This window comes from Cervus canadensis, chromosome 25 (assembly GCF_019320065.1).
Source record: "Cervus canadensis isolate Bull #8, Minnesota chromosome 25, ASM1932006v1, whole genome shotgun sequence".
Lineage (NCBI taxonomy): Eukaryota > Metazoa > Chordata > Mammalia > Artiodactyla > Cervidae > Cervus > Cervus canadensis.
In genome coordinates this window covers 48,951,861-49,023,949 of record NC_057410.1, presented here as the reverse complement: position 1 = coordinate 49,023,949, position 72,089 = coordinate 48,951,861, and the positions used below count along the sequence as shown (strand labels likewise).

At 41.8% G+C, this 72,089-nt stretch overlaps 1 pseudogene; it reads left to right on the top strand.

The window, feature by feature from the left end:
- Window positions 1-25,814: 25,814 nt before the first annotated feature.
- Window positions 25,815-27,814, top strand: LOC122427197 (annotated as a pseudogene).
- The last annotated feature ends 44,275 nt before the right edge of the window (window positions 27,815-72,089 follow it).

Sequence of the window (72,089 nt, the reverse complement as noted above, 5' to 3'; positions counted from 1 at the left end):
CTCTCATGCAAATCAAAACCATTAGGTTAAATATAATTCTGAGCATAGTATGCAGACAGGTCAGTTCAGCCTCTCTCCCCTACCAAACACCTATAATTTGTCATATGTACTTAAATGTTCCCTTTTTGGCATCTTCAGCTCTGCAATTAATGGGAGACTAAATCATAGGCTAATGCATTGCCTCTGTCCACAAATATCACCACTTTTAGTTTTCAAGGTCTTTCACCAGACTCTGGCCTTACAGAGTTTTATCTTTGTTATCATAAAGGTCAATTGCCAGCACTTCTTATGGACAACAACAGCCCTGCCAAGCGACTGGTCAATTTTCAATTATATATCCATGAGTCTTTCCTTGTCCTCTGTCTCACAGCTCACATCCTTGATCTTTCAAGAATCTTAAAAACATGATTACTACCTAAACATAACCACCACCCAAGCATAAACAATGTACTAGGATGTGCCCCAACATATTTTCCATTCCAATGCCAGGGCACTAAATTGGCTGTAGGAAACTCATAGAGTAATAACAGTGTCAGACAGTTCATCATCACTCAGATTCCAGTGTCTTAGGGGTCTCATCAAATTAGTCAGTCTGTGTTGATCATTATCTTATATGGTGGTTTTTAATGACATTCCCTTCAAAAGCACTTATTTGTGCAGAGATTCTATTGTTTTGATGGTTCTTCTATATATGCTGTTTTGCACAAAAATAACAACTAATATTTACATGGTGCTAACTATATTCTGGGTACTATTCTGAGAAGCATATACTATACTTATTGAATCCCATAAAAATCTTGTAAGGATCATACTATTACTTCATTTTGTAGATGGGGAAGTGAGCGATAAGGTTAAGTCATTTGTACAAGGTCAAATGAAACTGAGTCAGTCTGGCCCCATAAAAGAAGATTTTAGCTCCTATGCCAGAGTTTCTCAATCTTGGCATACCTGTCATTTCAAAGAGGATAATTATTTGTTGTGGCAGGGGTGGGGGGGGGGGGTGCTGTCCTGTGCATTTTAAGATGTTTAGCAGCATCCCTGGCCTCTACCTACTAGATACCAATAGCATCTCTACCAATAAAAATCAAAAATACATCTGCAGACACAGCTAAAAGTCCCGTGGTGGAGGGGAGGTCAATTCCCACTCCTCAACACCACTACCCACTAAGAATCACCGCCCCACACTGAATTGTCACTGCACAGAACAGGCAGAGGACAACTAGGCTTACAGTTACGGAAGATAAGTTAACAGGCTTGTCCCTGAAATCCAGGAATTGAGTTATCATTAATTAAACGGATCCTCGCCCAAATATAATTGATATTGAGTCTGATTCCACTACGCTTTTCTTGTTCCTTCCTCTCTTTTCTTAAGTTGGAAAATGGCTCATCTAAGGCCCATAGGCTGCTTAGTTGGTGATTTCAGGCTTTCCTTCGAGTCTATGACTGAAGCCTTGAAAGAAGTACACAGCTTTTAAGGCAGTAACTGCAGCTGACCTCCAAAAAATTAAAAGCCTTTTACGATCTTGAAGACGGTGAGGAGAGGCAAGCACAAATAGAACTTCATTCCCTTTCAGAAAGGAGAGTTCCTTTCCTCTTTGGACCCATTGCAGGTTATTGCTGCTTTGTTCCCTAAACAAACATTGTTTGTGGATTAAAACACTGCGTGGTTCACAGATTCTAAAGGTTTATGTGCTCACACTGTCTAGCTCAGGCTCTGCCTAGATGCTGTCTGCAGGAATGTACCAAGAACTTGCCACTTGTTCTTATCTCCTTAATATTTTCTGAGATGAAATAGATTGAGTTGAAAATAAGGAAGACTTCATCTCAGCTTTTCAAATCTCCATAGCCAAGAGGATGCCTTTGGTAATCTTGGAAACTACTGCCAGAGTGAACATGTTTCATGGCCAACACCTGGTAAGTAGGTAGAAGACCGCACTGATCAGTAAACAATGGTGGGCTTGTTTGCATGATCCCTGTTCTCCATGGACTCAACCCAAGCAAATCACCCCATACATAAATCACCAGCCAGCATGGTATCTTGAAGGCATCAGGCTATGCTCAACTAAAATAAAAACATCCAATCGCGTGTCATCAGGCTTTTGGAAGCTCTTAGAATTTTTCCTTGAGGTAATGATTTTGTTGAATACTGATGTAATAAGCATTTATTGCATGTGCTTGGAACTATTATGGTGTTCTTCACTCACCCACAACTTCTCTGGCAGAAACTACAGTGAAAATTTCAACGAGGTAGAAATCAAGAGACCTTGGATTCATTGTTCTTTCTGCTAATAATAAAGTTGCAACCTTTACTAAGCTACCTAACCTTATGAGAGTCATATTCTCCAACCTAAAATTGAGGAGTTTGGATCGTTAGACAAACTGTAAGGTCTCCTACAACTCTAGAGTTCTGTAATTTTTAAAATTTATTTTTCAATTCAAGTTTATTGAGCTCCTATTATGTGCCATGCACTAAAGTTCTAACACTTTACATGTGTCATTACACCTAAATTTCACATTAACACTGTAAGGTAGTTCCTATTATCTCCATGTTAAGGATGAGAAGTAATTCTATAATGCAGTTCAATGTACTGCTTCGCTGAGAGGAAGCCTGCTATCCTGATGGATGGAGAAACACACTAGACAATGAGCAGTCTAAGGCCAAATCACTGACTTCCATCAACACCCATCACAGGTTCTGGCACATACGGGGAGTTAGTAGGTACTGATCAAAGATATAGATGAAAGAAAATGTACTAGCACTTGTGTTAGGTATATTGATAAAGATGGGAAGCTATACTCTGCAGGTTTAGGGCCCATTCAGAAGCTCATATTCTGAGTTTCAAAACAGTTGAGGATATAGTTGTCATTTTCATTTGTGATGTGTCAAGCCTGAAATGCAGGAGACCTGTGTTTGATCCCTGGGTTGGGAAGATTCCCTAGAGAAGGGAAAGGCTACCCACTCCAAAATTCTGGCCTGGAGAATTCCATGGACTCTATAGTCCATGGGGGTCACAAAGAGTCGGACACAATTGAGCGACTTTCACTTTCACTTCCCTTTGAAGAGTATCCTTGACCTGCTTTATAAAGATAAATGCCTTCACATGATGGAAGAACTTTAAAAGTGTATTAAATATTAACCATGGACTTTCATTGATAATTCTAGACTGTGAGGGAGTTTTCCTTTTCTAATCCTGGACCAAAAGAATATTTTGAGGGAGTGAACGAAGCTGCAATCTTATTTTGAAAATTTTCATAGAGAAATTAAACATTTTGTAATTATCTCAGAATGTTACTTTGCCCTTTTGGTATGCCTGATACATTTTACAGAAGTAAAAAAAATAAAATTTATTAATAAAAAAAAGAGGCATTCTTATCTAGATTTCAGAGAAGGTGAGCTATCTGTCACTCAGGTGATATAATGACTGCTGACATCTATGTCAAGTGGTTTAGATTATGAGCCTGACGCACTGCCTACTGCGCTAGGAGCGCAGATTGTCAAGTGGTTTAACGGCTGCAGTAGGAATCTCCTAACCAAAACACCTAACTCCCCATTCCCTGTGCCAGAGTGTGAAATTAGCACCATTGTTACTCCATTAGGCTGAAGCATTAAAATATTCTGTTAAAATTTAACCGCATTCTTACCCCCATTAGAACGGCTACTGACAACAACAAACGACAAAAAAAAAAAAAAAAACAGAAAATAACCAGTGTTGGAGGAGATTCCCAGAAGTTGGAATCCTTGTACACTATCGATAGGATTAGTAAAATGGTGCAACTGCTGTCGAAAACAGTATGGCAGGTCCTCAAAAATTCAAACAGAATTGCCATGTGATCCAGATATACATCTACTTTCTAGGTACACATCCGAAAGAATTAAAAGGAGGGTCTTAAAAAATATTTGCACAACCATGTTGATATCAGTACTATGCACAACAGCCGAAAGGTAGAAGCAACCCAACTGTTGATCAATGGATGAATGAATAAGCAAAATGCAGTATGTGCATGCAATGGGATACTTAATAAAGAAGGGAAAATGAGTAAGACGATGGACTTCTCTCGTGGTCCAGTGGTTAAGAGTCTGCCTGCCAGCATAGGGGACAGGGGTTCAACCCCAGGTCCAGGAACTAAGAGACCACACGCCACGAGGCGAGTCAGTCCATGGGCCATAACTACTCAGCCTGTGCTGTCCAGCCCATGCACTGCAACTCCTGAGGCCAGCGCACCCCAGAGCCCGTGTTCTGCAACAAGAGAAGCCACCACAATGAGCAGCCCGCACGCTGCAGCTAGAGAAAGCCCATGAGCTCCAGTGAAGGCCCAGCGCCGCCAACAAAAATAAGATGCTTAAGATGGTGAATTTTATGAAATGCATTTTTAAACCATAATTTGGAACAATGCTCCATACTCTATATAACAGGTCATTCTAAACCATCCTCCTTTGTATTTCATTGTGAATTCACTTATGAGCTTCCTTCCCTGAAGGAAGGATATGTCAGTTTTGATGAGGAAGAGAGAGTGAGACCTCAGACAAGGGGCTATTATTTAGGAAAGGTGGCTCAGGTACCATGGAAGTCTACAGGCATCCAGAGAGTATGGGTGAAGGAGACACCTAGGAACGCAGGGATGGTGGGGGGCTCCTGTGGAGATGGAGGAGGGATGCAGGAAAGAAGGGGCAACAAAAAGGCAGCAGAAAAGGCACTAAAAATACATTTTCTTCTTCATCATCCTATTTCCCCGAAAGCTGCTCTCTTGGGCTGACCTCAATAACTGGCCAGCAAGGAGCACCTGCCTTGCAAAGACGGCTCAGAGAGGTGCCAAGAACAAGAGGACTTGAAGGGCCCTTCTGGCAAGCGTGCCACCGCCAAGTTTTCAGAACCACGGGGGCAGACCTCAAATGTTTCCCGTGAGACGCGGCTGCACTCTGCCACACTCTGGGGGCCCAGCTGGTCGTCATCTTTAGGCACGTTTTCCTCTTTCCATGACTGAGTGGGAGCTGTGAAGCATGGGAGGAGAATGGAGTTTCAGAGCCAAGGCAAAGTCTCAGTTTTCAGGAAACCACAGCAGTGGAAGAGAAATGTTGGCCCAGGGATCCTGTCTCTCTGGCAGAGGAGGGATGTCTGGTGGCCTCGGGCAGGAAAGCAGACGTGAACTTGGGGCTGAAGAAGCCCTCGGAGCCCCACAGTCCATACTGGCTTCAGCTAATGAAGTGATGCTGAGTGTTACCCTGAAGCCGCCTCTGGTGGGTGATTCCTCCTTGATGGGCTTTCCCAGCCCTGCCTGGACCTGCCCCGGCCACTCACCCGCCACGGGCAGGCTTCCCAGCCTCCAGCTGCTCAACCTGCTTTGTCCAAACTGGCCTGGAGCTCTCGTGGCCCCCCGAGGTTCCCGGCAGAGAAGTTCCATGTGCACATAATGAAACCAGAGTTTTCCAAGAGATTTCACTCAGGAAACGCAGTGACACAGCTTAGAGCGTGAGCCACAGTCCCTTCACTTGAGGATGTATAGTAAAAAATTAGGGACTATGCTTAGTCGCTCAATCATGTCCGACTTTTTGAAACCCTTTAAACTGTAGCCCTCCAGGCTCCTCTGTCCATGAGATGTTTCAGGCAAGAATACTGGAGTGGGTTGCCATTTCCTCCTCCAGGGGAATCGTCCCAACCCAGGGATTGAACCTGCATCTCCTGTATCTTCTGCATTGCAGGCGGATTCTTTACCCGCCAAGCCATCAGAGAAGCCTGTAAAAAACTGTACGTGAGCCACTTTTATTCTTTATAAAAAACAGCTGAATTTTGACTCCAAGTCCCATTCCTATCGGACTTTGAAGAAGTGAAGCCCGAGGCCTTCGTGGGGCTCTCTCCCATTAAGGCAGACAGCCCCGGGGTCTTGCCTGTCTCCAAGGTACGGAATACCTCAGGTTGTCAGCCACGAGTCCACACTGGCTACAGCTAAGTCACTCATTGTTCCAGCTTCTTTGCTGAAACTGGAAATCTCAAGTGAACTGGAAACACGAGTCGTAGAACCCAAGCCATCTAAGGGTGCCCACACTGTGTATCACACTTCCTTCCAGAGATCCTGTCACCTCCTAGAAGCGAAAAGTGTCAGTCACTCAGTCATGTCCAACTCTTTGCGACCCCATGGACTGTAGCCCGCCAGGCTCCTCTGTCCTTGGGATTCTCCAGGCAAGAGTACTGGAGTGGGTAGCTATTCCCTTCTCCAGGGGATCTTCCCAGCACAGGGATTGAACCCACACCTCCTGCATTACAGGTAGATTCTTCACTGTCTGAGCCACCACGGAAGACCAGTCACCTCCTGTGCAGAACACAAGTTCTGAAGGCAGGACATCTCTCTGTTCCCCAGGCGCCAGAAATCTCTCCTTGCAGCCTAACTGCCTCTCCCCACACCTTACCCACTCCAGGATACTCTTCAGCTGCTTAGGATTTTAACACAGAGCCTTGAGTTTCATTTAAGCATTTTCTGCTTTCCACCTTGATAAATTCCTGAGGTAAGAACCACAAAGCTAAGCCAATATTAGGAGCTAGGATCTCTATTTGAAACAGGCACAGGAGGTTAAGTGTTGTACACAGTACGTGGGAGGCAAAATCTGGACGCCAAACCAGGTGCGCTGATGGCAGGCAAGTGTTTATTCCCATGACATCTCAGAATGGCAAGTCAGAAAGCCTGCAGCTATCTGACAGCAGCAGGAAGAGATTGAAGGCTCACCTGGATTGTGTCATCAACAGTGGGGAAGCGGAGTAAAGTCAGCGAGTGGTGGGCAGAGAGCCAGCATTCACCTGATTCAATCTTCACTCTCGTGGTTACCAGCCAGTGCCATCCAGGGAGAGCCTGGCTCTGAAGGAGAGGCCTTGCTGCCCATGAGGAAGCACCTGTGTTTGCCTACGCCTACCACCCCCTGAGAGCAAATGCACAGCGACGGGAGCGGGGCACAAGAGAGGACTCGGGCCCTGACATCCAGGGAGGCCAAGCTTTGTCAGGCAGCACATTCCTCCTCCTCCATCTGGGGGTGAGCCACTTGCACCTCATCAGAAGCTCTCTGAACTAGATGTCCAAGTGTGGAGACAAAAGTCAAGTAAGGGGTTGACTTTGCAGTGCTTATGGCTTTGAAGTCAGCTTCACAGACTAGACCAGAGCTTCCCTGGTGACTGAGACAGTAAACAATCTGCCTGCAATGCAGGAGACCTGTGTTCCATCCCTGGGTCAGGAAAATCCCTAGAGAGGGAAATGGCAACCCACTCCAGTATTCTTGTCTGGAGAATTCCATGGACAGAGGAGCCTGGCGGGCTACAGTCCATGGGGTCGCAAAGAGTCAGACAGGACTGAGAGACTAACACACTTCTCACAGACCAGGGGACAAGGCAGCTACATCAGGAAAGCCCCGTTATTGATGCCCTCGTCCTTTTATTTCAGAGCACTTCATACCCCTCTGGACGCCATGTCCCTCCTGTGCCCAAGGTCGCCGAGTGGCCTAGCTCCCTTTCTCACGCTCTGCCCAGACCTGAAACACCAAGACTCAAGCTTTCGCCCCAAAATGATACTGCCCTCCTCATCCCCATTACAGAGCCATTTTCTGGATGTCATACTGTCACAAATGGGGTGGTGGCGATGAATAAGTTCACATAAATAATTCAGCCTAAAATAGGAGTCCTATGAATATTTTAGTGGAAAAGAAACACTCCAGGCGAGTATAAATTCTATAAACTTGAGAATTTTTGTCAGCTTTGTTTACAACTGTGATTTGATAGAAAATTACGCCATTAAACAAAACAAAACAGGCCAGTAATAATAATATGGTTTAAAATGAGCCTCAGGAGAAAAATGTAGTAATGTTTGCCAGATTTGGAGTGTACTATATCATTTTGGTATTAGTGAAAATCTCAGCAATAACAACAACAGTGAAAAAATACTTTCTCAGATGGGGCCATAATTTCATAATAAGTTTAACTCTGATTTATATGCATTCAGAAAACAAATACTATATTAAGCTTCAAAAGGAATGAGTCGTGTAAGGCAGGAGATTCCATCAGCAGAAGGTCAGACAAGAGATCAGAGAGCATCCTTTTGGCAACGTGAACACAGTCTGATGCAGAACTTTTCAAACTTCATGTCATGAGTGTGGTAGAACCAATTCAGTGAGTTTTAACCAACCTCTTTCTAGTGGTATAAAATTGAAAGAATTGAATGGACTGAATTAGAATGGAGAGGAATGGAATGGAATGGAGATGCTAAGGTCTGTATACACATGTACTTAAAATATGAGTACCTATAATGTGAAATGCAATTATACACAGTATGGATTGTGACCTAAAATGTTTGAAAGCGATACGTCTATGTATGTGTGGAAGCCTAACATATACGATAGACCCATGGAAATCTGCTCCCACTGAAGCTGTTGTGAATGGAGTCAGCCCTGCCCACTCACTCCAGTCCTTCTTCCTCTGAGAAGCAGAGTCTGAAAACCCCTGGTCTAGAACTTAGACTTTTTCAGTCTAAGGATCAAGCTTGATGCTTAGTGTTGAAGTGTGAAGAAACCAATAATAGCATCTTCTGTCCCACTCAAATTCTGAATCAGCTCAGAAACAGTGAAGTCAAGCAGATGAGGGTCAAGTATCAGTATAATGCTAACAAAGGCTGGGCCACGGCAAAGGTATGAGAGAGCAGTGGTTCTCCTGATCTGAACTGCACGCTTCAACAAAAGTGTGGACAGGTTCACCCCAGAAGCAGAGGCAAGGGAAGGCTAAGTGAGCCCAGCCCAACTCAAAGAAGCCAGGAGCACTGCTGTAAATGAAGCCCCTCTACAAGGAAATATGAAGCAGATGGAAAGAAGGTTCATCTTCATGAGCCTTAGCAAAATGGAGTATACTTTTCTTTCATGGCACTTAATGGAATTAGAATTCATGTCTGCCTCCCACGAAAGACTATTAAACTTCTTAAAGACAGAGACTGTATCTGTTCTATACACTGCTTGCTTCCAGCATTTAGCACACACTAAATGCTCATGAATGTACTATATGAATAAAAGTAATGTAACATGAATAAAACAAATCTATTACTGCTGTCAAGATAATAACCAGAACACTGACACCCCATCTCCAATATCAAGGTATTGGAAAATTGAATAATCTTCATTCAATGGCAGACCTAATTGACAGGCCGAGTCTGGAGGGTATTCTAAAGATTACCTCTTGATGAGCAAAGAAAAAACAACTTGGCCTCCTCAGAGAAAAAGGTCCATGTAAAAGTAGTAACTCCAGCCTAAAGGAAGAAAAACAAGAGCAACTCTTCCTCCTTCTGGAAAATCCCCAAAGAAGTCAATCAGGTTCTTACAAGAGAGACTTCTCTCTCACTCTCTCTTCACTGTAAATAAATGATAAATCACATCTTTCATCTTCTTCTGTGGGCAAACAGCTTTGATTCATCAAGCCTGGCTTCTAAAAAGGCTCAAGCCTTTTAAATCTACAAGGTGGTGAGGATGCTGTCACAATCAATGAATCCACAAGGAGTAGAAATTTAAATAACAGAAACTGTGGCCACGTTTCTCCATGCTGCAGGTTCACACTTCTCAGAAGCAATTAATCTCCAGCCACTGAAGAGTCTTATTAACGGGAGCAGCATATGATGTTCAGTGGGAATATATAGGGACATATAGGACATATATATAGGAATATATATAGCCCCCTGCCTAAAATCTCTCCTTCACTCTTCCCACTAAGGAACCTGAAATTCCCATATTATTTACCTCTGTGATGAAAGGCTATGGAAACTCAAGATTTGAATATATTTTGAGCAGATGAGCCTGTTTGACCTTTATATCTCCCCCTTTCGGGCTTTCAGCCCGTCAACAATGATTATTGTTGCTTTAAACAGAAATTAATCTTATCCTTTCCACAAAAAAAAGAAAAAGCAATGTTTTAATAATACCAGGCACACTTATTTCTCATGTAAAAGCAACCAGACTGAATGATAATGCTCAAAGTTTAGAACCATATTCACCCCTGGTCTTGGGGGGTGGGAGTGGCATACAGTGAAGGAGAAAGAGTTTGGACTCAGAAGACTTCAAAGTTAATTACAACATTCCTTTTCTTACACTAAATGGTACAGGGATTTTTTTTTAATTGTTATTCTTTACCCTTATACTTACTGAATTATTATCCCTATTTTAATCTATTTTTAAATAAAGCAATACAGTGAGAACAGATGAGATAAACAATTTCCTAATCTGCATCTCACTGATTCCAACTTTTTATTCCTTCCCCAAACATCCTGAGTGCCTAAACTTGAAAACATTGTGTTAGATTTTGATATGACAAGGCTGAAAGAGAAACAGTCCTTGTTTTCAAAGAGTTCTGAGTGTATTTAATCTAATAATTAACATCTACTAAGAAATACATACCTGTACATGAATGAATCTAATAAAATGCAGAATACAAAATTAATGTAACACAGCCGGGCTTCTCTCAAGTCCTCTTTGCTACATAAATGACCTGAGGAATTTTATATAGACACACAGTGAGATAAAAACTAAGCTGCCAGCTCTAAAAGCCAGGTCAGCCAATTTTCCAGGTCCCGTCTGGGGCTACAGGACACCCCTCTGTGCCATGTGCTATCTTTCTGACACATGATGAACCCAATCCAGAATTCTGAGAAAGAGCACTGCAACATCAGAAAATGCTGACCAGCTCCATGAGAAAACTTGTTCTTCTGAAATCATCTTTTAAAATATACACCCATTGCCCACAGCCTTGAGAAAATGACGTGTAGTCATTGACAAATATGAGGGTGTTCAGCTTGTACAGGCCAGCTCATCTCTATTAATCTGGAAAGTCATTTCCTTTTCTTTGAACTAATTTGATTTGGTTTGCTTAAGGGCCTCAATTCCTTTCTTTCACCTTCATTTTAGGGCTGCTGTGAAGTTCAGCCCTCGGCCCACACAGAAGTTCCAAATCATTTTACCTCCTTGCTCATGCATACCACATTTCATGTCTGCACCAAACAAGTCACTCTATTTGCCAATTAGTCCATAACTTTCAGACTAAGACATGTTAGATTGCAATACAGAGATAAGAAAGACATCAAATATCCTGAAGTTTTTGGTTTTTTTTAAAGAATTGAAATGAATAGGGTTGTAAATCTACTGGCAAAGTAGTCATTACTCAAGTGAGAAATGGCTAAGTGATTTGTAGCTTAAGAGAACCAGGAAAGTAAAGGAGAAAAATCATGGAATTTAGGGTCAGGGATACTCCTTTTAAATCCGGATTCTTCCATTTTGTTAACCACATGACCCTGGAGAAATTCTAAACCTTTAAAATAAGGATAAAACGTCAGACCTTTGAGAACTAAATGAAATGACAAAGTAAAAGCCCTGAACACCCAGCAGATGGTAGGTGCTTAATAACCCAACTCTTAAACATTTTCATGATATACTTATGCAGAGGCAATGTCAAAATATCACTGATAAATGTAAACAGGAAGGAAAGTGGTTATCTGCCAAAATTCCTGTTGCTGAATTTTAAGATGTTTGAAATCAATCTTACAATTCAATATCTAGTATCTGAACACTGAATTATGTCAATTGTAAAACACCATATAGAAGTGATTTTTCAATTTTAGTTTGTTCATATACATCAGTCACCTGAGAGTTTGTGAAAATACAGGGTTAGGGTTCTCTCTCTAGAGAAGATGGTTTAATAGGATTGAGGTGGTTCAGTAATTTGCATCTTAATAAATTTCCAGGTGTTCTGATGGAGATGGTCCTCAATCACATTCTGATCAATTCCACCTTATTCACAATGTATTTGTATATTTATAATGTATTTTTGAAATTTTTTTAAAGAAATGGCTCAGATGAGCCATCATCTCTAATGCTAAGAACTATCAGTCCCTAGGACATTAGTGGGATTGGTGAAATAAGAACTTCCAAAATCTGCTTTAATGAGAACATGGAAAAATTTTATCAAAATCAAACATTTTCAGAACTCTGAAAATTAGCAAAAGGCTAACAACAGTCTGCAGAGAGCATTTATTCAACAACAAAAAATAGCCGAATCTTGAGAAGAATAGCAAATTTTCTGGAGTTTTAATTTGCCCTATTCCCATTCCACTTGCCATAGCCCTGAAGTAGCTTTGAAAACCAACAGCCTCACCATAATGGTAACCACGAAAGCCAGCTAAAACTAGAACAACCAGACAGAAAACCAGTAAGATAAGTGAAATCCCAGTTTCCTCATCTATGAAATACAGCCAATACTTTATCTACCTTAGAGAACTGTGTTTTGTTGTTGTTGAGTCACCCAATTGTGTCCAATTCTTTGTGACCTCATGGACTGCAGCACACCAGGCCTCCACCTCCCTCACCATCTCCCAAAGTTTGCCCAAGTTCATGTCCATTGCATCAGTGATGCCATACAGTCATCTCATCCTCTGATGCCCTCTTGTCCTTCTGCCATTGATCTTTCCCAACATCAGGGACTTTTCCAATGAGTCAGCTGTTCACATCAAATGACCAAAATACTGGAGCTTCAACTTCAGCATCAGTCCTTCTAATGAGTTTTCAGAGCTGATTTCCCTTAAAACTGACTGGTTTGATCTCCTGGCTGTCCAAAGGACTTTCAGGAGTCTTCTCCAGCACCACAGTTCGAAGGCATCAATTCTTTGACATTCTGCCTTCTTTACAGTCCAGCTCTCACAGCCGTACATGATCACTAGGAAGACCAGAGCCTTGACTATATGGACCTTTGTTGGCAAAGTAATGCCTCTGGTTTTCAACACACTGTCTAGGTTTTTCATAGCTTTCCTGCCAAGAAGCAATCGTATTCTGATTTCATGGCTGCAGTCAATATCCACAGTGATTTTAGAGCCCAAGAAGAGGAAATCTGTCACTACTTCCACCTTTTCCCCTTCTGTTTTCCATGAAGTAATGGGGCCCAATGCCATGATCTTAGTTTTTTTAATATTTAGTTATAAGCCAGCTCTTTCACTTTCCTCCTTCACCCTCATCAAGAGGCTCTTTAGTTCCTCTTTTCTTTCTGCTGTTAGAGTGGTATCGCCTGCATGTCTGAGGTTGTTGATGTTTCTCCCGCCTGTCTTGATTCCAGCTTGTAACTCATCCAGCCCGACATTTCTCATGATGTGCTCAGCGTGTAGGTTAAACAAACAGGGCGACAGCAGGCAGCCCTGCCGTACTCCTTTCTCAAGCCCGAATCAATCAGTTGTTCCATACAGGATTAGAACTATTGCTTCTTGACCCGCATACAGGTTACTCAGGAGGCAGGTGAGAGGGTCTGGTGTTCCCATCTCTTTAAGAGCTTTCCACAATTTGTTATGATCCACACAGTCAAAGGCTGTAGCATAGTCAATGAAACAGAGGTTGATGTTTTTCTGAAATTCCCTAGCTTTCTCCATGATTCAGCAAATGTTGGCAATTTGATCTCTGGTTCCTCTACCTTTTCTAAACCCACCTTGGACATCTGGAAGTTCCTGGTTCACATAATTCTGAAGCCTACCTAGCATGCAAGATTTTAAGCATGACCTTACTAGCATGGGAGATGAGGGCAACTGTTCAATGGTCAGCACATTCTTTAGTACTACCCTTCTTGGAAATTGAGACGAGGATTGACCTTATCCAGGTCTGTGGCCACTGCTGGCTCTTCCGGATTTGCTGACATATTGAATGCAGCACCTTGATGGCATCATCCTTTAGGGTTTGGAATAGTTCTGGAATTCCATCATATCCACTAGCTTTATTAACAGCAGTGGTTCCTAAGGCCCACTTGACTTCACTCTCCAGAATGTCTGGTTCCAGGTGACTGACCACACCATCATAGTTATCAGTTCATTAAGATCTTTTTTGTACAGTTCTGTGTATTCTTTCTATCTCTTCTTGATCTCTTCAGTGTCTACTAGGCCTCTACCGTTTCTGTCATTTTTAGAGAACTGTAGTGAAGGTTAAATGAGATCATGCATGTCACACTCTTAGCACAGTGCCTGGTAGATAAAAAGCAAATAAGAAAGATACTAGGAAAATTACCGTGCATGTAGTCATTTTCCATTCCAAATTCAGAGAATTCCACAGACTAACTTGTATAATGTAACATACCCTTTTTGAGTTGAAACCAATTTTTTTTCTTTTAAATAACAAGATTTCTGTACTTTCTTCCTCTTGTACTCAAGAATCTTCACAGCTTCCATTGGACATATTTTCTTTTTAGGAATGAAGGAAATTTCTCCCATTATTGAGCCATCCTTTTATGTCAATTCTACAAAATTACATGTAATTTTATACTTTTAAAAGATAGAGTTTTGCAAATATTCAACATTCTGCTAATTTGATTTTGAATTGTAGATGTCAAGTATTCTGTTTATAATAAAACATGATAATATGTTTTATTATTCTTTGTTGGAAAGGAAAAATTGTACATTTTTAGAATGTTTTTATGAGTAAATTTAATGTACTGAAAATAAAAATTACGAAAAAGATTCCTATGTGCTGATGGAGACATTTATGCAAACAAGTAAATGAAGAATTTTCCCCACAGTGATTTCTACTGCTGAGTTAGAGAAGAGGGCAACATGTTCAGATATCATATAGGACTGTCTCTAGGAAGAGAGCAGGCAGTCTAAGAGAATGCAGTTGCTAGCTGCATTTGTAATAACACTGAAAGTGTAAAAAAAACAAAAAACCAGCAACCTGAGAGATAGGCAGGATTTTATGATTTACCCCAATTTTTTCAGAGAATATCACTGTCACAAGAGGTTAAATCACTTGACTAATATACAGATTCCACATCTCATTCTTCATCTCATCCTCTCTCCTTTTACATTTTGTCTCTCCTTGACCTTTTATGTCATTAGAAAAGACAGACCTGATTTTCCTCTCATCTCAGTGACTCAGCACTCCTCAAAATATCAAAGTTCTCCTTGTTAGGGTCCATGTAAGTATGAGGAAAATACTCTTCAAGGATTCATGATAAAATTTTTAGGAAGGATCCAATATTAATTTTTTATTTTTCTAAGGCTAAGCTTGGGCAAACAATCTATTTTAAATTCTCCTTTCAAACATCCAAATAAAATAATTATTACACATTTTTAGTCGAAACATTAAATTTTTACTTTGAAAGTTCAGTGCCCAATAATTCACGCTGAAAATATGAGCCTCCCTCACATTTATGGCAGGTGCTTCACTGGAGATTTCATGGAACAATATCCAGATGCTAAGTCCACGGTAAGGCAGAAACAGAAGATGACTTCATTTCCACTAGGGATGGTACTTAAATACTCTAATTACCCTGGAAAACTACGCCATTAAGAAATCTAAAGATAAAAACAAGACCTAGTATTAAAACCTACGATTACCATTGAAGGATAATTGACATATTATCCAGGCAATCAGCAATTCCTTTGGATAAAGATGCTTACAATTTCTCAATTAATCTGTTAGCAGATGTTTCTTCTAGATCTGTATTCCTTTTTACATAGTCAACAAATAATTATTAAGAAGCTATTTCTTCTCAACTTTAAAAAGGAGCAAATTACTAATATACAAAACAACATGTATGGATTTCAAAAGCATTATGCTAAGGGAAGGAAGACAGACATAAAAGACTGCCCACCAGATGAGAACGTTTATGTGATATTCTAGAAGAGGCAACACTGTAGGAATGGAAAACAAATTGATTTCCAGGAGCTGGGATGAAAACAAAGTTAGGGATTGATGGCACAGAGGAAGGAGAGAACTTTAAAAGTGATGGATCTGTTCTTTACCTTGATCCTGGGGAAAATTACATGACTCCTTATGTTTGTCAAAACACATGAAAATACGCACTTCAAAGTATAAATTGCATTGTGTGTCAATTATTTTGCAAATTATAAAAAGAAGATTCAGTTACAAAATCCTAACACACACACACCAAATCACAAAGAACCAACCATACATCAGAGGGGAGCTTAGCATTGGAAATGAAATGTGAAGATATACAGAGTCCTTGATCTCAGGAGCTTGTACCTAGGGAGGAAATAGACTTTTTAAAAACAGCCACAGGGACTTCCCTGGTGGTTCAGTGGCTCAGAAGATGCTGGCCAATGCAGGGGGCATGGGTGGCAGGCAACACAAGTTCAATCCCTCATCCAGGAAGTTTCCACTAAGCCCATGCTAGAACTGAAGTCCAAACACCCTAGAGCCTACGCTCTGTAACGAAAAAAACCACTGCAACGAGAAGCCCACACACCCTAACTAGAGATTAGCCCCCCCTCACTGCAACCGGAGAAAGCCCTCACACAGCAGAAAAGACCCAGTGCGGCCAGAAACAAAACCTTTAAACACAAAATAAAAGTAATCACAGGAACTATGTAATCACAAATCTGAGTCAGTAAAACAAGGGACCAATGGGAATAGGTGATATACAGAGACCCAGCTGAAACCTTTGCGAATTATACGGATTTGATCTGAAATGTTTTAAGTGGCAAGACTTATCTAGAGCTCAGGGGAAAGCAGGCTTTCATTCATCACTTGGATCCTAGAAACTGGGAAAATAGCTACAGTTTTTCTGAAAGACTAAAAAACAGAGACTAGAGAAGTCTGTTAAGCCAAAAGGAATCTCCTCATATTAAAATTCCAGGACACTGCCACTCACTCCCTGGACAGGGGAACAAACTGTGTGTGAGACTGTTACTCATAGAAAAGGCAGCTTTAATTAAGCTCATTTGTATGTTATTAATAAAAACGTGTAATATTTATGAGCTTGATTCTTGTCTGCTCCTTGCCTCGCATTCTGTTTAATTAGCTGTGTGTAGGAGGTCCTGAATGGCAAGAGCCTCTTTATTTTACAGTGATATTCCCAGTACAGTTTGAGATGCATTTGAAACATGACAAAGAGAAAATCAAATTGTTCCTTTGGCCCTAATATAAAAGGAAGTCTGTGAGCTCACACCTTCACTGAAATTGCTCCCGCATTTGAATTACTTTCTATCCATGGTGGTTAAATTGAGAAAGAACTTGCCCCATGAGTAGAATATTTTCAGAATTACCAAAAAAGAAAATTCAGTCCATTATTGAGTATTATGAAAATAAACAAGCACACACTTACACATCACCATATACATGTGCACAAATACATATACACACATGCATATACATATGACATATGTATATGTCATATACACATTTTTTTAATTTATTTATTTTAATTGGAAGCTAATTACTTTACAATCTTGTAATGGTTTTGCCATTGACATGAATCAGCCACAGGTGTACATGTGTTCCCCATCCTGAGCCCCTCTCCCACCTCCCTCCCCATCCCATCCCTCTGGGTCATCCCAGTGCACCAGCCCTGAGCACCCTGTCTCATGCATCCAACCTGGACTGGCGATCTGTTTCACATATGGTAATATACATGTTTCAATGCTATTCTCTCAAATCATCCCACCCTCGCCTTTTCCCACAGAGTGCAAAAGTTTGTTCTTTACATCTGGATCTCTTTTGCTGTCTCGCATACAGGGTCATCATTACCATTCTTTCTAAATTCCATATATATGTGTTAATATACTGTATTGGTATTTTTCTTTCTGACATACTTCAATCTGTATAATGGGCTCCAGTTTCATCCACCTCATTAGAACTGATTCAAATGCATTCTTTTTAATAGCTGAATAATATTCCATTGTGTATATGTACCACAGCTTTCTTATCCATTCGTCTGCTGATGGACATCTAGGTTACTTCCATGTCCCAGCTATTATAAACAGTGCTACGATGACCATTGGGGTACACGTGTCTCTTTCAATTCTGGTTTCCTCAGTAAATCACAGCAGGATCTTCTATGACCCTCCTCTCAGAGTAATGGAAATAAAAGCAAAAACAAACAAATGGGACCTAATTAAACTTAAAAGCTTTTGCACAACAAAGGAAACTATAAGCAAGGTGAAAAGACAGCCTTCAGAGTGGAAGAAAATAATAGCAAATGAAGCAACTGACAAAGAATTAATCTCAAAAATATACAAGCAGCTTATGCAGCTCAATTCCAGAAAAATAAATGACCCAATCAAAAAATGGGCCAAAGAGTTAAACAGACATTTCCCCAAAGAAGACATACAGATAGCTAACAAACACATGAAAAGATGCTCAACATCACTCATTATCAGAGAAATGCAAATCAAAACCACAGTGAGGTACCATCTCACGCCAGTCAGAATGGCTGCTATCCAAAAGTCTACAAACAATAAATGCTGGAGAGTGTGGAGAAAAGGGAACCCTCTTACACTGTTGGTGGAAATGCAAACTAGTACAGCCACTATGGAGAACAGTGTGGACATTCCTTAAAAAACTGGAAATAGAACTGCCATATGACCCAGCAATCCCACTGCTGGGCATACACATTCTTTTTTTTTTTTAGTTATTTTTTTAATTAAAGGATAACTGTTTTACAGAATTTTGTTGTTATCTGTCAAACATCAACATGAATCAGCCATAGGACATACACATATATTCTTAAGAAAAAAAAAAAAGTTCGGCTTTCAGTATTTGTAAAGTTGATTAACAATGAAATCTTCACCTTTAAGCACCTCAAACATGAACTCACTGCAAAAGAAGACAATAGGAGTATAATTAAAACAATAACAAACATTTATTTGGCACTTTATGCCAGGCATTCTTCTATGAGCTTCTACACATATTGACTCATTTTAAACTCTCAGCCCTCCTATAAGATAAATACATTTATCACCAGTCTCATTTAGAACGGGAAATGAGACTTCAAGAGGCTAAGGAGCTTACATGACTAAGTTAGGTAAAAGTAGAGGTGGGGCTGGAACCTAAGATGCAAGCATGCTCCATCGCTTCAGTTGTATCTGACTCTTTGTTACCCCATGGACTGTAGCCCACCAGGCTCCTCTGTCCATGGGATTCTCCAGGCAAGAATACTGGAGTGGGTTGCCGAGCCCTCCTTCCAGGGGATCTTCCTGACCCAGAATCGAACCCATGTCTCCTGCATTGCAGGTGGATTCTTTACCACTGAGCCACCAGGGAAAGCCAGAACCTAAAATATTTGGCTCTAAATAGATCTCTGGATTCTGTTAGCTATGTGTCCATTTCATCAATTACGTATAGCACATGTTTTGACACCCAGAGAAGTAGTTTTGCTTAACACTAAAACCACCGTAGATGTGTAGGTCTTAGATTTCTATCACGAATTAATTTTGTTGATTCCTAATCAGAGATATATATCCTTCTTATAAGAAAAACCTTAGAGTAAGTAATATAATTATCAAATAGCATAATTATGAATCCAAACACTGGAAAATCAAAGTCCCTTAAATTTTTACATGGTAGTCAAAAAAGGTTCAATGGGGCTAAGCACTGGGGTGGGTGAGGACATATATTAGAGATGTTACCATTTTATTTTATTGGCTTAAAAAGTGTCAACAGCACAGACACTGAGTTCAGCCACTTCTCCAACTCAGTGTGGACCTCCAAGACTCAGTCCTCACTCCCTGCCTCCGTCTCTCCACCTCCTCCTTGCATGCTGGGTGTTTTTCAGGCCACAGTGGGGCCTGAGGCGATACTGGCCCAGGTTTCACAGCTTCTCCTCCTCAGCTCATCTTCCTTCTCTCAAGAAGACCCATCGGTAGGTGTTCTCCTTTTGCACATACACTTCCCTCCACCACCTTTTCAGTCTCTAATTACAGTTCCCTCTGTCCAGTTCCCTGAAATCTCAGCTGGTAAAGAATCTGCCTACAATGCAGGAGATGCGGGAGACGTGGGTTTGATCCTGGGTCGAGAAGATTCCCAGCACTGGAAATGGCAACTCACTCCAATATCCTTGCCTGGAAAATCCAGTGGACAGAGGAGCCTTGCAGGCTACAGCCCATGGTCTGACCAAGGGCTGGATGTAGACTGAGCATGCATGCATGCACTGGCCCCCGCCTAGAAAAGGCACTGCTGATGTGACACCCTGGCTTCAGTTCCCTCTCTGGAACTTCAGCATGCTATTTCCCCCTTGGGTTATGCAATAGAAAATCACAGTATGAAATTTGAGGATTACATTTTCTCATGTCAAGTGAGATTAAACAACCTCTTGAATGGGCATTTTACTTGGATGGCATGCCCAAATCCATATGACAAGTGGCTACTGAACTTGGGACAAATTCAGTAGGAAGGTGAAATGAAAGACTCTGTCACAACAGAAAGAGCAAGGCAGTAAATATGATAAGGCCTTTGGCAGTGTTTGGGGGTAAACAATAGATTTCAGTCTGACAAGACTATGTTGTATTTGTTGAATACTAAATAGACATTGTTGTCAAACAGAGAAAGAGGGGTTCTTAAAACAAAGTATCTGTCTTTAAAGCATTTGTGTTCTTTGTTCTAACTGGGAGAATATACACGTACAAATGATGAAATGTGGCAAAATGTCCTCACACAAACCAAACACATAAGTGCTAAGAATAAAGTGATTAAAAGGATGTGGGGCTAACCAGGCTTCCAAAAATGATTGGGTTTTGAAACAAGTTTTGAAGATGGTGACAGAAGGCAACTAACTAGCCCAGAAGAAGTGGAGAATTTCTAGAGGTTATATAAGAAGCTGTTCGGAAACCAGACGTGGTAAGACTGAAATTTTGATAGCTAGTTGTTAAGTATGTAAGATAGTTATTTCAAAGGTGCCGACAAGTTTTTTCTGCTAGTTTTATATTTTTAAAATGTAGCTGAAAGTGGAGGCATCATTCATAGTGGGTGGGCAAGGGATTCTCTTTTGTCTTGGATAAAATTTTTAGAGCATTTGATTACGTGAAAAGAAACCCTAGATTCAAGCCCAGAATGGAAAACACGAGACCATGAAGAGTAAACTGCTCTGTACGATTTCGTCAAAGGTTGCTATCAACGCGGACTGAGGCGCTCTCTGGGAGAAGAAGGGACTTCCATAACTCTAGAGCCAGTGAAGACTTGATGGCCTGGACCATTAGGCCGGGCAGGAGAGACATGGCCAAAGGCCATGGTGTGGTAAGGTGCACACGTGCTTAGTCGTGTCTGACTCTTTGCGACCCCACGGACTGTAGCCTGCCAGGTTCCTCTGTCCAGGGATTTGTTAAACTGGCCCCTGTAACATGGGAGCAGGACTGGGCTTAGAGGAAGTTTGAAAGATTAAGAGGACAATAAGAGACCTCTTTTGAGTGGCTTGACCAATGAACTAGTGATAGCTAGCTTTCAGGTTACTTTTCCTTTTCTGCAGAGTAATTCTCTTCTGTCATCCTCAAATCATTGGTAAAGTTTTGTAAACTAGGTCTTAGAAGGGCTGAGAAAGCAAACTGTGGCCACACTGAGATTCTCAGCAGCCTGGAGAAGCAGTTGTGAAATCTCCAGAGTCCACCCACAGAAAAACCTAGAACACTAAGCCATACTTGAAAGCCCATTAAAGGCTAGACTTCTTAATAATTTGGGAGTGCAAAGGGGTGCTGTAAATTGTCATTAGGTATCAAATAGAAGGTTAAGCCCTGGAGCCCAGAGAACTTGTGATATATCAGGCTATCCTGAGATATATCAGTATAGAAAATAGATAAACTCTCATAGCACTTTTATTTCATAGCACTTATATTTTAACTAGAAAGACAGGCAGTAATGAAATAAAGCAAGTGATAAGTACTAATAAGATTTAAAAAAAAAAAAAAACTACTGTGAAAGAGACCCGTTACTAAGACCATAAAAGTCCAGATTTGGAATTTTGTAAATTAAAAGCACAGAGATGCACCACTCATTGGAAATCCATAGCGCTGAGCACTAGCTACCTACAGTTAGCTGTAACTAGCTGCAAAACCCAGAATAAGTCAGGTAACTTCTCTGAGCCACAATTTCATCGCCTACATAAGGGAAGGAAATTAGATTGGATCTATTCTAAGATAAGTAGGAAAACTTAAAAAAAGAATGAAAGAAAAAGCTGAAGGAAAAAGCAAGCCATTGTAGTAAACAGCAATTTCTCAAATGGTCTGTAGCCATATGCCCTACTACTGTACCTTATTTTATTATGATTATCATAGATATATTATTACCCATCTTCTTAGGAATTCACAATGCTTTAGTGACTAACCCCTCTGCTTCACAGTGGTTTCTTTTTTATCTTAATAGTACTTATCTCTTGCTTTATTTAATTACAGCCTGTCTTTCTGATTAAAATATAAGTGCTATGAGAACTTGTCTTTTTTCTTTACTGATCTGTTTTCAGCATTTAACACAGTATTTGGCAAACGGTGGATTACCTTTTAGATCAGACACTGAAGTGGTTAAGTTTTACATATTACAGTAAATAATAACCCAAAAGCAAAGTATTAAGATTCCCTAGCAATGCTTTCAGTTACCAACCACAAAAATACTAATTCTACCTGACAGATTTGTTTCCAGTGAAAAGTGTCTGATCAGATAAAGCATGGTGCCCCAGGATCACACAAAACAGTTACTTTATGAATTAAGATACTTTACAATTTCTGGTAAGTTTTTTTTTTTTTAATTTTCATTTCTCTTTAATGATCTGAGACCTTGATAACATAGAAAATACCAGGAGAAAGTCATGCTGGGTTGAATGGGAATGAGGAACAAAGCTTTAAACCTGTTAAGGCCACCTGGTCTCATGAGATTACATTGCCATCATCCCCTTCATCAATAATTAACGGCCATGAAGTTCTTACTGTAATCAAAGCACAATAGCATGAATTTAAAACACCAAAGAACAACTTCTGGCACAAATAAAAAATGAACCCTGCCCCCAGAGAGAAAAAGAATATTTGGCTTGCTAAGGCTATTCCTAGGACCTAAGAGATTCGAAAGTTCCAGCTAAAGCTCTCAAGCTACTGGCTCCTAATGGAACCTAAATTCTTATCAGGAATAAAAACAATTTCATCTGATCAATAATACTGGTGAAGTTTACCCATGAAAACACCAATTTTTGTAATTAAAACTAAACTCAGCTCCTCCCAACTATTTTTTAAGAGAGAAATGGGCCGTGAACTGGCGTTGGAAGAAACCCAAAGGGAGAGAAGAAAGTTGTGCAAAGTGCATAAATTTTCCAACTAGACATAACACACACTGAGGTGAAGTCTACAGGATGGGACTTTATTATTTACGGAGATAACCTCAAAAATTTCAACATCAGGTCTGAAGCACTGGAGAATACTACTAGGGTAACAGAATACTCTGCAACACTGACTGAGCAGGTGTTAGAGAGAGCTATGCTGCCGGGATATATACTTTCCTGAACTGGGCCCAAGAGTCACATCCCTAGTTTTACCAAAGACCTTCTTTTTCCCACAGCAAAAAACAACACTTCACATCAAAAAGATTCCTTCTAGTCCACAAGTTTGTCAAGAGTAATTTGTTTAGATAAAAGCTGTAGAACTCACTATAAGAAGCAGGAATCAACTTGTATCCATATACAATTTGTTTTTTCATTCAAAAACATCTTCCCACTCAGCTCCAATTTGCATGGACACCCTTCCATGAATTGCCTGTCTTTCACCCTATACACACACACACACACACAGTGCTTCATGACTAGCTAATACATGTTGAGGACCTGAGCTTCTTAAGGACATAACTAATATGCTCGATGTCCACACAGAATACTCACTCTTATGATATATACCAAGCACCAATCTGCCATTCAAAACCTTAGTCCTGTTCTGGTTTTAGCTATTGATCTTGATATTTCTTTTCCCATTTCTACTTCACTCTTTCAACTCCAGCATCTGGTATAATTTTGACTCTTCACAACAATGATTCCAGTTCTAATCTTAGTCTCATGTCACTTAGGACTCCATTATACTACTTCAGTTCTGTCCCACGTCTTCACATCAACTCTAGGCCAATAAAAAGAATCTGGATTTCCCGTAAGTCCTATGTTCTCCTTTCGACTAACAGACATTTTTTAAAGTTTTTTGAAACTTAAAAATGGAGTCAAAACATTTTTGGTTATTAGGAACCAGAAAATATAACAACTGAACTCACTGCACTGAAGACAATAAAAATTAGTAAGAATGGTTGCTCCTGCAAAGTTATATAGCTATGCTAGCCCTGCAGCTTGGTTTTTAGTATGTAATAGGTACTGTTAGTTTGCTTCCTGGATCTATAGTGCTTTGGAAAAAAACATTAATTGATCAAATTACCATAAATACTCTGCTTGCTAGAAATGTAGTCAGAGCTTAAATTTGCTCTTTTACATTTCAACCAGTGGTTTTCCTTGATGGCAAGGTTTCTGATTATGAGATTTTTTTTTTAAGAAAGTCATTAAAAGTCTCTGGTATAATCCACATAACAATAAAAGCATCCACGGATGCTAACTACCATGCTGGGAATAGGTTAATATCTCATTTTCATACAAGTGTTGGTTGAGAACTCCTTATATATCAAGGCCCTGAGATATGCACAGAAGTTTCAACAATGAGACACACTATTCTCCTTAAGGGATTTATAACCCAATGGAAGAGACAAGTAATGAGCAGCCAAGGACAATACAATGTGACATGACCAGGTGTTAAGGTAGCATATAAGTGGGATGACCCACAAGTAAGCCTAAGTCATGCTGGGTTCTAATTTAAGGGGCTTCCTTGGGGGCTCAGACAGTAAAGAATCCACCTGCAATGCAGGAGATCCAGGTTTGATTCCTGGGTCAGGAAGATCGCCTGGAGATCGGAACCTACTCTAGCATTCTTGCCTGGGAAATTTCATGGACAGAGGAGCCTGGCGGGCTACAGTCCATGGGGTCACAAAGAGTTGGACACGACTGAGAGGCTCACACTTTCCTTTCACTTTCAAGGTAGAAGATGAGGAGTCTAGGAAATGTGGATGGGGACATGTATTGGTTATCTGTTGATTGAACAAAAGACCACAAATCGAGTAACTTATAGCAACATCCATTTATCACCTCACAGTTCTGCAGGTTAGAAATCCAAGTGCACTTTCACTGGTTCTCTGATCAGGGTCTCAAGAGACTGAAATCAAGGTGTGTTCAGGCCGGGAGGTTATCTAGTGGCTTTAGAGAAGAATTCACTTCCTTGTTCAAACTATTGGCAGAATTCCTTTCCTTGCACTCGGAGGACTGAAGGCCCTGGTCCCTTGGCAGCTGGCAGCCAGGAGCTGTTCTCACCTCCTAAAAGCTGCCCACATCCCTCGGCACAAGTATTTTTCCATCCTCAAAGCCAACAATGCTGTGTCCAGTGGCCACCCCCCCCTCCCTGCGCTTTTAATCTCTCCCACTATCCTGCCTCCTACTTTGGCCTCATCTGCCACCAGCCAAAGAAAGCTCTTGGTTTCTAAGAGCTCCTGTGATTACAGTGGGCCTACCAGATAATCCTGTATGACCGACCTCCTTATTTTAGGACCAACTGTGCAGTGTAACCTAACAAGCAGAGAAATCTTATCACATTCATGGGTTCTAGGGACCAGGGACAGGGCATCTTTGGGAGACCATTTTATTATTTTTTAATTAGTGTTTATTGCAATATAGTTGATTTACAATGGTGGTCAGTTTCACGTGTGCAGCAAAGTGAATCAGTTGTATATATACATATAGCCACTCCTTTTTAGATTCTTTTCCCACAAGGCCATTACAGAGTATTAAGTAGAGTTCCCTGTACTATACAGTAGCTTCTTATTAGTTATCTATTTTGCATACACTCACGGGTTCGATTCCTAGGTCAGGAAGATCCCTTGGAGTAGGAACTGGCAGCCCACTTCAGTATTCTTGGCTGGAAAACTCCACAGACAGAGGAGCCTAGCAGGCTACAGTCGCTGGGGCAGCAGAGAGTCAAACACAACTAAGGCCCATGGGCAGATGCCTGAAGGTGGAACAAAACCCAGCCCACTCCAGAAGAGCAAAGACAGCAGTGGGGTTAACACAGTTGACCCGCAGTCTACCATGCTCGAAGGGCACGGCACTGCCGCGTCTGACCACTAACGTTAAAAGTGTGGTCGGAAAGTGAAAGTCGCTCAGCCATGTCCGACTCTTTGCGACCCCTTGGCCCAGACAGTCCGTGGGATTCTCCAGGCCAGGATACTGGAGTGGGTGGCCTTTTCCTTCTCCAGAGGATCTTCCCAATTCAGGGATCAAACCCAAGTCCCTCGCATGGCAGGCAGATTCTTTACCAGCTGAGCCACAAGTTCAATTCAGTCGCTCAGTCATGTCCGACTCTTTGCGACCCTATGAATCGCAGCACGTCAGGCCTCCCTGTCCATCAACAACTCCTGGAGTTTACCCAAACCCATGTCCGTTGAGTCGGTGATGCCATCCAACCATCTCGTCCCCTCCTCCTCCGGCCCCCAATCCTTCCCAGCATCAGCGTCTTTTCCAATGACTCAACTCTTCACATGAGGTGGCCAAAGTATTGGAGTTTCAGCCTCAACATCAGTCCTTCCAGTGAACACCTAGGGCTGATCTCCTTTAGGATGGACTGGTTGGATCTTCTTGCAGTCCAAGGGACTCTTAAGAATCTTCTCCAACACCACAGTTCAAAAGCATCAATTTTTCGGCACTCAGCTTTCTTCACAGTCCAGCTCTCACATCCATAAATGACCACTGGAAAAACCATAGCCTTGACTAGATGTAATATCTCTGCTTTTTAATATGCTGTCTAGGTTGGTCATAACTTTCCTTCCAAGGAGTGAGCGTCTTTTAATTTCATGGCTGCAATCACCATCTGCAGTGATTTTGGAGCCCAAAAAAAAAAAAAAAAAAAGTCAGCCACTGTTTCCATGGTTTCCCCATCTATTTCCCATGAAGTGATGGGACCAAATGCCATGATCTTAGTTTTCTGAGTGTTGAGCTTTAAGCCAACTTTTTCACTTTCCTCCTTCACTTTCATCAAGAGGTTTTTTAGTTCCTCTTCACTTTCTGCCTTAAGGGTGGTGTCATCTGCATATCTGAGGTTACTGATATTTCTCCCAGCAATCTTGATTCCAGCTTGTACTTCTTCCAGCCCAGCATTTCTCATGATGTACTCTGCATATAAATCAAATAAGCAGGGTGACAATATACAGCCTTGACGTAGGGAAGCCCTAAATTTGACTCCACAATTTGGAAAAAAAAAAAAAAAGTCAAAGAAAGCCGAGTCGTCATCATTTTCTGCCTCAAGTAAAGAGCCCAGATCTCCCGAAAGCTATGGGAATGAGGGAGTCCCAGATACTCCTTCTGACCCCGCTGACGGTGAAGATGGAGAACGGCCTGTCTACATTTGAAGAACAGGCAGAAAAGAACCTACAAATAATGTGCAAAGAGAAGGAGAAACTCCAGGAACAGATGTAGGAGCTGAAGCGCAGACATCTCTGCCAGAGGAAGAGGGAGCTGGCAGATGCCCTGGACGCGCGGATCGCGATGCTGAGCCCCTTTGAGGTCGTGGCCAGCCGCTTTCCCAGACAGTACAAGACGTGCCCGACGGCCCTGGGCACCGTGACGCACGCGCTGCCCGTGCAATCCGTCCACCCGGATGGGGACAGGCAGCTCTTCTTAGACGAGTCTCAGCGGGAACGGACGACCACACGCCGTCTGCTGGAATGATTTAGCATCGGCAGCTCAGAAGAAAACGCAAAGGCATTGGACCTGATGAGGGAACTCAAGGAGTTGACCAGAAGCCGCACCTGGAGCTGCGAAGGAGCTTCGGCGAAGTTCTGAAACTCTCCGCCGAGGCGAGGAAGGAGGCAGCCTTAGGCCACCAGGAGGCCTGGGAAGAGGCCCGGGGCCCCAAGGTCCCCAGCCGGTGATCTTTTGATCCCAAGCAGGCCACTGATGGGGAAACTTGGGGAGAGGTCAGGAGCCTCTCGGGCCATGAAGAGCTATGAATCCGCACACAGGTCATGCTCCTGATCCAAGTGGGGAAATTCCTGTGCCCCGTGGGGCAGGAAGCACGTTTTGTACCCCTTGTTCGGGGGCACAGGGAACCTGCAGTGGCCCACCTGTGATGTTCTTAAAACTTGAGCACCTTTTGCACTTAGCCTAGCCATATAGTTATTTTTGTGTGATAATCTTATTGGATAACTTAACAAATAAAACCTATTTTGCAATGAAAAAAAAAGAAAAGCAGGAGCAGTGGTGTGAATATTTCAACCCCAATCTGGGAGGCTGTTTTAGAAATTCTGTTACCAGAGCCCTCTAACCAACTTCATTCTTGAATTACAGCAATTTATATATACAATGCACTTGCTACAGACTTTTTTACAGTGAGGCCTTGTTTTCCTCAAAGATAAGGTCGCTTGAAAAATCAGGGTTGTATGGATAGTCGTGAACCTAGAACTAGAAGGGTCTTCAAAAGCAAATAAGAAACACCTGTCTTCATTTTATACTGAAGGTGCCTAAATCCAGAGGGAGGGAGGGAGACACACTCAGCACCACTCCCAGCAGCAGAAAGACAGCAGAACCTCCCTGGCTGCCCTTCACAGAGTCGGCAAGTTCACACAAGGCATCCTCCCCAGAGCTGTGGAACTCCTCACTGTTGGCATTTTGCATCAATGAGCTGCGCTGTTTAAACACAAACCAGCATCTCTTGCAGCAAACCCAAAGATTCAGACTTTCCTTGTCTGAGTGTCTCTCCTGTGGATAGTCATTAAGGGCCCAGTTAAAAATGAAATATGTGCTTATATTTCGGTAAATATCACCGATTCAATGGACATGAGTTTGAGCAAGTTCCGGAAGATGGTGAAGGACAGGGAAGCCTAGTGTGCTGCAGTCCATGGGGTCGCAAAGAGCCGGACATGACTGAGCTACTGAACAAGAAATCATGCTTTTTAAAGCATGGGCTCTGCAGGCAGACTTGAGTATCAATCAACCTTCCTTTAGGAAGTTTCTTAACCTCTTCTCTGTAAAATGGGTGTGATATTACTACCCATCACATAGGGCTACTTGGAGGAGTAATTGAGATAGCACATGAACATTTTTCACTTACCACAGTGACAAGATGATTATTATTATTTACTAGATCTCCACACGGGTTTTTCACGACAGTGATTGCATTAACTGCCCTCTTCTATGGCCATTTCTACTGCTATCTGATTAGAGGAAACGGCCTTACCCTCTTTTTTCCTACTCCGCTTGGCATCAGTCTAACTGAATAAAACTAAGAAACTGCAATTTAAGTCTTACACCTTAGGAACATCACCTCTCCCATTCCTCTGCTTACAAGCACCCAAGCCCCTTTGGTCTTCAGAGGAGTTTAATAGTGATACGCAAAGACTCTGAGACCAGACTGGGGTGATCAAACTGTACCAGGAATGAGGGATTTCAGGGATATGGGAACTTCAGTGACAAAACTGAGATGATCCCAGGAAAAATGGGACTGCTGTTTACTCTAGGAGAGACTGCCTTTGTCATCTCAGGTAGTTTACTAACCTTTCTGGGTCTCAGTTTCCGCATACAGAGATTATAGCAACTCTCCTTCATAGAGCTGCTTTCGGGTTTGTTTTGAAGAGTAAATGAGTTCATACATAAAGTGCTTAGGATCATGCCTAGTATAGAATAAATACTCAATAAAAGTTGGTTATTATTATGATCACTAGCCACTAAAAAGAAACATGAAATAACAAACTAACACACAAGGACATGGCAGAGAGCCCAGAGTCTTATGAAGCCCTTAAAGCCCAAGAGTGGGGCCCTGAAAAGATGTTTTTTCCCCTGCATCATCGTGTCATAACTCTCCAAGAGATCATGAAAACAAAGAAAAATAAGAATATTCTATTATCTGAAGAAAGAATAATGAGAGAACTACAAATGAAAACCACCCTAAGTGTGGAGAAAAGGGAACCCTCTTACACTGTTGGTGGGAATGCAGACTAGTACAGCCGTTATGGAGAACAGTGTGGAGATTTCTTAAAAAACTGGAAATAGAACTGCCATATGACCCAGCAATCCCACTGCTGGGCATACACACCAAGGAAACCAGATCTGAAAGAGACACATGCACCCCAATGTTCATCGCAGCACTGTTTATAATAGCCAGGACATGGAAGCAACCTAGATGCCCATCAGCAGACGAATGAATAAGGAAGCTGTGGTACATATACACATGGACTATTACTCAGCCATTAAAAAGAATTCATTTGAATCAGTTCTAATGAGATGGATGAAACTGGGGCCCATTATACAGAGTGAAGTAAGCCAGAAAGATAACGATCAATACAGTATACTAACACATATATATATGGAATTTAGAAAGATGGTAACGATAACCCTATATGCAAAACAGAAAAAGAGACACAGATGTACAGAACAACTTTTGGACTCTGTGGGAGAAGGTGAGGGTGGGATGTTTTGAGAGAATAGCATCGAAACATGTATATTATCTAGGGTGAAACAGATCACCAGCCCAGGTTGGATGCATGAGACAAGTGCTCAGGGCTGGTGCACTGGGAAGACCCAGAGGGATCGGGTGGAGAGGGAGGTGGGAGGGGGGATCGGGATGGGGAATACATGTAAATCCATGGCTGATTCATGTCAATGTATGACAAAAACCACTACAATATTATAAAGTAATTAGCCTCCAACTAATAAAAATGGGGAAAAAAAAGAAAAAGAAAACCACCCTAAGCTACCATTTCATTAGATTAACCAAAACCAACAAAAATAAACCAAAAGAAAAAAAAGCAGAAATTTGGCCACACTCAGTTACTTACATTGAAGGGAACAGGCCCTCCCACACCGTGCCTGACAGTTGCAAAATGGTCAGGCGGCATGGAAGGACATCTGCCAATATCCATCAGAATCACAGATGCATTTAACTACGATGTTGCTTCTGGGAAGCTCTCCTATGGGTCCTCTCACACATCACATAGTGGATCTATGTACAAGACCATCCACTGAGAACTGTTTGTTATAAGAAAACCTAGAAACAATCCAAATGTCCAAAAATAGGGGACAGTCATACAGCGGAATATGACGTGGAAGCAAAAAAAAAATAAAGTAACAGAACACAGAGGCTCTCTGTGTATTAATGTGGAAAGATCTCCAAATATATTCATTATTGTTGTTTAGTCACTAAGTCCTGTCTGACTCTGGGATCCCATGGGTTGTGGCACCCCAGACTCCGCTGTCCTCCACTGTCTCCTGGAGTTTGCTCACATTCATGTCTGTTGAGTCACTGACACTCTCCAACAATTTTATCCTCTGCTGCCCCCTTCTCCTTTTGCCTTCAGTCTTTCCCAGCATCAGGGTCTTTCTCTAATGAGTCCAAGTATATTATTCAGTAACAAAAAATAAAACATATATATATATAATATACTGTCTTTTATGGGAAAAAGGAAATAAATATATATATACATATATAAGTATACATAAATAAATTCATATATGCTTGCATATGCATAAAGAAATACTGGAAGAATAAGCAAGAGAATAATTAAAATGACTATTTCTTAAGGGCAGAAAAAAATAGAGTAGATGGAAATGGGGTAGCAAAAAAATATCTCCACTTAGTTCTTTATATTTCATTTTTATTTTGGCATCTCTAAATATCTTACCCACAAAAAGATAGACTTTTAAAAAATGTGAAAAATCAAAAGCTCTTTATCTATATCATCCACTGAAAGATTAGTACCACTCTCTTCTATGAAATGTCTCATTTGAGAAAACAGGAAGTTGCGCTAAAAACAATGTTGTACTCCATCCACCCAAACAAATAAAGCAAAGATTTCTGACATGCGACTTTGAGGACCACCCCTCATCCTGCCAAATGGAAAGGAACCGAGGGGGTTGTTCTGAGGGTACTGCTCTGCAGTCCCCTCTGATTCGTGAATACATCCCCCCCTCAACCCAGTGGCGTGGACCAGGATCTGAGAGGACAGAGGATGTTGTATGTTTTCCTTTCTCAGCCAGGAGGAGGTTTCATCATCCCATCATCTTACACTTGCACGTTAGGAGCTCTGTTCTGCTTTTTATGTTAATTGGAATCGGCTGCTTTGGGCTCTGACACAGGCATTTAGCACTAGCAGTCAATTGCTCTTTCCTCAGCCATCTGGCAAAAGAGTTGAAACCAGCAATTTTCTGAGTCAGAATTAGACATCTGAAAAAGAATGTGCACATAGGCAAACCCCTTAGAAGTGTGGAATGAAAGAAAGGGGCAGGTAGAGGGATGGAAGGCTACAAACCCCACTGTGGAGTGACGTGATTTCAAAGATGAGAACGCAAAAATGGCACTCTGATTTCCCGACACCATCAGGACAAAGCGCTCAGGATTACGCAGTATCTCTCCCTCACCGTCTATCCTGCACAACAGATGTTGCCTTCACTTTGGCGGTCTACCCTCTCCCTCCCTCCTGAAGACATTCTCATCGGTAGCTCACGGCCAGACCCTTTAACTTCAGCAGGACTTACGGAGCACCCTCGCTTCTGTGACAGCATCATCTCCTGGTCCTTCAAGCTCTGACTGTCCTTGTTCCATCCCCTTCACATGCCCCTCTTTTTCCACCTGCCCTTTAGATGTTGGTCTTCTCTGTGGGCTTCTGTCCTCCACTCATCTTACTGCGTACACTTACTCTCTTGTCTGCAGGTTTGAGGTCTTCACAGACCTAAATGCCTGCATGAAAATAATGCTGGCTTAGGCCCTGATAGCTCAGATAGTAAATAATCTGCCTGCAATGCAGGAGACCCAGGTTCAATCCCTGGGAACCTGGGTTGGGAAGATCCCCTGGAGAAAGGAATGGTTACCCACTCCAGTATTCTTGCCTGGAGAATTTCATAGACAGAGGAGCCTGGGGGCTACAGTCCATGGGGTCACAAAGAGTCAGATACAACTGAGCAATAAACACTCTTTAGCTCTTAAAGGGAAACTCATATGAGACCCATTCTGACCCTGCTTACTTTTTATATGAGCCCATTCTGGATTTCATGAGGAAGCATCACACTCTCTTCACACAAAGGCAGCAGTGAATATACTTCCATCTGTCATTCCCTGTTTGGTAAAGAGTTAAGAGTCTCCAAAGTTTGGGCAGGATGCCCACCACCACCAGCACCAGTGTCAATGGCTCAAACACTACACCAATAAACCTTAAGTATTATTGTAATAAGGTACAAATGTCATTTCCAGATTGATGGCTATGTCATCCCTAAATTATCCACACACTGGTGATGACCGTTATCACCCCATGTTGGCCCACCTATCCTCTGCCTAGAAAATGCACAAATACACAAAATGCTCATCTGTGTGCTCAGTATACCTGCCACTGCATCTTTCCCAGAGAGGAAATCCGTGCTGGTTCTAAGCATCTTCCATCTGCCTGAACACGTGTGTGTGTGTGTGTGTGTGTGTGCACACGCGCGAGTCACTCAGCCGTGTCCGACTCTTTGCAACCCCATGGACTGTAGCCCATCGGGCTCTGTCCATGGGATTCTCCAGGCAAGAATACTGGAGTGGGTTGCCATGCCCTTCTCCAGGGGATCTTCCCGACCCAGGGATCGAACCTGGGTCTCCTGCATTGCAGGCAGATTCTTTACTGTCTGAGTCCCCAGGGGAGCCCTCTGAACCCCCTTGCTTCCCTCATGTGCACCTGGCCAGGAAGGCAGGCTGAGCGGCAGCCGGCCAGGACACGTGAAGACCACAGCACAGGCTCAGGCTCAGGCTCTGTGGTCCCGCTGCCCGCATGCACCTGCCCTGGGTGCATTGTTTCCTCCCATTGCTTCTCACTCTGTTCTATACTGATTCAGGGAGCTACATCATTCCAGCATGTTAAGTGAATCTGTGAGCCTTTCCGTTTCGTGACTTCTATAATAACTTGTCTGGGATGGCACGTGGAGGCTAGCACTGCACCAGAGTAATTTCCCACAAGACATTTTATTGATAGCTCTCTCTTATCTGTGAACTACCTCTTCATCTCTATGTCATAATATGATTAGAAGCCTTTTCTTTCCGGTTTTCAGATTTTCCTATAATAATCCTGTAATCTGGAAAGTAATTATGCTTTTCAAAAGGGCAAAAGAATCCACTGCTCCCTACCGGAGCCCAGGTGCTAAGCTTTGTTGCCCAGTACCCAGCCTCTTGCCCAGGGGGGTGACGCAGTGGATGGAAGGGTGGTCAGTTCTACACATGCTGGCTTCTGTCCTCGGTCAGACTGTCTACTTGCGCTCTCTGCCCCCTCACTCCCCACCTTAATCGTGTGTTTATGACTTATGTGAAGACTCCACAGTAGCCTAAAGCATAGGACTGGCTCAAGGCAGAGTTCTTGGAGCTCATGTGTCTACTAGAATGCAGGTGAATACAGGGGGCGAGGAACCAGGGGAAATCACTTCACAAAGACTGACTTGCCACTAGCTGGGAAGGGTGCTCCCAGCCCCTGGTGCTGGACACGGACTGCAACATGTGTCCTCCTAGACCCCTTTCAAACCTGCCATTCAGATCATCTTCCATCTGTTGACGTATTCGGTCTCCAAACCAAGCACACTGTAATTCCTGAAATGCCAACTTCTCAGAGCATCACACACAGACCTCCCTGCCATTACAAACCCAGGCCAACCTGATTGGATTCGGAATGTTCATGGTCTCATGGTCATTGTACAAGTCATTATACAGAATCCCATTTCTCTAGCATTTCCTATGTTCATTTTCAAAATGGGACTGCAATTTCAGAGGATGCAAAATGGCAGCCCATACACATTAAATAATTAAGAAATTTAATTATTTTTTAAAAATCCAGATTTATAGCCTCTCTTGAAAGATGGGAGCTCTGGATCTGCCATGGCAACAATAGGCTGCCCTCTTGAGACAGGCCATAGGCTCTCCAGTTTCTCAGAGACCCTACCCCCTTCTACAGTAATCCACTCGTTTATGTCTCCTGGGATGCATCATGGCATTAGTCTTTCTGGAGCTTGTCCCATGTTTTACCAAGATGATGTCGACCTGTCATCCATTCTCCTTGTCTAATCTGTAGGGCTTGGGAGGTCCAGTTGTCTTGCCTATATTCTTGCTCTCTGACTGTGATTTGACCTTGGCCGGTCTTCTAGTTACTTTGTCCTTAAGCCACTAAGATGCCCTGACATCAAGAACTACCATAAGCCATGGGGGCGTCTTGTAGTGGCCTTAATGTTCATTTTCAGTGTTTCAACATAGGGGTCATCACACCAATCCAGCAAATATTGTCAGAACCCCAGAAGCTTCTTTGAAAATTAGCCAAGGGCCTCAGAAGTCTCATTCTCCATCCCTCAGGCCTGTGACCTATCCATTTAGTTGGCATCAAATGCCTCCTGAGATTAAACAAAGGCCTGAGAGATAATGAGATGAAATGACTTGACCTTCACATTTGAGATCTCTCCTCTCCTTCCAAGCCTGTCGCTGGTTCAGATTATTTTTATCATTTTTCAAAGCAGCAGCGTTTATTTCCTCTGCTTCACTGAGCTGTGCAGATGCAAGGTCTAGAAGGAATATTTAGTGGTCGCCATGGTTACCATTAGTCATATGAAGTTATAGCTAGTGTGCTGATTCCTCTCTTCACAGCTGTAAAAAGAAAGCGCACTCCAATAGGCAGGCTTGCTGGGCTCTGAAGACTGTACGTCTGTAAGGCACTCGGCTCCTCTGCTAATTTATCTTCATCTGCAAGTTTAATTCACACTTTAAAGATTTTAGGCAGGGAGGGTTTCAGAGAACTTGAAAGCTAGAAAAGAATTGAGAGATAATTTAGACTTGGCCTCTCATTCTACACACAAGGAAACGGAAGACCAGAAAGGAGGAGGGACTTGGGTTCACACAATAAGTCAATCAGTCATCTAAAGGTGTATAATCAGTGAGTACCAGTGCCAGGGTTCCTTTTGCCCCTACCAAGTCTCTCGCCCTAAGTAATCAGCAAGGATAAGAAATAAAAAGATTTAGGATGGACAAAGATTATCCAAGTTCAGTGCAAGACAGGGAAATCTGATCCTACAGCGAGAAGTTAGAGCTTTGAGATGGAGCTTAAGTCAAAAACTACAAATGGTCTCTAAGGCCATATTGGCCTTGGAGTGTCAACTGAGCTTTATGACTGGTTAAGTTTAGATGATACAGTCACTAGTTCAAAATGGGGCTGTTTGTCTGCTGGTTCTTACAAGTTTTCTGAAAAGTGGGTGTCCCACAATTTCTGTACCCTCTTCCTGCATCCTGACCTCTTACTAGTTCTCAATTCCTCTACTCTCCTGACTCAGTACTCAATAGAGCCTCACTTCATAAAGCCTAGGCATATGGCTCTCATATTATTCCTTTGCAATTGATTGGACGTAAAAATAATATTGTATATAGAACGTGAGTCAAAGAGCTGACTCACTATAAAAGACCCTGATGCTGGGAAAGATTGAAGGCAAAAGGAGAAGAGGGCAGCAGAGGATGAGATGGTTGGATGGCATCACCGACTCGATGGACATGAACTTGAGTAAACTCCAGGAGTTAGCAGAGGACAGAGAAGCCTGGCATGCTACAGAAAACGGAGTCCAGACACAACTTAGTGACTGAAGGACAACAACAGTAGAACATTTAAGACAAGAGTCAGAAAGTCTTCATACTTTCTAATTCAAGAAAGGTTTTCTAACTCTTTTATAATTCACAATATTTTTTTGTCTGAAGTCTCAACATTAGATGATCTGCATAAATGCTTCCTTGCAGATCTTGTTTCTAAGGACCATTCCTTGCTAAATGGAACCTGAACTTACAGGAAGGAGGAAACACAAGAGGAGAAAGAAATACAAGAAGCATTTAGAGTATATTATTATCCTAAAAAGGAAGGAAGTACTCCAAAAAAATGATACAAGATGTTATGGACTGAAAGAAAGCCTGTGTCCCTTCATAAATCATATGTTGAAACCTTAACCCCCAAGGAGCCAGGGTCTTTGAGGAGCTGATAAAGGTTAGATGATGTCATGAGGATAGGACCCTAATCCAATAGGGCTTGTGACCTTAGAAGAAGAAAAAGAGATGCTAGATTTCTCTCTCCACCACATGAGGATTCAGAGCGAAGGTAGCCATCTGTGAGCCAGGAAGAGAGCTCTCATGAGGAACCAAATAGACCAGCACCTGGAACTCCAGCCTCCAGAGATATGAGAAAGAAGTTTCTGCTACTACTTAAGCCATCTAGTCTGTAGTATTTTGTCATGGCAGCCCATGAAGAGAGAGGGTCAGAAAGACTCAGGAGCCACTTTAAGGGCACCCACTGACCCAATCTGGGACAATTAGAGCTTCAGAATGAATGAACTGATAGTCATTTCAGTTGCTCAGTCATGTCTGACTCTTTGCAACCCCATGGACTGCAGCAAGTCAGGCTTCCTTGTCCATCACCAACTCCCAGAGCATATTTAAACTCATGTCCATCATGTTGGTGATGCCATCCAACCATCTCATCCTCTGCCATCCCCTTTTCCTCCTGCCTTCAATCTTTCCCAACATCAGGGTCTTTTCCAAGGAGTCAGTTATTCGCATCAGGTGGCCAAAGTATTGGAGTTTCAGCTTCAGCATTAGTCCTTCCAATGAATATTCAGGGCTGATTTCCTTTAGGATACTCTGGTTGGATCTCCTTGCAGTCCAGGGGACTCTCAAGAGTCTTCTCCAATACCTCAGTTCAAAAGCATCAATTCTTCGGTGCTCAACTTTCTTTTTAGTTCAACTCTCACGTCCATACATGACTACTAGAAAAACAATAGCTTTGACAAGACGGATCTTTGTTGGCAGAGAAATGTCTCTGCTTTTTACTATGCTGTCTAGGTTGGTCATAGCTTTTCTTCCAAGGAGCAAGTGTCTTTTCATTTCATGGAAAATGAAATGCTGTAGTCACCATCTGCAATGATTCTGGAGCCCCAAAAAATAGTCTCTCACTGTTTCCATTGTTTCCCCATCTATTTGCCATGAAGTGATGGGACCAGATGCCATGATCTTAGTTTTCTGAATGTTGAGCTTTCAGCCAACTTTTTCACTCTCCTCTTTCACTTTCATCAAGAGGCTCTTTAGTTCTTCTTTGCTTTCTGCCATAGGGGTGGTACTGAATTATAACATATTTAACAAAAAATAAGAATCCATTAATTCAACTAAATAGCATAGAAGGCAATTTCTACCCAAGCATCTGGTTTGTACACCTCAAAGAAAAAAAAAAAAGCAATGTTATAAAAGACCAAACTGAGGAATTGTTTCAAATGTAGGAGATTAAAATATAGTCTGAGGTCCTGGATTGGATCCTGGTTCAGAGAGAAAATAAACTGATATAAAAGCATTATTAGGACAAATGTCAAAATTTGAATATAGTCTATGTTAAATGTCTAGAAAGTGATGATGGTACTATCATTCTATAAGGGATAAAGGGGTATGATGTCTGAAACTAACTCTAAAATAGTCAGTAGAGAAATAAAGGTAGACAAAAAGAGAGACAGTAAAGGTAAATGAAGCAAAAATATTAAAGCAGGTTAATCCAGGTGGGCTTAGAGAGTTAGTTCTTTGTACTAGTATTAAAATTTCTGCTAAGTTTGAAATGATTTCAAAATAAACATAAAATCTAAAAACTTTTCAATTTCAAGGAATCCATGCAAGTAGCAGGTAGATAAAAATAAGATAAGCTCAAACTGAAAATTCACAAGTAAATAATGATTTAACTACAGTAAGAAGCTCTAGCCAAAGGAAGGTATATTGATTCACTCTTATGGAAACATTTATTTAGCAATACTAATAATAGTTAATGTTTGTGAACACTTTATGTGGTTCCAGGCTTTCCATATTGAGGAAGATTGCATTTCCTAAATATGACCATATATTCTATATGCTCTTCTTTTTTTTTTTCCTATATGCTCTTCTTAAAATGTGATGTTAACATTCTCCATCAAGAGGTGCATTTCCTTTTTCTTGAGCCTATGAGGACCTTTAGCTGCCTCGACCAAAATAATACCATGGAAAAGATGCTAGGGCATAAAAGGTATCAAAACTTTTACCTTACCTCTCTGACTGCTCCCTTAGAGGATACAAAGCAGCTATATATGCATAAAACGCAGTAGGAGCATGTGCGTGCATGCTCAATCATTCAGTCACGTCCAACTGTTTTGACCCCATGGACTGTAGCCCACAAGGCTCCTCTGTCCATGGTATTTTCCAGGCAAGAATACAAGAGTGGGTTGCCATTTCCTTCTCCAAGGAGCACACTTATGAGAAAAGAATTAATCTGTCTGAATGGAGCTTCACTAAGAGATTCCTGAGACCCCTTATTTGCCACCCCAACCAATGGGGAAACTGCCACAGACTTACCCTGCTGAACAAGCAGACACCTGCCTGATATTGCCCCAATATGATTATAATCTATAATTGTGTTTTGTTCAAGAAAACTTAGTTTCATGTCTAGAGAATTGTGATATTGTGATATAATAAGAAACCTATATTTGGTCTTTTCCCCCTGTTCCTGACACAGCGTTCCCGAAACACTTGGAATTCCCTGAATGATAAGAGTATTTTTGGTATGAGACAACTCTTGGCTGAGGGGGTCCTAGACAGCTTCAGGATGGGGACTGCTTAGCAGAAAGACCAAGTCCTTATTGGAAGCTTGAACTTTCAGTCCCATCCCGGACCTCTGGGGATGGAAGAGGAGCTGAAGATTGAGTTCAGTCACCAGTGTTCAAGGATTTAATCATCATGTCTACACAGTGGAACTGCCATAAAACCTCCTAAGTGACAGGGTTTAGGGTGCTTCTGAGTTGGCAAACACTCTCATGTGCCAAATGGGTGGTGCACCCCAACTTCACAGGGACAGAATTCCTGTGCTCCAGATTCTTCTAGACCTTAGCCTTTATCCCTCATTCTACAGTTGTTCATTTGTCTCCTTTATAATAAACCGGTAGCAGTAAGTAAGGGGCTTCCCAGGTGGTCCAAGTGGTAAAGAATCTGCCTGCCAGTGCGGAAGATGCAGGTTCAGTTCCTGGATGGGGGAGATCCGCTGTGGGGATCTCCTGGGGATCTCTTCAATTCCTGGGTGGGGAGGAAGGCATGGCAACCCACTCCAGTATTCTTGCCTGGAGAATCCCCATGGACAGAGGATCCTGTTAGTAAAGTGTTTCCCTGAATTCTGTGAGATATTACAGCAAATTAGTAAACCTGAGAAGCGCATCACGGGAACCTCCAATTCATAGCCACCTGGTCAGAAGTAGAGAAGTACAGGAGGCCTGAGACTTGAGCCTGACGCCTGAAAGAAGCTGCAGGACCTACTCTAATCCTAGTCTTGTAGGACTGAGCTCTTAACCTGCGGGGTCTGTGCTAACCCTGGGTGGCTGGTGTCAGAAATGAATTGATTTGTAAGGGACCCAGTTAGTATCCTGAGAGTGGGAAACTGGTTGATGTGAGGGAAGAAAACTCATATTTTGCAAGAGAAGTGACTGGTAGTAAAATCATCTCACAATAATCCAATGGGTTAAACACAGTAGACATTGCTATCTAAGAATTTAAACACAAACATTTTGCAAACAACACACAAAACTGAATTTGACATACTCCATCCATCTGCCTGATATTGACGCCACAGATAATGAGCTGATTTTGCACACATTGTTATGCGCAATAAAAGCCCGCCCTGATATTTCCAGCAGTCCCCTCCTTTTATACCTTGTTTACCACTGCAGTTGTAACCAGCATGTTATAAATAATAATTACAGCCTTTCTCTTCAGTGCCTCATTTCCTTCTACTTTCTATTAGCAAATTCTTCCAATTCTCTAAGACACCGCAGTTCTATGTTCTTCAAAACAGCACATTAAAGATCCACACAAACCATCCCCTTCCCCAGGCATGCTTAACACTCGGAATCAAAGCACTTAGCACTGAAACTTATGCTTCTGGACCTTTAATAGTCTGATGTCGTCTGGAGCTTATACGTTCTTGGTCAAGGACCCAGATGTGGCATCAAAACACCATATCAATCCTGTGCACCTTTTACAATTTTAGAACAGAACATGACATAGAGAGATACTTGCTTATTCACAGACTGATACTAAACTACTAAAATGTTCTCTTCTATAATCCTATTTGTGTTGATCACTTTTCTTTAACCGCGTACAAAGAATATTTGAAGGAAAATGTACGTTTACTACACTGTAGTGAAAGGACTGGCCTGGTGAATAATGTATTATAGGAGGATGTCTCTGTCGCCCTGCTGACCCAGAGCTAACTTGTCTCTTTATGGTCACTGGACTGGTCATGAAAGGAACACAGGACTGACATCCCTTGCCAACAACGTAGACACGCTTATGAGCATTGAGGCTGGAATCAGGCAGGAATGAGTTCAAAGCCTCGCTTTTCCTTGGATGTGGGACCTTGTGCGATTTAACTTCCATAAGCCTTAGCCCCATGTCTTCCAAATGGGGATACTGAGCCCCTGTCCTCAAAGGGATGCAGATAGGATTAAATGAGACATGTAAGTATCTAGCACAATTACCTGAGAAGAGTGGGAGAAGTATTAGGGATTCTTCTTCAAAGGAGGGTATCCGGGACCCTTTGCATGTCTGGGAGATGAAAACAGGAAGATGTTTTCTTGGTCCTTTCGTTCTCACCTTGCAGGTGGCTTATCTGAAAAAGGACCACCACACACAAATAAAGCACAAATACACAAATCACAGGGGAAACCAGCTCTTGCTGGTTCCTCAGGCCCTTTTCTTCCTGATGCTTCCTTTCTCTCCCTCAGCTCAATTCACTTCCAGATAAATTCATTTATTTCTCTCCTCTAATCATCATAATGTTTGGGAGAAATGCCCTCATTTGGTTGTCTTGGATTACTTCCCATCAACTTTAATTCAGCCAGTGTAAATCTAATCTGACAAGCTAAACTTTTCAAACTAGGAAACAGTTCCCAGGCTGATGTTTCTATTTGGGGCCATTCAGACATGAAAGTTATTGCACACAAGGCGCTCCTGCCAGCCAAACGGGGGGTGACAGCTTGGACTCACCAAGGACTCAACCATAGCATCTGCTAAAAATGAAAAGAAAGAAACCATCCTAAAACTAAATCCCTATTTCCCAGAAAAAAAATAGATGCTCAATTCTTCAGAGACTTGTGCTGGAGACAACTTACAGTGCATGGTCTGGAAGTGACTCATGCGGCCACTTGGACAAATCATTTAACCTCAGGGCTAACCAGGTCAATGTCCTTGCCATTTGAGAGAAAAGAGATTAAAGATGGGTGTTCAGACCCTGGGTGGAAATGGAGCTCTGTATTCAGTCCTCAGCTCATGGATTTCAATCTTACCCCCCAAGTCACCTTTGGAATAACAGGGAAGGTTAGCTGGGGAGACAGACATTCCAAAGGATTAAGAAGAGAGAATAAGGCGACATCACTTTGATCACTCCCAGATGACAGGCTTTTGTGTCAGGGCCTGGGCTTGAATTCTGTGTAAAGACCTGAGTTCTGACACTAGATAACTTCAGATAATTACCTGACCCGTCATCCACAGCAAATCCCCACACTCTAATGATTCATTTTGAAAATCTCCTGAACAAGCACCAACCCGGGAATCTTCCATTCCGATTCTCTTGAACTGAGAAAAGAGTATGCTTTAGAGTTGCTAAGCATGGGGCAGAGCGTGCGGTGAGGGCATGTTTGGAAGCAGGAGATGAACAAACAGCAAAGATTAATGAGACTTTGAAAAAGCAAGCTTAGACAATGTGCTTATGAATCTGGAGTGACTGCAAACCAATCAAACCCAGAAAAAGACATGGCTGTCTTTTACCCTCACGTTTTGGCCACCCTGTAGAACAGTTGCATCTTACTGCCTTACTGGCTACCCTAGGCCAATGATGATTTTGAGGTCCCAGTCTCAACACTCCCTCCAGCTGGAAAATAATAATAATAATAATAAAAGAAGGGGAGAGACCAGCAATAAGGGAGAACTATGAATTGTAGTGGTTTTTAAAAGCCTGTAACCCTGCCCTTTTACTAATCAGTCTTATACCTGGCATGATCATTTTTATAAGATATTGCCTCATTGGAATTTCAGCAAAGCAGTGTCTGTGTTCCCCATAATCCTGGCAAGAGAGAGTAGAGTAAGGAAAGACAGGAGTCTCCAAAAATGATAAACAACCCTAATCTCTAGGATTCAAGTGATCCGACCTGAGAGTTAGAATCAGTGAAAGCTAAGAATAAGCAGTACTATGTTACTACTACTCTGATATGCATGGAGATTAACATTAGTGGTTGAAAAGCAACACACATTTCTTATTAACTTTCTTTTATTCAACAAACTAGATATTTTCAATTGCCAATAACTAACCCCCACCCCTGACTATGGGACTCATTAGAACTATTACCATTTTGAATGAAGGAAAAAAGTTAACCTAGAAGGATTTTTATTTTTTTAATATAAACAAAGTAGGGTACTTTTGTAATGGTTCATAGCATTTACAACCTTGTATATGTATTGAGCCAAAATTGTGAAAGCTTTATGTATTGGATGTTTGGTATCTTGCAGAAAGTTTGTCAAATCTCCAGGCTGACAGTATGAAAATAACTTTTCTTCAGTCTCAACAGCTGACTGCCTAAGATCAAGTTCAAAAGAGTAAATAGCAAGGGAGAATCAGTTGACTCCTCTACGTTTAGACCGTATGTGAGATTAAGAGGAGATCTCAGGACTTCCCTAGCAATCCAGTGTTTAAGACTCTGCTTCAGTTGAAGGGGGCGCTAGTTCCAGCCCTGGTCAGGGAACTATTAATAAGATCCTACATGCCCTGTGGCATAGCCAGAAAAAATTTTTAAGAGGTGATCTCATTTGAGAAATCAAGCAAGGTGCAGCCCCATAACTGTCCCATAAAGGTACAGTGAATGTTGATCAAAAAGGGGTGGTATGAATTCTCTGTTAAAAGGGACAAGGACCCATGCCAACCCCTGCTCCCCATCTAGGACTGAGGAAGACAGGAATGGCAACAGACCCTAGATTTTCTGAGGTTGCTTAAATAGATTCCCACTGGACATCAACCCCTGAGTCATAAGAGAGAAAAGTCAGAAGCCCAGATGACCCAGGAAGAAAGGTGCCTGGTCTCCCCCTATTCTTGCACAGGACAGGGTAACTCCTTGTGGCAGTCCACGGCCCAAATGTGATCGTGAAATTCCATAGCCCTCTAGCACTCGACATTTCTAGATACCTAGTTCTACCTGGGCCTGGAAGAGCTGCAGAAAAACTTGTAAGCACCTAAGGGTACATTTGCGACTATGAGGATTGGCTACAGCTAATTACCTAGACCTTGCTGAGGCTGCAGAGAAACACTGATTACAATACAACCAGGTTATGGTTGAGCCAAAGATGCTGAGGTGAGAGATGAACAGGAAAACCAGGGGAAACAGGAATGCTCAGAGAGGAAGGAGGCGCAGAGCTGGATGTACCAGTCTCTCAAGCACAGCAGACCAACAGGATGGCAGGCACGAATGAGGCTCAGACTGAAAGAAGGAAGCAGGGTGAGGCAGATGGGCAGATGAGAGCAAGCCTGTCTCAGGGCTTCCTACACCTAGCCCACGGAGAGCTGCAGTGCTCTGACCATAATCTAGGCTGACTCCAAAACTGGTTTGTGAGTAAGGGCAATGAGCTCAGCTGGAAATACCAAGAAAGAGGAGCAAATGTCCCTTGTATTTCATAGGGGAAATATCTAAATGGACATTTCCCTGAAGAAGACCCACTGACAGCCAATATGAAAGGGTGCTCAACATCACTCATCAGAGAGAAATGCAAATCAAAACCACCATGAGGGGTCACCTCACACCGGTAAGAATGGCCAGCATCAAAAAATTTACAACAGTGAATGCTGGAGAGGGTGTGGAGGAAAGGGAACCCTCCTACAGTGTTGGTGGGAATGTAGCACGGTACAGCCACTGTGGAAAATCCTGCAGCGGTTCCTTAAAAAAAACTAAAAATAGAGCTATGATATGACCCAGCAATTCCCTCCCGGGCACACATCCAGAGAAAACCATAATTCAGAAGGATGCATGCACCCGTGTTCATGGCATCACTATTTACAATAGCTAGGACATGAAAGCAGCCTAAGTATCTGTCTACAGAGGAATGGATGAAGAAGATGTGGTGTATACACACACACACAATGTAATATTACTCAGCCATAAAAAGGAATGAAATAGTGCCATTTGCACAGATATGAATGGACCTAGAGACTGTCATACAGAGTGAAATAAGTCAGACAGAGAAAAACAGATATTGTATACTATCTCTACATGTGGAATCTAGACAAATGGTACAGATGAACTTATCCACAGAGCAGAAATAGAATCACAGATATGGAGAACACCTTTCTCATTTGTAAAACGTGAGATTGATCCTTGGTAGCCAAGTGGTGTGGTGGTCACCAGTTCCACCTCCCCTAGCCCTAAGTGCTCAGGGCAGGGGTAGAAGCCTACTTGGGGAGGAAAGAAAAACAGATTAGTAAAATATGCTCATCGGTTTTAGCAAAACAATTTCAAAAAAAATTTTTGCTCTATGTAGGAAATAGGCAAGAATCTCATTTTATGCTGTATTTTATATCTTAGTTGTGTTTGAAAATATTTTGATTTTTGGAGATACCTCAAAATAGCATTTGTTGTGAAAACAAGGAGGGGATGGGAGACAGAAGTGGGATGAACTGGGAGATTGGGATTGACATATATACACAACTGATATTGTGTATAAAACAGATAAGGCTTCCCAGGTAGCCCAGCAGTAAAGAATCTGCCTGCTAATGCAAGAGGCACAGGAGACATGGGGTCCATCCCTGGACTGGGGTCTGATTACCCGAAGGAGGAAATGTCAGCCCTACTCAATGATCCGAAGTGGCCTAACTGGGAAGGACATCTAAAAAAGAGTGGGCATGTGTATATGTATAACTGATTCACTTTGCCCTACAGCAAAAACTAACACACATTGGAAAGCAACTATACTCCAATAAAAATTTACTTTGATGTATCTCCAAAAATCAAAATGTTTTCAAACACAAGTAAGATATAAAATATAGCATAAAATGAGATTCATATCTCTTTCCTACATAAAGCAAAAAAAAATTTTTTTAATTGTTTTGCTAAAACCAGTTAGTAGATCCTGTTTTCCTCTCCTCCCCAAGTAGGCTTCCCTGGTGGCTCAGACGGTAAATAAAGCGTCTGCCTGCAATGAGGGAGACCTGGGTTCAATCCCTGGGTCAGGAAGATCCCCTGGAGAAGGAAATGGCAACCCACTCCAGTATTCATGCCTGGAAAATCCCATGGACAGAGGAGCCTGGTGGGCTACAGTCCGTGGGGTCGCAAAGAGTCGGACACCACTGAGCAACTTCACTTCACTTCACTTCCAAGTAGGCACCTACCCCTGCCCTGAGCACTAGCCTACTCAGGGACAAACAAAAAGTGGGCCAAAGAACTAAACAGACGTTTCTCCAAAGAAGACATACAGGTGGCTAATAAACACATGAAAAGATGCTCAGCATCACTAATTATCAATAATCATTTATTGATTATTGCAAATCAAAACCACAAAGAGGTGTCACCTCACACTGGTCAGAAAGGCCGCCATCAAAAAGTCTACAAACAATAAATGCAGGAGAGGGTGTAGAGAAAAGGGAACCCTCTTACACTGTTGGTGGGAATGCAAACTAGCAACAGCCATTATGGAGAACAGTGTGGAGATGCCTTAAAAAACTGCCACACGACCCAGCAATCCCACTGCTGGGCATCCACACCGAGGAAATCAGAACTGAAAGAGACAGGTGTACCCCAATGTTCATCGAAGCACTGTTTACAATAGTCATGACATGGAAGCAACCTAGATTGCATCAGCAGATGAATGGATAAGGAAGTCATGGTACATATACACAATGGAATATTACTCAGTCATTAAAAAAAGAACACATCTGAGTCAGTTCTAATGAGGTGGATGAAACTGGAGCCTATTATGTAGAGTGAAGTTAAGTCAAAAAGAGAAACACCAATACAGTATATTAACACTATAAATATGGAATTTAGAAAGACGGCAACCATGATCCTATATAGAGGGCAGCAAAAGAGACACAAATGTAAAGAACAGACTTTTGGACTCTGTGGGAGAAGGCAAGGGTGGGATGATTTGAGAGAATTTACATGTTACCATATGTAAAATAGATGACCAGTTCAAGTTTGATGCATGAAGCAGGGCACTCAAAGTCAGTGCTCTGGGACAACCCAGAGGGATAGGGTGGGGAGGGAGGTGGGAGGGGGGTTCAGGATGGGGGGACACACGTGCACCCATGGCTGATTCATATCAATGTATGGCAAAAACCCACCACAATATGGTAATTATCCTCCAATTAAAATAAATTAATTAATTTTAAAAGTGTCTCATTTTAAATATGATACTGTAGAATTCAAAGGCAGATTTGTAAAATCCATTATTTATTTAGCACACTCCACATACCAGACATATTGCAAAGCACAGGACTTTATTCAATTATCCAACCATCCCACCAGGCAGCTATTAAGACACTTTGCAAACAAGGTGTGTGTGTGTTCAACTGTGTCTGACTCTTTGCAACCCCACGGACTGTAGCCCACCAGGCTCCTCTCCATGGGATTTCCCAGGCAAGAATACTGAAGTGGGTTGCCATTCCCTTTTCCACAGGGTCTTCCTGACCCAGGGGGATCCACCTCAAGTCTCCTGAATTGCAGGAAAATTCTTTACCACTTGTGCCACCTGGGAAGCCTTATAGACAAAGCAATGATTCATGTTGATGTTTGGCAGAAACCAACACAATTCTGTAAAGCAAGTATGCTTCAATTTAAAAAAAAAAAAAAAGAATTTAAAAGAAAAAAAGTTAAGAAATTTCTTCCTCCACATCAAAAAAAAGAAACAAAAACATTTCTGTATCTCCAAAATCTGCCCCATTGCATAACATTGGTTTGCCTCAGCAAGATAAGGCCTCCAGTTTTAATCCTTCTATTATTTGGCCATGTATGGTCAGAAAAGTCATTAAACCTGAGGCTCTAGCTTATTTATTTATATGATCTCCAAGATCTTCTCTAAAACTTCAATTCAGGGCCATGGTTCTAGGTGATATGAGAAACACAGCAATACCTCAGGCTTGGGATGGGAAGACCGTTAACCTCTGAAGAGCTGCAGATTAATAATAATCACCCACAGGCATTATGGAGTTTGTCACATGATGATTCAGTGAATGGAGGGAGTTTGTGTGCCCAGCAAATCCCTACCTGGTCTGCAATAAAATGTCCACCCCAGAGGCAAAGTGAAATCACCTGATTTATGAATTGCCAGAAATGGCATTTCTCACGTTCTTATAGAGTGCCCTGGTGCTATAATTAAGGAACCCAGTGGGTAGCCTCTGTTCACTGCTAACTAAATGAATTCTGATGTGCTTCAATCAGGAAAAATGTGACTGTATGATATTTCTGACTTTCAGTGTTCTTCCTCCTCCCTTGATATTTCAAATCAACTACAGCTTCCCTCAGCTCAGCTTTGATGATCTAATTTGACACTAATTGCTGAGTTCTCTGTAAGAAACCAAACAACTGCTCTGGGTACAATTCTCCTTGCCTAGGAAATCAGCTTTCATATGCATCTCTCTCTTTGTGCCTCTGAAAACTGAGTAAGATGCTTACTCAGTTTGTAAGTAAGCTTACAAGTAAAGAATCTGCCTGCAATGCAGAAGACCTGGGCCTGATCCCTGGGTCAGGAAGATACCCTGGAGAAGGGAATGGCTACCCACTCCAATATTCTTGCCAAGAGAATTCCATGGACAGACCATGGGGTCACAAAGAGTCAGACATGACTGAGCAGTTAACACATCGCACTACTTACAGTTCTTACATAAGAGGTTTGAGACTGATCCAAGAAAAAATACCTGATAGTAGGGATTACAATTAGTCATGGCAACAATTAGGATTTTTTTTTAACTTTCTTCTTTAATTTCCAAATAATTTCCCAGGATGATCTAAGTGTATTGGGAAGAACATTGGGTTTCGAATCAAAGAGATCTGAAACCACGTTTGAACTCCACAATTTATTAGGTTTTGACTTTGGCCATGACACTGCATTTCATTTCCTCATCTGTCAAGCATCATCATTAATAGTCATTTCACAGAACTGTTGTGAAGACGCAGTCAGCTTACTTGTGTTAAACCCCTGAATGATTCTGGTATGTTGTTCTGAATTAACGTAACAGCCACCATTTATTAAATTCCTGCTATATGCCAGGCTCTGGACCAAGACCTTCATGCAAATCAACTATAGAGGTCACAACAGCCCAGGTGAGGCCTGTGTTATTAATTTTGTCCCACTGAAGGTGCGGGTAGGCAAACGCAATCGACCCAAGGTCCTCTTGCCAGGTGAGCAACAACCCGGGATGACCATGCATCTTTTTCTTTCCATAGGCATCAAAATAGACAGGAATCAAAAATGCATAATTTGAGGGGCTTCCCTGGTGGTCCAGTGGTTAAGAATCCACCCTGCAAAGTGGGGGATGCGGGTTCGGTCCCTGGTCGTTGAACTAAAGATCCCAGTGCTGCTGGGCAACTGAGTCTGCGGCCTACAGCGACTGCGCCCACGAGCCAGGCTAAGAGCTGCAAGGAAAAATCCCACATGATGCAACTAAAACTCGATGCAACCAAATAAATAAATATCTATTTTTGCAAATGTGCAATCTGAAATCTTCACTCCTCTGGAAAACAGAGGACTCAATTCAGAGAAATCTCATCAATGAAGAAAATGTTTCTAGTGATATACTTGAGGGAAGGAAGGTGTAAAACTGCTCCTCACACACTCAGTATTGTGACCTTGGACGGGTCCAAGGGTTACTTTGGCAGATAGCTTGATAGGGAGCTGGTTCAAGGGATGGAAAGATGCACAATCATATGACACGGGGATTCCACAGGGAATTCAGCTGAAATCAGCTGAACAGCAGTTCCGCTGGAGTTCTGTGGCTGCCCACGTATCCCTGAACCAATGCTTTCTACACAGGGCTTATCACAGACCAAGTGGACTGTCCTTGCTTTTTTGGAAAGTACAACACACAAGACAATCTCTAAAGACAGCTTAATCATCAGGAAGGAAGAATACTTAATAACATACTGATATTTGAAATGGAATGCTGTTACACTCCCCTGAGTTGAAAGAGGTGTGAAGCAGGCAGGCTCACAGACTGGCTTCAGAACCATCTGGAACATTAGTTTCAACACTAAAGGAACCTCACATCACACTTCCCTTTAGAAATTTGAGGTCAATACCATGCCTTACTCCCCCGACCCTTTCAATCACTGTTTCAAAGATGCGTCCCTCCAGTCAACTATCCTGCCTTTAACCCTTTTTTTTTTTTTTTTTTTTGCCTTTAACCCTTAACACTAGACTAATTTTTGGATCAGGGAGAACCAAATGCCCACAGCTCCTATTCACTCCCAAATCTTCCTGCTGTCTCTCTAGAACCTCATTTCCTGATCATCAAAGTCCAGGGCATTTTTCATCCTCCAAAAGAGACTCTTTCACCATGTCTTTGCTGAACTCAAGCCTGGCCCTCCCCTGGGTACTCTTCCCGTCTGCAGCCCTCACTAGGGGTGGCTTTTAGTCTCGCAAGCCTCACTTGACACGAGGCTTGGAGGTGGGCCAGCACCCTCTACAGGCTTGTGTCTTCTAGTTATACAATCCTAAATGCCTTTTTCTTCATGATCATCGACCAACCCCCTCACATTCGTCCCCAAACATGAGCAGCAGCTGATTCACACTCTCCTCTCCACCCTAGCCTTACAGTCACTGGCGTGATTTCATAATCTATGTGCAAGCCCCATAAAATGCCTTACCCCCTGGTTCCTAGGCTTTCTCAATCTCATAACCTTCGATTCTACCCTAATTCTGTCACCTGCATATATAACCACACCCAGAAACTTGTCCCACAGAATTGCTTCACTGATGAAAACTTAATCACCAATATCCCACAACCTGACCACACAACCTACTTAGACTTCCTGTTCCGTCAATTCTTTTAAACTTGTTTTTCAACTTCATAAAAAAAGAACACCAGTCTTTCAACCCATTTCCCCAGGAGCCCATTTTCCCTGAAAAGTCAGTTCCCTTCTGCCCTCATTTCCCTTCTGTTTCTAGCCTAATTAAGCTCTTCACATATTCTCTTATCAGTAACTTTGATTTTCTCATTCCATTGTGCTTCCTCTAAAATCCTGAGCTTGAACCTGTACTCGGGCATCCAGGCAAAGAAGAGAAAAGTACCGTGCAGTGTACTTCTAGGACTCCATGTCTTCTTCCTCAGCCATGCCTCAAGATTTTTCTATGTAGTTCTCTCTCATTGTCATTTCCCACAAAGCCTGCTTCAGCTCTTTACCACACTCGGTTACCTATGCTGTTACTCCCAGGAGACGCCCTTACCTCTGTCTTCACCAAAGACATAAAGTGATCAGGTAGGAATTACCTCACCTTCCAATTCCTCTCCTCTCTCCACTCACACAACCATCTTATCAGCATCTTCCCTTACCTCCTTTTTGCCCATTCCAGAGACAGTATCTCAAAGTCTTATCTCAAACCAATCCTCTAGATCACATCCTCTTATCCTTTAACTACTTTTCTACAATCCATGCATTAGAGAAGAAACTGAAAAAGGAACTATAAAATATTTTGAACCAGAGGAAAATTAAACAGACCATATCAACATTTGTGGAGTTCTACTAAAGTATTAGTTGGGGGAAATGTACAGCATTAATCTTGTGCGTCATAAAAGAAGATCTCAAATCGATGACCTAACTTTAACCTTAAGAAACTAGATATGTTAAGTGAAAAATATGCCCAAAGTAAGCAGAAGAAAGGAAATAATAAAGATCAGAAATGAAATCAACGAAATAGGAAACAAAGAAAATCAATGAAATAAAAAATTGACTCTTGAGAACGATGAAATTGATAAACCTCTACATAGACTGAAGAAGGAGAAGAACAACACTAACAATACCAACAAGATCAACAACAAAAGAGGGAGACGATATCAATTACCAATCTCAGGAATAAGAGATATAATATCATTACAGATTCTGATTTTTTAGAGGAGTTAATGTTATCAAGAACTTTATAAAAATAATTTTGACAACTTAAATGAAATGAAAAAATTTATTGAAGATAATACCTACCAAAGCTCATTTAAAGAAATAGATAACCTGAATAGCCATATATCTACTAAAGAAATTCAACTGGTTTTTCAAAATCTTCTCGCAAAGAAAGCTCCAAGCCCAGATGGCTTCACTGGTGAAATCTTCCAAACATGTTAGAAAGAAATAATATCAATTCATACAAACTATTCCAGAAAATTGAAAAGAGAATACTACTTCCCAATTTGCTCTAGGAAGCCAGAATTACCATAATACCAAAGATGTTACAAGAAATGAAAACTACAGAGCAATATTTTTCATGAACACAGTTAGAAAGTTTTTGTTTCAAAAGCAAAAAATACTTTTTTGCTTTAGCTACCACATGTTTAATCTACTGCTGCCAGTTTTACTCTCTCAGACCAACTGGACTTATACCACACATTTTCTGCAAACAGATACAACATTTTATGATTTCTGTGGTTGTGACAATTTTGCAAGTTACCCAACTCAACCTGGCTCTATATGATTTTTGCTAAGCACCAAACTTAAAAGAAAAGGGGAAACCAGAGAAATAGAATTAACTTCCCTAAATCCTCACACCTTAATTCTTATTCTCGTAAATGAAAATACAAAAAAGTCTATAAAAGTTTATCCTGTGTTATGAAATGATAAATATGGATTGTGTGTAGATTCTTTTGATTATGCTCCTGGCTTTAGCAAATGCCATAGATAGTATATGCAGAGCAAAATGTTGCTTTATTGATAGTTAGGGAGTCTGGGATGGGCATGTACACACTGCTATATTTAAAATAGATAACCAACAAGTACCGACTGTATAGCACAGGGAACTCCGCTCAATGTTACGTGGCGCTCTGGATGGGAGGAGAGTTTGGAAGAGAATGGACACATACACAAACGTGGCTGAGTCCCTTCACTGCTCACCTGAAGCTATTACAACATTGTTTGTTAATCGTCTATACCCCAATACAAAGTAAAGTTTTAAAAAATGCTCCTTTATTAAAAAAAAGGCATGACCTTTCTTTAGAACATTTAAGTAATCTTTGAATTGATTCATGAGATTGTGCTATCAGTAAAAGTTGTCATTAATTTCAATGATCATTAAGTAATTTAAGCATCTTAGTTATTCCTATAACAACCATATGAGAAGTTTTTATTTTCATTTTTATAGAGTAAGAAACTGAAGTTTAAAGGAATCAAATAACTTTCCAATTTCACAGTTAGAAAGTGGTAGTGCTGAACCTGAACTGAAGTCTATGCAATTTCAGAGCTGAAATTCGAGTTTTTAATAACAGCGCATATTTTGCCTCCTCAAATACACACACGTGAGTTTTTATACCCATACCATCTTGCTCCTGCTAAATGGAGGGGTTTAAAATAGTCTTTCTGCTACCGCAAGGCAATGAACTTAAGATACTTTTCCAACGTGCAAAAAATGAGCTAAATTCTAAAATCTCAAATCATAAAGTTCAAGTATTTTAACTCAATAAAAGATATATCTCTTTCCCAATTTGTAAACAATTTTCAATTATCTCTATTTCCATTCCCTTTAGTCACTTGCATAACTTAATTTCAGCATAACTGGAGCACATAAACATCTTTGAATAAGCAAAAACAATGATTATTCATTGGAAATTGAAAGAATTTCATATCATGACAGTAATCAAAAGTCAAAATAAAATGTCATTAAGCTTCACACCTAGAAGTATCATACATTTTATAAGTTCACTGTTAACTCGTGATACGGCAATGTGTAAACAAACAATGTGATATGGCATACAATAAAATAAGACGGGCATTTTTCTGCTCTTCTAGAAGCTGACAAATTGCACACTAATTGCCAAAATACCTAATTCCTTTGCAAATCAACCTTTATTGCCTCTGCTGCAGAGTTAGTTTGGTTAACAATATTGAAAATTATGTAATTAAAAGTAACAATAAATGATATTTGGAGAAGGAAATGGCAACCCACTCCAGTATTTTTGCCTTGAAAAATCCCATGGACCGAGGAGACTGGCGGGCTACAGTCCATGAGGTTGCAAAAGAGTCGGACATCACTTAGCAACTAAATAACAACAACAATATTAAAATTGAAAATACCAGGGTAATATCATCAGTAAAATATGTATTGATTAAAAATGTAGTTGCTTTACAGGACAAGTATATTTCTTAACCATATTCATGTATGCATATCCAATTTTTCATATTGCAGGTGAAAAGCATCATCAGATAAGTCTAGGAAATAAACAAGAAGAGCAATTCAATTAGGGGCCTGAAAGAGGGTTAAACAGACCTCTATCAATGTACAGTTCAGTCACAGAGTTTGTGGTTTTTCCTCAAGTGCTCTCTCCTTTGGCCCCATTAATGCTAAACACCACTGCTATTGGCAGCCCAGCATTTACTCTCTCAGGAAGAGAACTGTGATATAGTTGGCATGCCAACTTACCCTGTGGATTTTCTAAATTCCAACTGAGCCATGCTCTCTAGACTGGGCTTTGGAGATGTGAACTGTTATCAAGTAGGAAGTAAGATAAAACACTGAGCTAAGTTCACTTTAGGCCACTGACTTATCTGAACCCCTATTTCCAGAACAGCCAGCACAAGGCAGTCCCACTCTTCATTTTTCTCAGGATTCTTACTTGAGTTTGTCATTTTATCCCTCCTTGGCTACTAAGCAACAAGAAATTGGTAAAATTCCCTGCAATTTCTTCTACAGCATATACAGACATCTTCAGTGCCCAGACATCTGCTTTACTGAGGCAATTTGAGAAAAAAGGAAAGAAATGAGATGATAAATATGTCAGTATGATTGACAAGAAGCTTCATTTTGTAAAGGTCTAGGGTAGGTGGCTCAGACGGTAAAGAATCTGCCTATGATGCAGGAGACCTGTGTTCGATCCTTGGGTCGGGAAGATCCCTTGGAGAAGGAAATGACAACCCACTCCAGTATTCTTGCCTGGAAAATTCCATGGATGGAGGAGCCTGGTAGGCTACAGTCCATGGGGTTGCCAAGAGTTGGACATGACTGAGCAACTTCACTTTCACTTAGGATAGCTTCGGGACCTTCAGAAGAGAACTGCCTGGAGAAAGCATTCAGCCTGTGGACCAACATCACTCCCAAGGATGTAGCCATCTTTGAAGAAACCTAAACCTGAGTTAGGATTCTCCATGAGTCCTAAGTCTTTTCATGTTGCAATTAAACATATCATTGTCCATGGTGGATGAACAGAATTTAGAAAGGGTTAACCAGATGCCAAAAGTTAGGGGGCAAAATTACATTGAGATTAACCCTCACAGATACATCAGAAACCTCTCTGGGCAGGATAGCAGTTTCTGGACAGGAAATTAGAAAACTTACATTTCAGTGTTGCCTGCCATGAGGAACAGAAGGAAGAGGAAGGGCGGTGGTAGGAAGAGGTCAGTAACATGTTTCTTTCAAGCTTTTATAAACAAAATTTTATAAACAAAATATAAACAAAATATTCTCCCTAGCATTATCTAGAACCTGGGTTCAAATGTGTGCCCTTTTAGGCACATCTCTGGAACCAACATCTAAAGAATATGAGTGTATTCATTTTAGTTTCCTGTCCTATGTGAAGTCAACATAAAATGAAAAGGCTTTTTCCTGAATGAAATGGTAAGTAATAACAGTCACCATTTTTTGAGTGTTTACCACTTGCTAGGCACAGATCGAAGCACTTTATATACATTAACAACCAGATGCGGTAGTTACTGTGTTACCGCCAGTTCACAGATGAGAGTTTGGGGCTCAGAGGGAGTAGCCGACTTGTCCTCACTAACAGTGGCTGATTCAAGGATCTTCTCTTAGGAACCTTCTGTCCATGGCCTCGCCCCCTCCAGGCTCCCTTCCGTCCCTGAAGCTGCACCACACCTGCCACACTCACCCTCCACAGTCCCCATCACACACTGTACTATGATTATCTGTCTATACCTCTGTATCCCCAGCAAGACTGTGCCCCTAGAGGGTGGCAACACTGTCTTGGGCTTTTGTATTCACAGTATCTGTTATGCTGTTTGACATACATCATGAAAGTGAAGTGAAAGTGAAGTCGCTCAGTCGTGTCCAACTCTTTGCAATGCCATGGACTATAGCCTACCAGGCTCCTCCGTCCATGGGATTTTCCAGGCAATAGTACTCATAGGGACCCAAAAAATGCTTATGAATGAATGATTAAATGAATAGATTGAGCAAGTCATTTTAAAAATTAAACATCATTGGAAAAGGACCTAACTAATGAAGGAATACCGGAATAATGAAACAGAGCAGGACCCTATGGGGCTCCTGGGCATGGAAACCTTTCGAACAGTTGCTAACCAGGGAAGGGAGGGGATATAGAGTCAAGGGAGGGTCAGCCAAGGGACAATAGTGCAGCCTTGGGCCAGGGCCTGGTCCCACCTCAAGGGATACACATAGCAATGTCTGTGAGATCTTTATACAACTAAACCCTCCAACAAATGGAAGATACTAGCATTCTTCACTCCAGAGAAAACCATCTGAGGGCAGATTACAGGAAGCACAGAAGCTCATCAGAGTACCTGAGGTCAGATTAAAGGAGTGGACGGCCTGCACCTCTTCCAACAACACAAGAGAAGACTCTACACATGGACATCATCAGATTGAAATCAGACTGATTATATTCTTTGCAGCCAAAAATGGAGAAGCTCTATACAGTCAGCAAAAACAAGACCGGGAGCTGACTGTGGCTCAGATCATGAACTCCTTATTGCCAAATTCAGACTTAAATTGAAGAAAGGAGGGAAAACCACTAGACCATTCAGGTATGACCTAAATCAAATCCCTTATGATTATACAGTGGAAGTGACAAATAGATTCAAGGGATTAGATCTGATAGAGTGCCTGAAGAACTATGGACAGAGGTTCATGACATTCTATAGGAGGCAGTGATCAAGACCATCCTCAAGAAAAAGAGATGTAAAAAGGCCAAATGTTTGTCTGAGGAGGCCTTACAAATAGCTGAGAAAAGAAGAGAAGGGAAAGGCAAAGGAGAAAAAGAAAGATACATCCGTTTGAATGCAGAGTTCCAAAGAATAGCAAGGAGTGATAAGAAAGCCTTCCTCAGTGATCAGTGCAAAGAAATAGAGGAAAACAACAGAATGGGAAAGACTAGAGATCTCTTCAAGAAAATTAGAGATGCCAATGGAATATTTCATGCAAAGATGGGCACAATAAAGGACAGAAATGCTATAGACCTAACAGAAGCAGAAGATATTAAGAAGATGTAGCAAAACTATACAAAAAAGATCTTCATGACCCAGATAATCACGATGGTGTGATCACTCACCTAGAGCTAGATATCCTGGAATGTGAAGACAAGTGGGCCTTAGGAAGCATTACTACGAACAAGGCTAGTGGAGGTGATGGAATTCCAGTTGAACTATTTCAAATCCTAAAAAACGTTGTTGTGAAAGTGCTGCACTCAACTTGCCAGCAAATTTGGAAAACTCAGCAGTGGCCCCAGGACTGGAAAAGGTCAATTTTCATTCCAATCCCAAAGAATGTTCAAACTACCACACGACTGCACTCATTTCACACGCCAGTAAAGTAATGCTCAAAATTCTCCAAGCCAGGCTTCAACAGTATGTGAACTGTGAACTTACAGATGTTCAAGCTGGATTTAGAAAAGGCAGAGGAACCAGAGATCAAATTGCCAACATATGTTGGATGTTTGAAAAAGCAAGAGAATACCAGAAAAACATCTACTTCTGCTTTACTGATTATGCCAAAGCCTTTGACTATGTAGATCACAATAAACTGTGGGAAATTCTTCTAGAGATGGAAATACCAGACCACATGACCTGCCTCCTGAGAAATCTGTATGAAGGTCAAGAAGCAACAGTTAGAACTGGACATGGAACAACAGGCTGGTTCCAAATTTGGAAAGGAGTACATCAAGGCTGTATATTGTCACCCTGCTTATTTAACTTATATGCAGAGTACATCATGCAAAATGCCAGACTGGATGAAGCCCAAGCTGGAATCAAGATTGCCGGGAAAAATATCAATAACCTCAGATACGCAGATGACACCACCGTAATGCAGAAAGTGAAGAAGAACTAAAGAGCCTCTTGATGAAAGTGAAAGAGGAGAGTGAAAAAGTTGGCTTAAAACTCAACATTCAGAAAACTAAGATCATGGCATCCAGTCCCATCATTTCATGGCAAATAGATGGGGAAACAGTAGAAACAGTGTCAGACTTTATTTTGGGGGGCTCCAAAATCACTGCAGATGGTGATTGCAGCCGTGAAATGAAAAGACGCTTACTCCTTGGAAGAAAATCTATGACCAACCTAGACAGCATAGTAAAAAGCAGAGACATTACTTTGCTGACAAAGGTCCGTCCAGTCAAAGCTATGGTTTTTCCAGTAGTCATGTATGGATGTGAGAGTTGGACTGTAAAGAAAACTGAGGGCTGAAGAATTGATCCTTTCGAACTGTGGTGTTGGATAAGATTCTTGAGAGTCCCTTGGACTGCAAGGAAATCCAACCAGTCAATCATAAAGGAAATCAGTCCTGAATATTCACTGGAAGGACTGATGCTGAAGCTGAAACTCCAATACTTTGGCCACCTGATGTGAATAACTGACTCCTTGGAAAAGACCCTGATGCTGGAAAAGATTGAAGGCAGGAGGAAAAGGGGACGACAGAGGATGAGATGGTTGGATGGTATCACTGACTCAATGGACAGGAGTTTGAGTAAACTCCAGGAGCTGCTGATGGACAGGGAGGCCTGGCGTGCTACAGTCCATGGGGTCACAAAGAGCTGGACATGACTGAGTGACTGAACTGACTAACTGGGCCTGCACACAATCTACTCCTTATCAGCAAGCATATCCTTGAACCACTGCTATAAAACTCCACACAAAATCCTCCCAGGATGGGACACATAGTTTTCAGGGCACGAGCCCACTGTGTCCCCCTTAGACTGGCAAAGGGATATTCTTTTTTACTTCACCCAAAACTCTGTCTCCAAGATTTGATTCAGCACCAATGCACAGAGATTTCAGCATCAATAATGTGAGGAAACACATCCAAGAGTTATTCTAGCACTTTAGAGTTGATATTCTCATATTGCCTCTCCTCATTCTCCTATCTGTTGGAATAGTCAGTAAGTAACATGCTTCTCAAACAGAATGGTACCGGCTGAAAGGCATGGTGCCAGATTTAGAAACCAGTTTGCGTTTGACACCTGACTCTACTGAGCTTAGTCAAATCAACCAACCATCTAAGTTGCCTTTTTTTCATCTGTGAGATAGGATCCCCCCCACCCATGCACCTATCTCACAGTCCATGTAGTGGTTCAGAGAGATCATACTATATATGTGAATTAATTCAGTAGGTGTAAAGAATAGCACAAAAGTTAATGACAATAATAGACAGACATTTTGATCCAGCTAACTTCTAGTCACACAGCGTGGGATGACAGATGGGAACTAGTTTCTAAAGAGCAACCACTCAAGCTAGGCACTGTGAAAGCAGTTTACATAGGACATAGTCTCACTTAAGCCCCCACCAGCCCTGGGGAGTGTAGACGCCATCATGTCAACTTCACAAATGAGAAAAAAATGAGTGTTGGGCAGCTGAGTGAATTATCCAAAGCTATTTGTACAGGGCCAAGCTGAGAGCTGGTGTCATATCTCATTGATTTTGAAGTACATCTTTTCATCAACATTCTGCTGCCTTCATGGAGTATCAGTTGTCATTATACAAAATTACCTGGAAATTTGAACTTATAGTTAAAAGTTCTATTTGTCAGGATGCAGAAAAACTTTGAATATTTGTTAAAACCTACTGGCACCTTTCAAACTGGAGTCTTTAAGACTGAAGCAGTCCTTTTATCTAGAGTTTAAGAGGGGTGATAAATGACAGCACTCTGCCCTGCACCAGCTTGAATGAACAGAGCGACAGACACAGGCCTGAGACGGACAGAGGTCAGGATACACTTACTGACACCATGGGGCCGAAGGATGTGTCTGGCTCCTTATCTGACCCTCCTTCTCCTCCCCAGCCACTGCCATCATTCAACATTCACAAGCCATGGCAGAGCAGACAGCTCGTCTTGTGGCAGAGAGCAGGGGACACCGCATCTTTAGTGGACAGACAGACAGACGAAATAAGAGACACAGGAGCTTAGCTGAGCTCTGTCAGTTCCTCCTCTCAAATCAGCCAAGTGCTGCTGTGATGCGGGAGAGTGAAGAGAGAGAACCTGGAGGAATCCCACCCACGATCTGCCTCCCTAGAACCTAGAGTGAATCTCCTCTCAATGGAAATACAATGAGTGGGGAATGGAATCACTTTTGGATTTGGGGGTTTTCTATTTTGAAAATCGGAGGGGGTCTCTTTTGGAAATTTAGGCCAATAAGGACTAATTTACTCTTTTAATTACACCAGTTGGAAATAATGAAAAGACAGCTCTTAGGGCATAATACACTGAAGCTTCAAGATTCTATTCAATATGACAGTCCTAATCCTAGGAGCTGACTCCCGCCCTCAAACATCAAAGGCAAATTTTCTTGAAGGATAACTAAGGTTCAGACAAATCATTTCAGACACACACAAATGTGTGTGTGTCTATACCCACAAATGAATAAGCTTTTTCTGAACATCCCTTGTGCTACTTCCCTTTAGCCAGTCAAGTCTGTAGTCAGAGTGTGGCTGTATCTCATCATGTTGTAGAATGTTGGCTAGGCAATGCATATGTAAACACCTACAATTTGCCAAGCAGTAGAAAACAGACAGAGGCTATCCAGGAGCCCCCATTCTTGTGAGGGAGAGATGGACTACAAGCGAGTAAACAAACAAGATATTTTATGATACCAATAAGCACTGTGAGGAAGAAAAATAGGATATATGATAGAGAGGAGCCTTACTTGTGACATGCACAATGAGGAGTTGGCAGCAGTAAGAGGATCTGGGGAAGAGCAGTCAGGAAGAAATAGCAGGCCTTGAAACGGGTGTGAGCTTAATGTCTTTTCAAGGGGTGGGGGGGAAAAAAGACCAAAATTGCCAAACAGGCAGGAATGAGAGAGAATACAGGATGACAAGGCCAGAGAGGGAGCCACGAACTGGATTGTGTAGACCTGCAGACAGTGTGAAAGAGTTTCAGTTTTATTCTTGGTCTAACGGGGAAGCTACTGAAGGGTTTGACCAGGAAATAGCTGGGTCTGATGTACACATGATCACTCGATGCTGTGAAATCACCAAATGGAGGCGGGCGGGGCAGACAAGGTCAGCTGAGAGACACTGGTAGGCTGAGCCAGAGCTTGCAACTTAGAGTCGATGAAAAGTTATGCAACCCAGGATACATTAATATTCAAGAGGTGGCACTGATGGGAGATTCTGACACTGATTTAATGTGAGTGTGAGAAAAAGAGGGAAAGGACGGATGAATCCTCAGTGTGGGGGATTAACAGTAAACAGTAACAAACAAAGGGGTTATCGACCACCATGGAGAAGACTTAAGAGATGTGGGCTGGGGGGCATGGGGGGGAAATCACTCAGTTTGGGGCCACATGAAATTTGAGGTAACCATCAAACACCTAAGAAGAGATGTCAGGAGAAAAATGAACATATGAGTCAGACTTCAGGAAAACGTCTGGACTGGAAGTGGATCTGTGAGAGTCCCTGGGATCTGGTACAAACCAGTTCAAGAGAGAAGAACGCAAAGATACAGCTCTGGGAAACTGCAATATTTACAGACTTGTGAAGAAGAGCCTGTGAGACAAACAAATGGAAAGACCTCTTAGAGTTTGGTGATAAGGAGCCCTAGACAGGATTGTGTTCCAAGGACAATGCAGTCAACGGTGTCAAGCGCTTCAGTACTGAGGAGGGCAGATAACTGGGTACACAGATCTGCTAACCCTGATGGGAACTGTTGCAGTAGAGTTTGGGGACACAGGCCATTGGGCTTCTAAAGTCTTTTCCCATCTTCAGGTTCTGTTATTTTGATGACCTGCCCCAACCTATAAACATCTCCTCCTTCATTTCTCCCTGAAGCTTTCTTTGGCGGCTCTTTCAGTTGTCCTCATTTTCCCAACTAATTCAAAACAAACAGCAATTTTACCTGAAAGAAAGTTAAGTAAAATGACATAGTACAATCCATGAAACTTATGCCTAGGTTTTCCAAAAATTCAGCAACAACTCTCCTAGGTGCCGTAGGAATGCCTTGGTGGAACCAAGCGTTTGTGTTGCTTCCTCAGATTGCACTCCATGAGTTACTTCACTCCACAGAAGGCCTTGCAGGTCTGGTCTGACAACTTATCTTCAGCTCCAATTATAATCTGCCAGATCATTCCTGGTTTCGCATCACTCTTGGAGATGAATCAGCTTTTTAAATGGAGGGGAGGGAGCATCACTTTATTAAGTAAGAGTTATTGTTAACATTCCATTTATGCAAAGTTTGCTGTGTGTCAGGGATTTTAGTATCATGCCTTGGGAAAAGGAAGCAGGGTATGTGTGTGTGTGCCTGTGTGCACACCTGTAACTCTATATGGGTCAGTGTGAATCAGATGTAGTGGTTCTCAGTGAGAGAAGAGGGCCATTCTGTCCCCCAGGGGACATTTGGCAACAACTGGAGACATCTTTGGTTGTCATATTGGAGGATGCAACTGGCATCTAGTAAGTGGAGCCCGAGGATATTGTTAAACATTCTATAATGGATAGGGCAGTCTCAACAACAGAGAATTGACTGACCGCAAATGTCAGGACTGTTGAGGCTGACATCACGCTGGAAGGGCAGAGAGCACTAATCTGAGTGGAATATTCCATAGACAGTGCGCATGGCACAGTAACTTTATTGACCTGGCCAGACACATCAGTATAACTGATCTATAATGTGATCACTGGTCTGCTATGAACGGTGGTCTGAGACACCAATAATGATATACTTCACTAATTTACACAGCTACCTGTGTTAGCTGATGTCTACAGAGAATCATTTTCTAAATTTAAAATGTCAATTTAATTTATCTCATTCTAGCCTAGCTTGCCTCAAACCTCAGGAAATGGAGCGACCAGCCCTGCTTCGGGCTCAGTTTGTGCTTCTCTAATTCAGATGATTTTCTGTTATTACCTGCATGCCCTGGGGCTGGGTTTTTTCTGGAACGCTGAAACACCAGTGAAACACCACCACCTCCACCCCTCTCTGCAGGCCTCTAAGGAGTCTTCTGTCCTCCCCATGCCCGACAGAGGGACTAAACCTAACAGTGCCAGGTGAGAGAACAAGTGATCAGCCTCACACACAGAAGGCCTAGCGTGAGACGACCTTCTTTCCAGAACTTATCAGTGACTGTATTTGGCAACATCCACAAACCTTTTTTTAATGCCTCTTGAGATTCAAATCCCAGTCAAAAATCAAACTGACCTAAATTTAGTAGAGTCAATTCTCTAATCTTAAGGTCACCTGAATATCTAGCCTTCCTTCTACAGTATGACCAAGGCTTTTATCCTCTACTTGGTGGGGAAGGACTTATTTAAACAATATTTATATTATATTCTTAAAATAGACCTGAGCCTAGAGGAAAAATATAACTCAACCTCCATAACAAAACACTGCAGAGCTGCTGGGTGGAGGAGCTTACCACAATCAGAGAAACGTCTTGGGTTTCCATTTAATTCTTATTTGCTCAAATGCCAAAGTAATTTTTCTATGAGGAGAATGAAGTCATTCTTCACAGAAAGGGATCACTGTCTCAAAATTCATATGACCAGGAAGCATAAGGCTAAATGAGAGGTTTCAGAAACGTGAACTAAAATAAAATGGGCTTAAGAGATGACAAATCCATACATGTGACTTAAGCACACAGATATATTGACAGTACTGTTATTCTTTGCTTTTCTTGCAGGAAAAGGCATTTTCTCATACTTAAGTGCTACCCCATACCACACTGCCCCCAACGCTGCACAGAAATGGGGCACTTCCAAACACACAGCATGGGAACCCAGCAGCCTGGTTCTTCAGGACTGGCTCAGGACCACACAGCAGGGTCCTGAAATGGATTAGGGCATATACACCAAGTCATCACAGACACAGCAGAACAGATGATAACACGCAAGGGGAAGAAACACAGACCCCACAAAAACAATCTGCTGGCTTGTTTCCACCTTGGTTCTTTCTTGCCTGGCCTTCTTGCTCAGCTCACACCAGTGAGCAGTAGCGTGGAGATAAAGAACATGGACCAGGTCAAACTCTGGCTTCTCCTTGGCCCAGCCACTGGACTGTAGGCAGTTCATTTGTCTGTCTGTTACTTGGGTTCTCCATCTTTAAAATGATGATGAATAATGATAATGGCCACCTAGGGCCACTGTGGTTGTTCAAAAAAAGGTAATACTAGTTTGGGCTTAGCAGAGAGCCTAACATTTGGTAAGCTGATGAATATGAATCATTATGGCCCACACTTTGGATTCTAAGATTCAAAAAAGCAAAATTTTAGAAGATCTCAAAGATGATCTAACTCAGATCCATTTTAGGAAATAGGAGCTTAGAGAATTTTTGTGATGTATCCATGGTTACATAGCTAGTTAGCCATGGGAGGAAATTAAAATCCAAGTGCTCTGACCCCTAGACCAGTGCTTTTTGGGGGAGGGGAGAGGTGGGAAGAAGGACGGTGTACTTTTGTTTGAAGAAATATATTAATAGGTTCTCCTGCCAGAAAAATTATGAATACTTCCATGCAGTAGAAATGTCTTTTAGTCTGTTGTCTGCATTCATTCAGCCAGATCACACTTTAGTTGCAGGCAAAACAGCTGGTCCAGCTCAGACTTGTCACACAGTCACCCTGAGCCTCTAAACAAGCCATTATCTGGCAATAGCAGATTGGGACCATCTGTCACTGCAGGGCACATATGGCCCCATTAAATTGTAAGAATAAGGTTGTCACAAAAGGTCATTAACTATGTATCACTTTTCTGTGATGAGCTCTAAGCAGGCACAATGATCTTCCCACTTCACCTCAATGTCTGTAACTCTCTCCAGCATTTGGAGAAACTGAGGGCAAATAAATCAGGAGTCTTCCTGCCATGATCCCTGGTCAGTCCCAGAAAGGATTCCATTCATTTACGTTCCCTTTGGTGAGTCTGTTCTTTTTAAGACATGTTTCACATGCTCTTCATAAAGAATCCCAGAAGGAGTGAAGGTTTGTAAATTATGTCTAACACAGCATAAAGATTGGGTTTGTAGTAAATACACATGAGAAAAGTATAAAAACAAGGGTAAACTAGACCTTTACCCTTGCAGTGGATGAGCCTGGAACAACAGAAAACACAGTCAAGAAAGAGTCATACCCTTCTTATTTACAAGGACAGTTAGTAAGCACTAAAAACAAAAAAGCTCAGATACATGGATAGCGCTTTTAAAATATGACAGCAGATCCTTTGACATTTCTTTGATTGCAAAGTAAGGTCTGGGCTTCCCTGGTGGCTCAGTCAGTAAAGAATCCACCTGCAATGCAGGAGATCCAGTTTTGATCCTGGGTCGATAAAATCTGGAGAAGGAAAAGCAACTCACTCCAATATTCTTGCCTGGAAATCCCATGAATCTTGCCCCCGCAGCTTCACTCTGCAAACATGTCCTCGGAGGCCTGTTTCTCTGTGCGCTGTGCCTTATATCAAGAAGGATCTTCCCATGCGGACCAGTCTGGTGAAAGTCTCTCCTCTTCCAGGAGCTGGCCCTAACCCTCCTCATCACAGACATCCTCGGGGCCCTTTTCCAAGTCCCTGTTGCTCCCTGCATCCACCTCCAATCACTTAACTCATGTCTAAGAGATGTGCTAAAGCCAGGGACTCAGGCTTGTTCCCTTTAGAATCTCCACTGTTAGCACAGTGCCCCATTTATCAAAAATATTCAACAAATGTTTGCTGAATGAATAACTCAATGTGTTTCCTTTCAGTTTTAGCTGCCAAGAAACTCAAAGCCAAACCCAGTTACCAAGTATAGCAATTAACTCACCCCAGGTGTCTGGTAACATCTGCTTCCTAACTCTTTGAGATGGGCTCTGTTCTCTTTTTAGACATAATTGTCCTATTTTACATTAGGTTTAATATCCATGCTGTTTCAAATGCTTTAAAAAGAAAGTGGGATATACATTTTTAAGAAATCAATAGATACTTGAGTTTCTCAAAAGACACCTGTGTTACACCCATAGCATAGGAGTAAGGGGCAAACAAATCACTGAAAAATACGCCACACTTCTCAAATCTAATGACTGACACTTCTTCCTATTTTCTTGAATGTATGAAAATAGAGAACTATAAGGAAATATTCACTCAGATGAATGTTTATTCATTCAGCAAATAGTTATTGAGCATCTATTTTATACAAGACACCTTGGGTGACGTGGGCAACAAAGACATGATTCAGATCCCCAAAACCAGCGAGCTTCCTGTGTTGCGGGTTAGATGAGGCTGGTGTATAAACGCATGCCAGCCCTGAGGTGCTTCAGTCATGTCCAGCTCTTTGTGACCCCACGGACTGTAGCCCACCAGGCTCCTCTGTCCATGGGATTCTCCAGGCAAGAATACTGGAGTGGGTTGGCATCCCTTCTCCAGGGGATCTTCCCGACGCAGGGATTGAACTCGCATCTCTTAGGTCTCCTGCACCGGCAGGCAGGTTCTTTACCACTGGCTACCTGGGAAGCCCTGGTATATAAACACAATGCTGCAAAGTGAAAAGTGTTACTGTCTCCTCTAAGGAAGAGGATATTTCTACCTGTAGGATCAGAAACAGTTTTGTGGGAGGCTCTACCAGCTCTGACCTGGGCTTAAGGATGATCAGGATTTAGACACAGGGAGAGAGTTAGACAGAGGCAAGCAATCCAGGATGAAAAAATAACATGAGAATGTACCACAAACCATGATTTGGCTGAATAATAGCATCAAACACTTCTTATGCTCTCACTGCACACTAGGTATTGTATTACAAGGCTTATTTTTTTTTAATCTTCAAATAAATCCATGGGTTAAGCAAATAAAGAAACTGAGGTTTAAAAATTAAGTGACTTAATTAAGGTCACACAGTCAGCAAGTAGCAGAACTGAAATTCAATCAGGGCAGACTCGAGGGTTTTATGCTTATAAACTCCCAGACACTAACTCAAGGAGTAAAGATTTATACCTGGGAGTAGCGGGGGATGACTAGAAAGAGAGGCTGGGGGCAGAGAGAAAAGGGCTCCCAAACCACAATAAGTAACATGATCTTGATTCTGTTAGCAGTGCAGAGAAACAGATGACATTTTAAGAGGGAAAAAGGGATACATTTTACAAGATTTATGTATTGTATGAATTAATAAATGAAACAATGAATGAATTTTTTAGGTTAAATTAGTCAAGCAGAAGTATATATAATAGATTGAAGGAGAGAGAGACTAAAATAATGAAACAAATAAATTTTAAAAAGAGGTATCAGAGACTTGAATAGACAGATCATGGGAGAGAAAAGGAAGAACAAACAGGCAGACGATCAGACACGGAATAACGCCTGGTACCTAAGAAACTGGAAGGACAATCATGTCATTCAGAGAAAGAACCAGTGAAGTAATACGGTAGGTGTGTGGGCAGGAGATTCAGGGGCTGGTAGGGACCCACACCCCAGGGGAGCTGTCTGCAGGATGAAGACTCAGAAGGGAAGTCAGAGAAAAGGATGGAATTGGAAGTCATCCACGTAGAAATAATCATCAGAACCTAGACACAAAGAAAACTGCTCAGACCAAGTATATGAAAGTGAAAGGATCTTAGATGTAACATTATAAAACACAGTGTTAAATGGTCAGAAGGCACATGAAAAAATGCTCAATACCGCTAATTATTAGAGAAAGGTAACTCAAAGCTATAATGAGGTATCATCTCACACCAGTCAGAATGGTCATCATCAAAAAGTCTACAAATAATAAATGCTGGAGAGGGTGTGGAGAAAAGGGAACCCTCCTACCCTGTTGGTGGGAATGTAAATTGGTGCAACCACTATGGAGAACAATATGGGGATTCCTTAAGAAACTAAAAACAGAGCTACCATACAATCTTGCAATCCCACTCTCGGGCACATATCCAGAGAAAACTGTAATTTGAAGAGTGAACATACTCCCCAGTGTTCACTGCAGCACTATTTACAATAGCCAAGACATGGAAGCAGCCTAAATGCTCATCAACAGATGCATGGATAAAGAAGTGAATACATATTTATATATATATATATATATATACATACACACACACACTCAGCCATAACCAAAGAATGAAATAGTGCCATTTGCCACAACATGGATGGGCCTAGAGATTATCATACTAAGTGAAGTAAGCCAGACAAAGACAGACAAATACCATGTGATGCAATTTATATGTAGAATCTAAAAAGTAAATGATACAAATGAACTTATATACAGAACAGAAATAGACCCATAAACACAGGGAAAAGCTGATGGTTACCAAAGGGGAAAAAGGCGGGTGGGGATAAATTAGGAGTTTGCAATGAGCATATACACATTAGTATATATGAAATAGGTAACCAACAAGGGCCTGCTGTGCAGCGCCGAGAACTGTGCTCAATGTTTTATGGTAACCTATAAGAAGAGAGTCTGAAAGAGAAAAGATATATGACTGCATGCCCGAATCACTTTGCTATACACCTGAAACTAACACAACCATGTAAATCAACTGTGCTTCAGTTAAATAAATAAATGGAGAGAAAAAGAGAGTGTTGGAGGTAAGAAGAGGAGTCAGGGGATTCCAGGTGATGTTAATTAAGTCATTGAGAAAGGCAGCTTAGGATGGAGCAAAAGTGAGGGGAAGGGCAGGTAGACAGGCTTTGAGAAAGACAACCAGCAAAAGGCTATCTGATCTATCAAGTGAGAAGTGACCGTCGGACGAGTGACAGTGGATGAAAAGGAACGATTTAACAAAGAGTAGAAGCATAATAGAGGCTGACAAAGTGTGATACAATTCAGGGGTTGCAAACCCAGATGGCAAAGAAGCCAAGCAGATAACACACAAAGGTAGAACAGCTGAGTATGAGATCGGCAGCCCTCTGGATCTATATTCTACTTCCCATACTAGACAGAAGCACTGGTACAGAGAGAGATTTCTGTACATAAGGAAACCAAGATCACAAGGCAGTGATAAACGGTAACTGACACTTCATCTAAGAGATGAAGAGGGAGCGGTGGGAGGGAATTACCGGGTCTGCAGAGAGCCCACACCCTGTCCAAAGACGGAAAAAGAAATTCAATTCTAAGAGACTGCCGTCATGTGCAAATGTGGGCCCAGTGTTGCCAGTTCCCCAGTGTTAAGAGAAAGAGAAGTACACATTTTTATGCAAATCTCCCAATTTTTAAATATTTGGGCAGGGAGGAACGTGGTATGGGCCAACAAAAAGGTTTGCAGGCAGAAGCCAGCTCACTAATAGTCTAAGACCGCCTGAATCCACTAGGCTTTATTAACCCTGACAATGAAAGAATGAGAAAAGTACAATGGTAATATGACAGGTCAGCAGCACTAAGGGAAGAGTTTGCTTATTTGCTTGTTTGTTTCAGGATTCTGAAGAACTAAGCATTTTTACTGGCTGACAGGAAGATAGCCTAGCAATCAACAGCAAGAGATATGAAGCTGCATGTAAGGGAGTACAAGCTAAAACAAGAATTTTATTTTGTTGGATTTTAATATACTTTATTTTGATAAATCATCATCAGGGAAAGAAAGATCTTTAAGTACAATTTAGAATTAATTGATTAACCAGAAGTGACAACTGTATGATACACGTTGCTATCATCTTCTTTTGTAAAGAGAGAGTGTCTATAAGAGATGGACAGCCCTACAAGTAGAAGAGGCCCCACTAGCAGCCAGGATAATTTCATCATGCAAACAAGAGTTCCCGAGGCTGTGATACGGCAATGGGGCCTGTCACCATGGAAACAGGTGTCACTGAATGGCTAGCACTCTGCCTTGCAAAGAATGGAAACCCCCTTCTGGGAAGAGGAACCTGGGCTTGGCATTCAAAGTTCCTAAGTTTCTTATCATTTGGAAGCTGGTTAATGCCTTCAGTGCATTACCAAAAAAAAAAAGCCAGCGTTTGGCCAGCTCTCCTGGTCAGAGTGCCAGCGTTTGTTGTCCAGCTCAGGGAAGGAGTGGGAAGCAGCAGAGCCACAGACAGCCGGTAGATTTGAGAAACCACAACGTGGGACAGGATCCTCGAGCAGAGGGCTGGTACCGGGTTCTGAAAAGTCCATCAATATCTCCCCTTTCCAGATGAAACTAATGCAATTCAAACAGAGCAATGAGATTGTCAAATTATTAATAATTTTATGTATTTTTCATGTCAGTGTCACAGGAAGACTGGAGATCTGGGGAGACTTTTCTGTTTATTTTTCAGAAAAAAAAAAAAAAAGATGAAAGAAAACTGCTAGGAACAAGTGCTTCTTAAACACCTCTTCAAACCTTTGAAAAGAATAATTTAATACCTTTAGCATGACGGTAACTCTGATACTTTGTTCTCCCTGGCTTCTGATCCCCTTCGGGAATGACCCCACCCTACAAACTCAAACTAATTCCCCATTTCCCAAAGTATGTCCTTACAGGCCAGCTGCCCCAGAATGGTGACATCCCGCAAAACATCACCTGTTTATTTAGCAAACATTTAGAGAGTCCCTTTTATGTGCAGGCACGGTAACAGGCGGTGGGGATCTGTGGTGACCGGCGTGAGCCTGGCCCCTGGTCATGGCCCCAGATGCAGCTCCACTTCTACCTCACTCATCCTCTCCTCTACAGGAATGCCCGCCTTCCTGCTCCCTGCCTGCAAACTCTCCCCATCACCCCGCTTTCTGAAAAACTTCTCTATATTACTGATTGGTTCATCAACCTCTCCTTTGAACTGCATCAGTTCTTTTGAGCCTATAAAAGTAACACAGCATTTAATGATTCCCAGGGGACACTAGTGGTAAAGAACCCATCTGCCAGTGCAGGAGACATAAGACACTCGGGTTCGGTCTCTGAGTTGGGAAGATCCCTTGGAGGTGAGCATGGCAACCCACTCCAGTGCTCTTGCCTAGAGAATCCCATGGACAGAGGAGCCTGGTGGGCTACAGTCAGTGGGGATGCAAAGAGTCAGACACAGCTGAACAACTTAGCACCCAGCACTCACTCATACCCTGCACCCCTGCTCTTCTCTCATGAATGCCATCTTGTCTCCCCAGCTACGACACAAAGCTCTTGAAAGGAAGAACTACATTTTTTTCTATTTCTCCTCTGCCTTCCATGTGGTCGAACACAAAACTCAGTACATTTTGAGAATGTGTTGCAGATGACCGCATCTTTCCAAACCAAATTGAAGAGCAGCTCACTTACCCTTCATAGTAGTTTCCTCTGGCCTCAGTAACAAATTACCACAAATTTGGTGATTAACTGGAATGTCTTCCTTCTCAGTTGTGAAGGCCAGAAGTCTGAAATCAATATCACTGAGATAAATGCAAGGGGTCGGTCAACAGGGCCAAGCTCCCTCTGGAGACTCCAAGGCAGGATGTGTTCCTTGCCTCTTCCAGCTTCTGGGGGCTGCTAACAATCCTTGACTTATGGCCACATCATCCAATCTCAGTTGCTATGGTCACCTTACCTTCTCCTCTTCTGTGTCAAATCTCCCTCTGCCTCTCTCTTGTAAAGACACACATCATTGCATTTAAAGTCCACCCAGATAATCCAAGGTAACCTCCCCATTTCAAGACCCTTAACTTATTCACATCTAATAAGGCCCTTTTTCCACATAAGGTAACAATTATAGGTTCCAAGGTTTGGGGCTCAATATATTTTGGGGCCATTATTCAGCCTACCACACTCTTAGATTACGGTCCTTTGATTTAATAAAGTTGCAACAAACAAAATCAATTAAAATCATGAAGAATATTCTCTCTCTCATCTAGGGCTTTCAACAAATAGACAAGAATCAGAAAACAATGAAAAATAGATATCACAGCCTACCAATAGAAAAAATACTGTACAATAAAAATTGTCAGAAGTATTAACTACTGAAAAAGCAATAGTTTGAAA